The 60,948-nt window shown below is 26.1% G+C and overlaps 3 protein-coding genes, 1 long non-coding RNA gene and 1 pseudogene across 5 annotated transcripts in view; 2 read left to right on the top strand and 3 right to left on the bottom strand.

Moving 5' to 3' along the window:
• Positions 1–636, bottom strand: part of LOC122857598 (phospholipid phosphatase 6) — a 2,773-nt gene extending 2,137 nt beyond the window's left edge. The window contains exons 1-3 of the mRNA XM_044159854.1: positions 460–636; positions 244–381; positions 1–91 (exon numbers count right to left, since the gene is read on the bottom strand). The exon at positions 1–91 is cut by the window's left edge and continues 9 nt beyond it. Coding sequence (XP_044015789.1) covers positions 1–91; positions 244–381; positions 460–468 — 238 coding nt within the window. The 5' untranslated portion in view covers positions 469–636. The remainder of the gene's footprint in view (positions 92–243; positions 382–459) is intronic.
• A 4,977-nt stretch (positions 637–5,613) lies between these two features.
• Positions 5,614–7,952, bottom strand: LOC122857602 (putative E3 ubiquitin-protein ligase UBR7). 2 transcript variants are annotated; one of them, XM_044159860.1, is made up of 5 exons: positions 7,572–7,952; positions 7,261–7,424; positions 6,939–7,133; positions 6,472–6,867; positions 5,614–6,334 (listed from the first exon to the last, which is right to left on the bottom strand). In XM_044159860.1, exons 2-4 carry the CDS (start codon positions 7,324–7,326, stop codon positions 6,703–6,705), a joined length of 426 nt encoding a protein of 141 aa, XP_044015795.1. In that variant the 5' UTR covers positions 7,327–7,424; positions 7,572–7,952; the 3' UTR covers positions 5,614–6,334; positions 6,472–6,702. The 2 variants fall into 2 exon arrangements, with proteins under 2 accessions (XP_044015795.1, XP_044015796.1); XM_044159861.1 differs by having other exon boundaries at positions 7,688–7,766.
• A 103-nt stretch (positions 7,953–8,055) lies between these two features.
• Positions 8,056–9,591, bottom strand: LOC122857611. The gene is made up of 3 exons (XR_006374242.1): positions 9,293–9,591; positions 8,366–8,859; positions 8,056–8,236 (listed from the first exon to the last, which is right to left on the bottom strand). It is a non-coding gene; the product is annotated as an uncharacterized LOC122857611 (long non-coding RNA).
• A 1,332-nt stretch (positions 9,592–10,923) lies between these two features.
• LOC122856371 lies at positions 10,924–12,140 on the top strand (annotated as a pseudogene).
• A 454-nt stretch (positions 12,141–12,594) lies between these two features.
• LOC122857584 lies at positions 12,595–60,705 on the top strand. The gene is made up of 7 exons (XM_044159828.1): positions 12,595–12,717; positions 12,833–13,048; positions 57,300–57,633; positions 57,698–57,895; positions 57,983–58,850; positions 60,172–60,384; positions 60,460–60,705. Exons 1-7 carry the CDS (start codon positions 12,650–12,652, stop codon positions 60,672–60,674), a joined length of 2,112 nt encoding a protein of 703 aa, XP_044015763.1. The 5' UTR covers positions 12,595–12,649; the 3' UTR covers positions 60,675–60,705.
• Positions 60,706–60,948: the final 243 nt, after the last annotated feature.

Genomic DNA, 60,948 nt, shown 5'->3' on the forward strand with positions numbered 1-60,948 from the left:
AATTAACTTGCATTTGATACAAATTTTTGTTGTTTGCAATCCATATAAAGGCTAGCCAGCCAGAAAGCCAAAGTAGTCCATGCCCTGAAACCTACACTTACTGTTTTAGTATATGAACAAGTTACAACGCTACAGGCAAATGCATTGTAATTTTCATTAGAGTACGTTTACGTTATATAAATGTTCTTTAAAATATTTTAGAACTTTCGAAAACTACGTTTAAAATTGTACTCATTAACTTACTTCTAAAAATTTATAGTAAATTTTGATTTGTCTCAAAGGCAAGAATCGTTCAGTTTGATTGACAAAAGCATCAGTTAAGTGAACATCAGTTGTCAAAACTTTTTTTAGCAAAGATGGTATTTCTCTCCGTTCTGTTTTCTGTTTTACAAAACAATGTTATAATACACTTCTGTGAACTAAATGTAACTTACAAATTTGAAATATTTTTAAATTTACCATTTTCATTCTATGGACTGAATGGGGGTTTTCGGTGGTATTTGGTAATCACTGGTTGGTGTACTTATGTATTTGTATTTTGTACTTATGTACTTGAATCAGGGCCCTGAGGACTGGGGACCTGGGGACCGTTCGACCACGTTTGTGATGGCAATTCGTCGGTGTTAAAGGCAAGAAGACTAAGGAGCCTAGTGATAGGCAAATGGGACAAAATATGTTGTATAGAGCTTCTCAAGCCAATTTCTGATTGTTCTCACGTAATGCTAACTATTTTTAATATTGACCAGTTTATTATTCGATCATCAAATGTCGAAGTATCAGGTTTATCAATTTATTGATTACATTTACTGTGATGATGATCGATGTAACGAAAATTAACAAGTAACATAAAAATATTATGTAATAAAATCATATAACTTGTGACAATAAATTTGGCATTATTACATTTTCATCTGAGCATCACGCGATTTTTGAGTTGCTGACTTAGATAATACAGCATGAATCATCAAAATTATTGTCTTGCCACATCTAGTTTTGTTCACTATTGACATTATCAACAATGTTTGATTTATTGTATGAAATAATCAAATTATATTCTTGATATAGTTACATTGTTATATCACATTATGTTGATCCTGCAGAAAATACATGAAAATAGCAAAATTTATTCAATGATTATCAGTTAATAAATAGTTTTACAAATACATCAATGATTGTATGTTATCAATTTGATAAATGTTAACATACAATTAATTTGCGTATCAAAGTAACGATGTGAAACTTATTTGGTATCTAAAGGTAAATCATGGTTCCAGCACTGATGAAACTCTGAAATATTTACGAATTTTGTCATGTATATAAATTACATTGCTATCAACAATTGCGCCATAACAATATTTTCAATTTCATTATAGAACAATATGCCAAATTGAATTTAGAAGCCATAAATAGATTTCACATATATACTTAAATTGTGGCCACTATAGCAAAGTTTTTCGACCAAGTTCTATGACCAAGAAGACTAGAAACCAGGAGAGTCAACTATGTACATTGGGAATGGGACAAAATATGTCGTGAAATAAGGCTTGTACATTTGGCCACAGAGAGACGCTTTCGGCGTCTCGCGAACCAAAATTGTTCCCAATTGTTGTTGATATTTTAATGCTGATTTGTACTATTTTACGTATATCAATTTGATGTCAAAATACGCCACAAGTTTGTTATCTAAATTTATACAATTAATTGATTGTATGTAATAATTTTTGCTAAAAGAAGGATGTAGCTAAATAAATTATTTCGTAGTCTAAAAAAATTGCTCAACTATTCGCCACAAATATTTTAATTTATTATAGAAAATGTTGCCAAGAAATTAATCAAGACAACATATAAATTTATTTGGCCACATCTTTCCCTTAGATACATTTTCTAATAGCTATTTAATCGTTTAATTATGGAAAATATTTTCTAAGAAAAGGATGGAACCAAATAAATTAACAGTCTATTAATTCTTCAATTATTTGCCACCAATATTTTGATTTATCATATATAATAATTTATATATGATAAAATAATTGATTTAGCCAAATAATCTAATTTGTAATTATATCATATGATAAATAAAAATATTGGTGGCAAGTGATTAAGGAATTAATTTAAATAGACTGTTAATTTATTAAGTATATGTATTATATGTATTATATTCAATACAAGTGTGCATGTATGCGTGGTTCGTGGGTCGACAACAGCGCTGAAACGGCGTTTTTATAAAGCCTGCCCCTGTGTAAAAGTTTACGACGTTTTTGGTCCCATCCAGCCTATCCCCCACTACAGGGAGTTGACTCTCCTGGTCTCTAGTCTTCTTGTCTATGACATAGCGCTATGGAAGGAAAAGTTCACATATGACGGCTGTAGGGCGGCGTTTTAATCGTTTCTTGAAATTGTTTCAGCTGTACCAACTTGCTTACAAACACATAAAAAATAAATAAAAATATAACCTTTCTTATTCGTTGACAATTTGATATTTTGACAGTCATTATATATATATGTACTATACATGTGTAAATATAAACAAAGAAATTTATTAACAACGCTATGTGGGTTATTTAGTTTCGACTTCTATGCCATAGTCCATTTATTACCAGAAACAACTGACTTTTTCAGTGATAACTGGGAATAATCTAGATGTTTCTGGTAATAAATGGACTATGGCATAGAACTTGTTCGAAAAACTATGCTAGTGGCCACACGCCTTAACCATTGTTGTTGTATTTTTTTAATGTTGGCTGTATCAAAAAAAACTAGTGTGAAGTTAGCGGTTCTATGCTGAAAATGCTGCAGTCCAATTCACAGCACCTGCACCCGTATTCAGAGGGTGCATTCCTTTAATAAAAATTTTTTTTTCGTTTTGCAATTTCGCCCTGTAATACCGGCCAAAATTTTATAGGAAAAAGCTGTTTCGTGTAGTGGCAGTACTGGCACATGACATTATTTTTTTTGGCTTCCAATTATTAGATGGATAACTGTTCAATGTTTATATCAAACTGAAATAGAAAATTTAAATAGAAAATTGACTTGTTGTGATTGTTTGCTATTGTCACATAGCTCGTACCACACATTATCGTAAACTGTAAAGCCTGGAATATTGCATAGAGAAATTTATCACTTTTGTCGTTGTTTCTGTTTCTAGTTTTTAGTCGGTATTACAGGGCAAAATTGCAAAACGAAAAAAAACTTTTTATTAAAGGAATGCACCCAGACGATGTTCTCATTAGGGCGTTTTTTTTCCGATGGTGGTGTTTGTGGAGCTTTTCTATGTGAAATCTATATAAAAAAAATTTTGTCAAGCGCCATCAGCGGAAAAAAAAGCCCTAATGAGAACAATTTTGCCCCGTGAATACGGGTGCCGGGCATTACAATTTAGGGCTTTTTTCCTCCACTGGCGGCGCTTGTGGAGCTTTTATATGGGGACGTTCCAAAAATCACTCGGAAACCCAGAAGTTCAAGATTGTGATCATAGAAAATTTTTGATATTTTGTTGTGGCAGACATGATTTTTTGTTCATGTATTTTTATAGGCACAAATCAATAAATTATTATTGTTCAATTATTAGTAATAATTATAGAAATACTTTTTACAACCGTAATAAGTAACAAAAGCAAATGGCATATGCAATATGGCTGTTTTTGTTGTTTACAATATCTACAGTAACCTCTAGTCACTTTTAAGTTTATTTTATCACTATATTTTTTCATCTACTGCGCCGGTCCGGGTTTCCGAGTGATTTTTGGAACGTCCCCTATGTAAAATCTATATAAAAAAAATTTTATAAGCGTCATCAGTGGCAAAAAAAAGCTCTAAATTGTGAATACGGGTGCTGCGTGCATCATTTTTCCAACATAGTCCTCAGATAGTCCTAGGATATAGTGACACAAGTGCAATGGCATAGAACTTGGTCGAAAAACTATGCTAGTGGCTACATTCCTTCATTTTTTTCTAGAGTGAATATTAAAGCAGTGTCTCCACACTATAGAAACGCTTGCAAGATCTTTCATCACTAAATAATTACTAGAATTTCGGTGGAAATAAGCCTTTAAAAGCCTTGCAAGACTATCGTAGCCAATGGGACATGTTCCATTTTTTTTCGTGCAAGATCTTGCTGCAAGGGGTGCATTCCTTTAATAAAAAATTTTTTTTCGTTTTGCAATTTTGCCCTGTAATACCGACTAAAAACTAGAAACAGAAACAACGACAAAAGTGATAAAATTCTCTATGCAATATTCCAGGCTTTACAGTTTACGATAATGTGTGGTACGACCTATGTGACAATAACAAACAATCACAACAAGTCAATTTTCTATCTATTTCAGTTTGATATAAACATTGAACAGTTATCCATCTAATAATTGGAAGCCAAAAAAAATAATGTCATGTGCCAGTACTGCCACTACAAGAAACAGCTTTTCCCTATAAAATTTTGGCCGGTATTACAGGGCGAAATTGCAAAACGAAAAAAAATTTTTTATTAAAGGAATGCACCCCAGATCTTGCTGCAAGAACTTGCATGAGATTTCTATAGCGTGGAGACACCGCTTTAATAGGTGTGTTCGTTGGCTTGCGGCAATGTCTCCCGGTTCCAATGTACGAAAAGTCGCGACAACAAATATTATGTATCCCCAGAATCTAGTTACCACACAATTCCAAGTCAAAATATTCCTAACTCAATAAAATTTTTTCAACAAAATTTCTAAATTCCGAGTTTTGTAATCACAACTTTTTCTTATCACAATAATATGGAAAAGACAATAAAAATAGTCTATTTGTTGTTCTTTAGTTTTGAATTGTTAATTAAATGATAATTAATGCAAAATTATTGTAATAAAATTGAATTGGAAACAACATAAAATTGATACTTATAATTATATTCAATCAGCTAATTCGCTGAATAAATTATTAGCTTGAACAAAAATTATACACGGAGAGAAAAAAATATTATGTTCTACTATGCTACTGTAGTATCGGTGGATGTTTTCGGATTTTTGATAAGATATAATATTTTTTTTATATTTTTTATATTATTTATTTTATATATTTTAATAAAGGCACATAGTAAATTAAATCATTTGTAATCAAACTATAGAACAAGATTTTTTTTACTGAAGACATAGTCGAAAGTACTAACGAAATCTCTTTTTTTTAATAAACTGTAGATACAAAGTGCTATGTGTAAATTAATGTTTATTATGTTAGCATAGTAGAATTGACAATTGACGCTCGTTAAAATAATCATTCGGTACCTAAATTCAAACAATGTTATTTATACTACTCATCAATTTTAAAAAATACGATCATTCCCGATTTAATTTTTATTGTGTGTTTTATATTAATTACGATATATTTGAAGCGAATTTTACTATGTTCACATGGTAAAAAATGCAGAAAGACGAAATACCAAACAAAAGAGTCAATTTTACGTTAATTCCAGTTTAGTCCCGTAGCTGAGCGGTCTAAAGCGTATCCGACACCACGTCAATACATACTTCGTCGGTTCGATCCCCGCTCAGAGTGTGAAAAAAAAAAAAAAAAACAAAACAAAAGCTTCTGCGTTAATAATACAACAGAAAAAAAATTGACAAATTTGTAAAATATTTCTTTAATCAAATATATTTTTGACTATACAACATAGTACTTTTTATTTTAAACATGGCCATTTTTACGATTGAGTATTATGATACTTACTACGTCTGATTAAAATTCTCAAACATAGTAAAACTCACTGTTTACATGATAAATGTTGCTAAATTTCCCAAAACATCCACCAGTAGTCCAGTACTATAAAACATAGTAAAATCCAGTGTTTTTTTTTAGTAAAACCTAATATTTTTTTCCCTCCGTGTAATATACATATTATCTATGTAACACAATTTCTTTTGCACACATAGTGCGAAAGACACTTTTTCTCTTTCAGATGATTTTCTTTTGTGCATTTTGACTGAAAATCATGTCGGTACAGTTGAGTTCTATTGTTAATTGTATTGTCTCAGACGATAAGTGAGCTGTTGAGCTGAACTGTTGTTCAGTAACTCAGTTTTCAAAATCAAGTATGATTATCATTAATTAGGGTTTGATTATTAAAAACAATAAAGTAATTTATTATCAGTTATAAATTTTATTTTCATTTGTATTGCCTCATAACGTTCAGATTTAGCTTGTTTAACACAATTTATAAACAACATTTGGAAATATTTGACCGAATTATAAAACTGATGAATCAATAACAGCAACAACAAGTAGTAATGGACCAGGTACTATTTTATTTGATAAAAGTGGACGATAAAGACAAAAAAAATTATGTTCAAGAGCACCAGATCCGGCAGCACTAAAAAAAGAAAATAAAAGTATGAAATAAAATTAGTATAAATAATAACAACTCGATAATTAATAAAGAAATTATGCGTGTATATAGGTGTATAGGTGTATATTTTCTCTTTTTTTTATTCCAACAATATGACTCACTTGATCAATTGTATTTGAACGACGATTTGGTTCAATCTTTGCGTGAAATATATTACTTATATTGTATTATACATCGATGAATTTATTATCATATGTATTTTTAATACTTTTATTTGCTGAATAATTTGTTGCATAACGTCATAAAAATGGATATTTTTTCATACAACCAGAACATATTAATACTTCTAATGATGTATCATCTGGTATATCATTATTGCAATTAAGATGTTTTCAATAATACCAATTTTTACAAATAATACACTGCATCATTTGATCATTTATTATTTCTTCTGGTGAATCTGGATCACGATATGGATATAGACGTGAACAAATACAATAAATACCATCAATACCATTATGAGTGTGTTTATTTTCAATGTTCAATCGTGCTTTTGCCTGAACAATAACAAAATTCATTATTAAAAGTAACATAATTTATTCGACAAGTTAATAAAAAAATTAATTACCTTGTCTAGAATGCATTTTTTATTGCCAAAATTTGAATCGCCACAGTCACAACGAAATGAACGTTTTGTATAGAGGTCAATGAATTCATGGCCTTTATGACGACGAAAACTACATGCCAAACAAACACCAGCTTGTTTTTCATCATCACCAAAGCAAGATGTTTTACATGCATACAATGCTTGTCTTATATAACCCTAAATATAATCAACATAAAATTAGTATAAATAATAACAACAACCAGATAATTAAATATTAATCAATAAATTATGCGTGTATATAGGTGTATATTTTTTCTTTTTTTATTCCAACAATACGACTCACTTGATCAATTGTATTTGAACGACGATTTGGTTCTATATTTGCGTGAAATATATTCTCTAAAGTCATTTGTATTTTTTTCAAGCCATGTACTACCAACACGTACTTCACGATGTGAATGTAACTAACGTTGAAATTTGAATGACCTTTTATTATTTCACCAGTACCTTTTAAACCACGTCATAAAAAACCAGACATTACTATATGTATTTAATACATCATCAATTACCATAATGATGATGAAATATTTTTATGATTTTTTTTATTAAATAATGTTTGAGATGATGATAATTGTGTCATTGCAACAAGTGTACCTAGTAATTGGCTTCTGGTATAACTTATTTGATATTTTACACTGATTTTTATTGTTTATTTTTTTTATTGATAGAATATTTGTTATTATTTATTGGTGTTATTTGTTTATACATACATTGTGATTATTATGACAAGTGATTATTATTGTGACAGGTGGCTCACGAGTCACGACGCCAATGCCGTGCAAGTAGCAAAAATTAATTGCGCAGATACCACTGCGCACTCTTAATTAAAATTTTAAAAGTATAACCAGCCAGGTATATCGAGCCTGATTAGTTTTATTCACGATTTACAACAGTTAAACTTATTTTTTTTTATGTCGATATATTAACAAATTTATCCATTGACAGCTTAACTTGCTTAACGTGTTCTTTCCTTTCATGAAACCTACGAACAGTAAGGAAAATTTTAATCGATTATAATTTTCTTCATAAAGTTGGTATTTTATAAAGTCGTATATATATAATGCTTACAGTAACTTTATTGAATGCTATAATAGGGTCTTGACAGACGATGCAACGCAATGCAGATTCATTATTTATAGCAAGTTGTCGGAGTTTGTAAGTACATTGCTTACAACAATACCAATGATTGCATGGAATCGTCACGTATTCAACAATCCTATTCAAGCATATTTTACACTGCGACATATTGAGATCACGAACTGCAAGTATAAATCATAATAAGTATTTTCTATCTGATAAAAAGAAATTCGCTGCAGCATTAATCAATAATATTAATTATAATTTAACTTATAATAAGTATCACAAACAAAAAATTTGTTAAAGCTTACATAATAAGATTGGAACAAGTTGGCCATTTCCAAGAGTCAAAATTGGAAGCCTTCCAAAATCTGGAGGCATTTCCTCAATAACAACTGGGTTCAATGGAACTAGAGCATCTAAAATAATGAAGTATTTTCATTTCTAATAAGTATTTGAGTGTAAGTGAAATTCAGAGCAAAAAAACCAAAATTTTTATTTAAAAAATGCACCGATTTATTGGATAATTGACTTACTTATGTCATGTGTTGGAGCTACAACAAAGTAATCTACATCTGCAAGGCTTTGGACGAGTAGTTGTTTTTGGTATGCTCTCAGTAAATGATTAGAACAGGAGAAAAACTTGGGAATATCAAAAACACCATTTTCATACAGCTCCCAACATCGCTGAATTATCTTCTCCTGCATGGCATATAACGTTTTTCGACAGGACGTCGTACATGCTCCAAATTATCAAGAGAAATCACTTCAGATTTTACCACTGATACCATTGTGACTAGTTTTTCTAATATATAAAATTTAAAAATATGTTTTAATTATAATTTAAATAAAGAATATTATTTGAATAATCCAACAAGGCAATAAAAATTGGAAAATATATTATTTTTAAAGATATATCAGTCAATTTCATATAAAAAAATTAGTTGAATTATTCAGGCTTAATCAGGCTAATTAAGGGCTCAAACTCACGACAAACTAACATCGCTTGTAAAACGTACTGAGCATGCGCAACAAGTTGGGTTGTGTCGAACTTGTAAACATGGCCGTCCTAATTCTCAAAAAACTAATAATATATTCCTAGTTGACATTATTTTCTTAGTAACTTTACGTGTTGCGCATGCTCAGATCCTTCAGAATTAGATCAGTCATGTTTACAAGCGAAATGTTGCTTGTGGTGAGTTTGAGCCCTAAGTGTAAAGATATTTATAATCATATACCAGTAAATTTTCAAATTGGTGGTCGACGACCAATTTTACTCCTCAACGTACGGTGATATGCTTCAATTGGATTGTTTGTCCGGCGTTTGTGACCAAAAACACAGAAGTTTCTGACACCTACTCGAGACAACCAATACCTGCTGATATACTGCAGGATATTTTTAAAAAAGATTTTTTGCTCTGGTGTAGCATTGCTGACGAGCCAATCGTAAGCGGCTTGCATGTCTTCTGATGGAAGCAATGGCAATGCCATTAATTTTTGGTAAAAATTTTTGCCTTGATCCCATTGCTTTAGATAATCCCGTGCACGTTTGCTTTTTTTGTTGAGTCGACGGGTTAAAGCCTAAAAAATTATATATTCCTTGGTAGGAAAAATCTCTCGAGATTTTCTCCAAAATTTTATACACAATTGAGGCTTCCGGTTTTCACATTCAAATCCATATTATATTGTTAAATAAGATAAAACTAATCAAATGGCAACAGCTACAGATTCACAACGTTTAAAATTGTGTTAAAAAAGTCTTGGTACTGAAGTTAAGGAAGCATAGGAAAAAATAAACGTTTAAAAGAAGCTAAAAAAATGTACAAACATCAAAAATTGAAAGTGATACATTAAATGCTGAACAACAACAATTATTAAAAGAAAAAACTAAAGATAAAGAAAAACATCATAAAAAATTAAATGATTGAGTAAAAATAAAGATCAATGTCAAGCAACACGTAAAGAAGAATATCGTCAAGAGGGTATATTTCAGCTTAATTTATTTGGTTTAAAAGATAATTTAGATAGCTATATCTATCACCATTGTTGAAACAAATAATTTGGTACAAAAAATTTATAATATATGAATGATCAACGTTTACCTGATGAAGTTACATTTATACCATTTAATCGTTTATATGTTAACCATTATATGAAAATGCCATACATACTAATGACATCGAAATTAAAATATGATATAACATATTTTATCGACAAAAATTGAAAAAAAAAAAACAAAATATTAAACAATTAGCAAAAAATATCATGGAAAATTTTAATTAAGAATTAAAATCATCACCTACAGAATCACTTGGTAAATAAATGTAAAAAATATTTGTCTACATTCATATCATCACATTGGTCTTAATGTTTTTTAAATTAAAAAAAAATCATACTCACTTTTTAGCTATGCTATCATATATAGGTCTAAAATCATCCATCGAAGCTGTGGTTGAATTTTTTAAAGCTTCATGAAATTCTGTTGATTGCTTCATATCAATCGTTGGTAGATGGGTGTGTTCACCGAAGACAACAAATTCTCCGCTTGATAGCTCATGCCCATAACTAGAGCACTGATGGAAGGCTCGTTCTGAGCAATAAAAAAGTCTCCTAATAATAAAGTAAAAAAAAAAAAAAATTACACGTACGCAACATATACACGTATACAAATTGATAATATTAATCAAAAAATTGTATAAGACTTGTTAATATTAATGACAATATTGATTATGTTGTTTCATCATTGAAAACTGTTAAAAAAGATAATAAACCAAAACAAATAGATGGTTCATTATAAAAATTAGATAATAATCATAATAAAATAGTAAAAAATGTATCATCAAAAACTAATTTTATAGATGATTTTGATATGGACATCGATGATTTTACAGACATTGATTTGATACAACAAAATGCATTAACTCCATTGGCTGATAAACCAAAAAATATTGATAAGGCAAAACTAGTTGATGTTGTTGAATTTGTTTAACACCAATTTATGGTACAGATGTTGTAAGTATTATTTAAAATAGCTATCTTGTATTTTTATTGATGATGATCAACCAATAATTGCTGAAATGTTTTTTTTTTTTTTTGTATAATTAGATGATTGGTGTTGGCACTGAACAAGCTGAACTATCAGCAAATAATAAATTTTGTTCATTACTTGGATTAAATAAAGAATCATGGGGTTTTTCTTATAAAGGAAAAATTCAACGTAATGGTGAACGACGTGATTATTCAGAACAATTTTATCAAGGTTCATTGGTTGGTGTTTATTATGATTCATAGAAAGGAACAATCGAGTTTTTTGTTAATCGTAAATTACTTGGTATTGCATTTACTGGTTTATATAATTTAACACTTTATCCAATGGTGTGTTCAACAGCTCCTAAAAGTATCATTAGATTATCACAATGTTTATCAATACAATCATCATTACAAATGAAATGTTCAATGATGCTTAGACCAACTGATTTTACATATTTAAAAACTACATTTCCTGGTCTTCGTTATTTAACTAAAAGTCTTTTAACTGATATTTTACGAAATGGACAAGGTAAATTATTAAATTTTAAATGTATTTTAAACAACATTATTCATTTCAATAGTTTTCTAAGCACTAATTTGATTAGAAAAAAGCAAAACACAAAATTCATATTGTCATAATAATGAATCTACAAATTGTTTAAATAAATCAAATAAAATTGATGTTTCGAGTATATTAAACAACAATGAATTTTATAAACTTTACCTAGAGAAAAAGTTAAAGAAAATGAAGATAAATTAAATGACAATAATGATGACAATAATACAAATGAATATGAAAAAAATACAATGGCAAATGTATTTGAAGAATGAAATGTTGAAGCAACAAAACTACGTTCCAATTGTAAACCAGTTTATAAAAATTATGCATTTGATCGTGAAGGAACACCATTACAATCTGAATATCTTAAAGTTAGATATTCACCTAAATTTCCACCAATTGAATCAACATATTTAATAAATATATTATCAATAACAGAGCCTTTAACACGATAAAATAATGATGTATTAATTAAAATTTGTTATATTTAACATGACTTACCAACTGATACTTTTTGATTTAAATTTAAAACAATAGCCATCAATAAATTTTTTATTTGATAACGCCATTTTTCACCAATATAAAAAAATATATTTAATACATGAAAATAAAATAATGTATTTTATAAATTTATAAAATAATAAAATAACAACTGAGTAAAAAAGAGTGGGAAAAAAAAAATAAATGAAAATCTACTAAGAATCTACTGAGAATTTTAAGAGGGGAGTCAATAATACATGGGGTTTTATGATTTCTACCACCACCAAACAAAAAAATTGAAGGTGCAACTTTTCAGTTGTCACCATGTATCTTCTGATTTTGTCAGTCACTCATCAGTTGTGGTCATAAATTGTCAGAGCTTAATTTAAAATAAAAATTGAACACAAACTATTTTAAATATAAAAATATATAAATATCAATTAATTATTATTTGTCAAAAATATTTTATTTTTAAAAATAAAAATAATTTATAAATAAATAAATTATTTTATTTAAAAATAAAAATATGCCGATCGAACATAATGGATATCATCTTGGACGAGGATGTCTCGTTAAAAATAAACCTCAAATGCAGTAAGTTGACTCTTATTTTATTTTATTTTTAATTAATTTTATTTTAATTATTAATTATTATTTTTTGTTTTGATTAATTCATTAATATTCGCTTTTGTTTTTTTAATTGTTACAGACATTTATATTGTACGAGTCGTGGACTGGGCCAATGTGAAGTAACTGGACAACTGAATTTGAACACTCATGAAATTGTCATTACTGGTGATCATAATCATCCACCTGTCAAGTACGAAAAGCAGGTCCAGGAGTTCAAAGATGATATGAAAGCTCGAGTTGAAACATCATTTAGATCACCTAAATCCATTTATGATGCCATTTCATCATTACCCAGGTATTTTCAGTTATTTAACTATCTTTTTTCTATTCTTTCTATTTATTTTTTTATTTTTTTTTTAATTCAAAATGCGAGAAATTATTTTTTCTTTTCCATCTTTATTATTTTTATTAATTTATTAACCTCTTGGATTCCCGGTATTCTTTCCCGAATATATATGCAGCTGTTTTTTTTTTTTCTTTTCAATCATTGTTTTATACGAATCAATCCCAAGAAAGATTGTGTTTTTTTTTCTTTTTTTCTTTTTTTTTTTTTTTGACAATACAATAAACAATATTTTTTTACAATACATTTTTTTTTCTTTCAACATAATATTCATATTAAATATATACATTTTTTTAATATTTTAAATTAAAAATAATAATTTGGCTTCAGCCATAAAGATAAAAAAAATTTCTTTAATACATTATATGCATTTAAAAAAAATAATATTTGTTCAAAACCTGATTCCTTAATTTATTTTCTTTTGTTTTTCAATTTCTACAAAGACATAGTAATATTAAAAAAAAATTTTTTTCAACATAAATAAATTACTTTATAAATTGATTTTTTGAAAAAATTGATTATTATTTTTTTCTTTTTTCTTGTTTATGGCTATTATTTTTTCCAACGTTTTTTAAAAAGTCTTTTTAATAAACCAATTGATAGTTTATCAGTAATATCAGTGATTCGATCATATTAAATATATATGTCTATTTTAAATAGAAAAAAAACCAACAAATATACAACAATTAATTGTTTTTCTTTTTTGATAAACATAGAAGACATAGACTAAAGATTATCACCGATTTAGGTCGACAGTTGAGGTACATACGTTTAGGAAATATATAAATTTTTTTTGTTTTTTCTCTTATTATTATCCCAATCGTAACAACAAAGGAATCATGATAAAAAGATTTTTTTTTTTAATAGCAAAATACAGATATACATATATCTATTATCAAAACAATTTATTGATATATTTATTTTTCAATTGAAAAATATTTTTAAAATTAATAAATATTTTTTTATAACTTTCTTCTCATTTAAATCTTTAACTTGCATAATATTTATTATAAAAAATATACTTTAATACTGTCAAAAACACCATTTTAAAATAATAATTGAGAAAAAAGAAAGAGGAAAATATTTTCTAACAATTTTCCACACTGTGATATTAAAATATTTTTAGTTGGTTAGCCAGTTTGATCCCCATAAGTTGATATTTTTTCAACAATTTCCAGTCCCTCAACAACATACCAAGTATACCAGTAATATTATTATTTGAATATAATTGTGATATACAAAATTTTTATAAATTTAATTCATAAAAACACAAACGCACCATTTTCAATTAATATAAGACATTAAGAATATTTTCATTTTCTAATAAACTATCATTAACAATAATCAATGCTTCGAAATAAATTTGAATAACATCAAATAATTTATTTCGATTTTGTATTCAATGATAATAAAAAAAAATCATCAACAATATTTATATAACAGTCTGCAATAGTAACAAAAACATTAAACTACAATTTGTAAACTACTGGGATAGAAAAAAACAAAAAAAAAAAGAAATACATTATGTTTTATTAATTAATTTTTTCTTGTTTTAAACTTGATTTAACCAATTTTCGTTTATTATTATGATTCCCCCCGTGTCAAGCAAAAACGAGAAACAAAAAAAAAAAAAATAAAAAAAACGCTTAGCTTATCTATCTATATACAATTCGTTTACAGATCGTCAATTAAATTTTCATTTGTCATACTTCGATATTTTAGTCAAATCACAATTAGAAAAAAAACAAAATTATTTTCATTTTTTTTTTTTTTTTATAAGACTTGAATCATTTCATATAACAGAAACTCTATATAAATTATAAAAAAATTAGATAAATAGTATAAATATATCAGTCTGACGAGGTGACGTTTTATTTGTTGACTCCTTGAATTCAAGATCTTTTTACTTTTATATTGTATTCTATTTTTACGTTCTATGCTCTCTCTCTTTCTCTCTTCTTTATTTTAGAAAAACCAACTTTATCCAGCAGTTTTTTTGACCTGGCAAAACCATCCGCATTACAACATGAAGTTTTGTTTTTTTTTTTTTTTTTTTATTACTATTATTTTACTTTATTTTATTTTATTTTTTAATTTTTTTTTTTATTTCTTCTGCTACTGACCAAAATCGACCAACGATTTTTTCTCCTTGGGAGTTTAAAATTATCTACTTTTTATATACCATTCATTAGAAAAAATATTTTATCAGTTAATATTTTTTAAAGTCGATAAAATATTATATAGAAAAAAAAAAACCATTTACTTATCATATCAAAATGCTTATATTCATTTATTATAATTCCTTATAATTTATTTCGTAATTGGAGAGTGTATTTATTTCGTAAATTATAAAATGCACGTGTCTTAAAATTAGCTCAGATGAATTTGTTTGGCGGGAAAGATGGTTGAGTGCGTGAGTGGGTGGGAGGTTTAAAATGACCAAAAGTGTGGCAGTATGGCAAGAGGACAAAATATATATGTATAAGTTGGGATGAAAGATGTTGTTGTTGGAGAAAAAAAAAAAATAAATATACACGTACGAAAAAATCGTATAGAACAGTCTGATAAGGCTGTCTTATTTCTAGGTCTTATACGCTTTGCTTATAAGAATTTGGTCGTTTTCCAATAAGAAAATTTTTCTCCACTGACAAACTGATTCTTATAGGATAAACCTGTAAGAATATACCATGTAAGACAAATTCCTGTAAGAAAAATTCTTATTGTTATGAAATCCTATAAGAATTGTTTGATGATGGGTCCAATAAGACATTATTCTCCAATAAGACATCGTTGACTTATCAAAAGACGTCTATAAGACTTATCCTTATAAGACAATCCAATAGAAAAATATACCATGTAAGACAAACTCCTGTAAGAAAAATTCTTATTGATATAAAATCCTATAAGAATTGTTTGATGACGGGTCCAATAAGACATTGTTCTCCAATAAGACATCGTTGACCTATCAAAAAGCGTCTATAAGACTTATCCTTATAAGACAATCCAATAGAAAAATATACCATGTAAGACAAACTCCTGTAAGAAAAATTCTTATTGATATGAAATCCAATAAGATTAGTGTCAAGATCTTATAGAACAAATTCATGTAAAGCATCTAATGTAAGTAAGTAAATAAGTAAGTAAATAAGTAAATAAATTATTATATTATTATTATTATTATCATTATTATTATTAATATTTTAAGCAAACAATGTTTTTAGATTTGATAAATGTTATTTATATGTATTATATTGAATTTTTTTTCAACTTTTATAAAAAAATCATGATATATCAATAAAGGCACTCTTCTTACGATATAATATTATTTTAATTGGCATTTCTATTACGACGTCGTCTGCAAGTTTTAGCTGCATCAGCACAGATGCCAGTAATGCCAGCATTGCAGTCTGCTCTTACTGCATTGGGCATAATTTCTTTTTTGATATACTCTGCAATAACAAAAAAAAAAAAAATTGCAATATATTGTATTACATTAATAATAAAATTTAATTAATAACAGTTAAATAATTAATAAATGAGAACTTACGAAAAATCGCTTCAGTAATCCGTGAATCAATTCGCGGTAAAGGGGGTTTATCTGGTAAAGCTGGGATACTTGTGCCAGACAACGAATGGACAGCTAGTACGTCTCTTGGTACCAGCATGTTCATAAGTTGTCGACTGACTGATCTGGCTAAGTTCCTTTTTTCAGCTTTCCCATCCAGACAAAGACGACGAAGTTTTGCTTGTTTGATATATACTGCTCCATGTAAGTGAGTCCAAACCTAAAAAATAAAAAAACAAAATCTTTTTTAAAATATAATATCGTTAAAAAAATATATTTTAAATTTCAAATTAAAATTTATAAACTATTGAGAAATTACCCGAGGATTTGAACGATCGATGTTATCTCCTACTTGAATCCCATCTACTTCATGAGAAAATGGTCTATTTTCATCTCGTTCATTCTGAAAATTATGAAGATTTCAATATAAGTTAACATATTATTATTATTATTATTATTATTAATATTATTATTATTATTATTATTATTACCTCATTATTAGCATCATTATGATCGATATTTTGTCTGTTTCGTAAATCATTTTCAACAATCTAAAACACAAAATAAAACCAATAAAAATACTAAATTCTAATTTTAATTCGTTATTATATAAAAATACAGTTAACGTTTTATAGTATATATGAACACGTTATAACATAATTATTATTATTAATATTATTATTATTATTATTATTATTACCTCATTATTAGCATTATCGTGATCGATATTTTGTCTGTTTTGTAAATCGTTTTCAACAATCTAAAACACAAAATAAAACCAATAGAAATACTAAATTCTAATTTTAATTCGTTATTATATAAAAATACATTTAACGTTTTACAGTATATATATACACGTTATTACATTACTACTATTATTATTATTATTATTATTATTTCTACCTCATTATTAATAACACTATTGGCATCATTTCGTCCATCATGTAAATCAGTATGTACCTGATCTAAATCATTTTGAACGATCTAAAACACAAAATAAAAATAATAAAGAAATTTTAACATGATAATTTTTCAAATCATCATAAAATTAAAAAATGTAGTACAAGTTTTACTTTTGATAACTTATGCTGTATATATATATATATGTCTGATATATTAATACCTGATTATTTTCGGTTTTTTGAGGGCATTTGCACGAAGAGATAAAGAAGATGATAGATGTGTAGGCTCACCAATCAAGAGTAGAGAACCCGAATCAAAATTTTTTGACTGATGAATATCAATCTGTCAAAAACGAAAAACATTAATTACATGTAAGTTTTTTAACTTTTAAATATTAAGAAATTCGAGAAAAATAAATTTATTAGTTAATTTTATAGCTAATTTTTAGTCTACGCTATTTATAATCCAGTTATCTGCAAGAAGAACAGAACAAATTCGATTGAATTATCGATATAAAAAAAAAACTGAACATTTACATTTAGAACTATATAAAAAATAAAAAAAAAATAAATTCTTTTCCTACTCCCTCCACTTCACCATTATTTAATAAAATGTCATTGAATTTTTTTTTCTATAAAAATCGAAAAAACTTTATAACTACACTACCTCATCGCTAGTTTTAAGTTCAGATTCTGTAGAACTTTTGTTTAGAGCATCATAAAAACCAGAAGTAATTGTGTTGTTCATATTGTAAGGGCGAAAAATATTATCACGTGTCATCTGGCTAGGACGATTCCAATTGGTTAACTGTGTAATGAAGATAAACATTAATTAAAAAATTAATAATAAATTTTTTTTTCTTTATTGTATGTGGTAAGTTATAAAAAAAAAAAGAAAAAGAAAACAGAAATAAATATTTTATAATTACTAATAAGCAGAAAAATAATAAATAAATGAATAGACTTTTAAACATATAATACATACATTAGTAGGCTGATAAAAATTATCCCATTCTTGATAATTATAGTTAACATCATTTAATGTCGACACAGAATTAATTTGCGATAATAGCATCGAATTATTATTTAAACAATGACCATAAGTGACAGGAAACAATGACTTATTATGGTATGAAGAGTTTCTTATCTAGAAAAAAAAAAAAATAATAAAACAAAGTTTTACAAAGATTTTGAATTTTAATATCAATAGAAATTTAACGAAATTTTTTTAGAAAATTATGATCGAGAGCGAACAATATTTGATTACACTGATGAGCTTGAATAAATAACAATATTTATCTATACAAGAAAATGTCATTTTTTCTTCATTAACACAATGTCTAATTGGAGTCAAGAGAAAATAATATATCGTACGAACTGAGAATGCTATTTAATTTAATTTTATATGAGAATTAAAAATTGCAATAAAATTTTTAATAGATCACTAAGATACAGAAATCATAATAACAATTAAAACATTCTAAAAAAAATTTAAATAGAGCATTATAAATATTCAATTACTCAATTAACATGCTAGAAAAGTTTGACTTAAAAAAATTTAGACATTGTTCAAAATGAAATAAACATAATAATAATTTAGAAAACATAAATAGATTTTAAATTTAAAAAAATTCAACAGTGTATTTTATATGACAATGAATTATTTAACAAGGAATACAAAACAACTAACACCTTCTATTGGTAAATTTTTTTTAAAATAACTTTTAAAAAAATTTTTTTTTTAAATATAAATTTTTATAAAAAAATAGAAAAAAAAAATTATTCAAAGCTCAAAAAAATTAAATAAAAAAAATTAAATAACTATAGTTAAAAAAATTACTCGTTATTACAGAAAAAAAATAATAATACAAATAATATTTTCTTGATGTTATTTTCTAAATTCACTGATAATTAACATTTACTTAATGATTTTGTTAAAAATTATACTGGCACAAAATTTAAATAATTTTATTATGTTCATGGACTTGAATTCACTATAGTATTCATTGAAGTTTGAAAAAAAACAAAATAAATCGATATCATTGATTAACATAATTGTAATTAAATTTTTGAATGTTTAAACTACTGTTAAAATGATACAATAAATGATATAGAACAGTTTACTTATTCTACAAGATAAATGAAATAGAAAGAAGAAAAAAATTATTAAAATCGACATCATAAAAATGTTACAGAAGAAATGATAAATTACATTTGAAAATAAATTGACTAAAAAATACTAAAAAAAGGTTTGTTAATTCCATAAAGTAGATTTTACGAACAGAAATAAATAACCAATAATATATTCAGAAAAAAAAAATTGTCTAGTAATTTTTTAAATTAAAAATTAAAAAGCTGGAATAAAACACAAATAAAAAGTGAAATAAAATGACTAAAGTTAAGAAACTACTTATAATCATGAACAAGGTAAAAATATAAAAATTTAAGTGTTTTGTTTTTAACTTTTAAATTAATAAATGATTAATAAAAACTTACTGGTTTTGGTAAAAACAAAGCTGGTTGAATACTTGAATTTTTTGTTTGTGTTGATAAATTTTCAATACTTGTAATTGGTGTTGAACAAGATGATTGTGGATGTTCAGCATTTACCATAGTAACATTTGAAGTCTAAAAAAGTATAAAAATGATTGAAAAATGAAAATTTTATGATACATACCCTTTAAGAGTTACTCTATATATTAATATAAAAATAATTGTTTCTTGACGTTATTTAATAAATTTATTCATAAATATTATATACTTACTGGTTTTGATAGAAATTTCTTTGACCCAAAGTTTAAATTTTTAAATTGTGTTGATGAATTCAAATGACTTATTGTTGTTGAATCAGTCCACTGTGTTTGTTGAATATTTTCTGGAGTATTTTCTAAAGTCTAAAATAATAAATTATCATTTATTAAATTTTTTCAAATTTTATATCATATTATTTTAAATATTATAAAAAAAAAAAAAAAAAAAAACGAATATTTATATTGAACAGTTTACTTATTTTAAAAAAAAAAAAAAAAAATTAAAAAAAAAAAAAAAAAAATTATTACAATCAACATCATAAAAATGTTACAGGAAAAATGATTAAATACATTTTATAAATAAATAACTTGAAAATTGTAAAATGGAATTGGATATTTTTTTTTCTTAATAATAATTTAAACTAAAATAAATTGAACAATAATATAAAAAAAAAGTTTTACTCCAATAATTTTTTTCTGATTAAGTTTATAAAGGAAAAAAAAAAAAACGATGTTAAAATTTAAAAGCTGTAAATAAAAACACAAAAAAACTAGAAATAATTGTCCAAAGTTAAAAACTATTTAATATTACGTACAAGGTGATAAAATAAATATGTATATAATGTTTTGTCGTTAACTTTTAAATTAATAAAAATACTTACTGGTTCTGACAAAATTGATGCTTATTGAATAGTTGAAGTTGTTGTTTGTGTTGATAAATTCAATATTTGTAATTGGTGTTGAACAAGATGATTGTGGATGTTCAGCATTTACCATAGTAACATTTGAAGTCTGGAAAATCCAATATAATTTGATGAAATAATTCTAATTTAAAAAAAAAAAAAAAAAACATCATGATCTTATGGATCTTAAATTTATTAATTCTATTTGTTAGTTCATTGGAAAACAAAAATTTGATGATACATACTCTTTAAGAGATATACTTGAAATAACATACAAGTATTTAAAATAAATAACGAAATATATTACAAAAGCAAACATAAATTATAAACTAAATCTAGAATTACTCATCATTATGAAAAAAAAATAATAATATAAAAATAATTGTTTCTTGACGTTATTTATTAAATTTATTCATAAATATTATATACTTACTGGTTTTGATAGAAATTTCTTTGACCCAAAGTTCAAATTTTTAAATTGTGTTGATGAATTCAAATGACTTATTGTTGTTGAATCAGTCCACTGTGTTTGTTGAATATTTTCTGGAGTATTTTCTAAAGTCTAAAATAATAAATTATCATTTATTAAATTTTTTCAAATTTTATATCATATTATTTTAAATATTATAAAAAAAAAAAAAAAACGAATATTTATATTGAACAGTTTACTTATTTTACAAAATAAAAAAATAAATTAAAAAAAAAAAAAAAAAAATTATTACAATCAACATCATAAAAATGTTACAGGAAAAATGATTAAATACATTTTATAAATAAATAACTTGAAAATTGTAAAATGGAATTGGATATTTTTTTTTCTTAATAATAATTTAAACAAAAATAAATTGAACAATAATATAAAAAAAAAGTTTTACTCCAATAATTTTTTTCTGATTAAGTTTATAAAGGAAAAAAAAAAAACGATGTTAAAATTTAAAAGCTGGAATAAAACACAAAAAAAAACTAGAAATAATTGTCCAAAGTTAAAAAACTATTTAATATTACGTACAAGGTGATAAAATAAATATGTATATGTTTTGTCGTTAACTTTTAAATTAATAAAAACTTACTGGTTCTGACAAAAACGATGCTGGTTGAATAGTTGAAGTTTTTGTTTGTGTTGATAAATTTTCAATACTTGTAATTGGTGTTAAACAAGATAATTGTGGATCATGTTCAGCATTTACCATAGTAACATTCGAAGTCTGAAAAATCCAATATAATTTAATGAAATAATTCTGATTTTTTTTTTAAAAAAAAAAAAAACATTGAAATATATATAAATTTTTAAATTTTTTTTTAGGAACATTATTTAATTTTCATTTTGCAAATTTTTAAGAAAAAATAAAATTTGTATGGTACGATTTAAAAAAATATTATTATGAAAATAATATTTTTCTGATGTTATTTAATGAATTTAGTATTTATACATCAATTAAAATACTTCTGATTTTTTTTTTATATTCAGAAAAATTAAAAAAAAAAAAATACAATCATGAATATATATTTGTGTATATATTTTATATGATGCTCAATAATAATTGAAAAAATAGTAATATGGATATTAAGTTTTCATAAAAAGATAATTTTGTTTTACTTATTTTATATAAAATATCATTTATCTTACCAATGTGTTTTGAAATAGTGCTGGTTTTTGTTTGGGATTTGAATTATTCGATTGTTCATCATTATTTATATTCAAACTTGAACTTGGAACCTGGACTCAATTAAAAAAAAAAAAAACAATTAATCAATACTCGATAGATGAATGTTATTATGAAGAGTAAAATTAACAAAATTGCTCATTTATTTAAAGTAATTACTTGAAATTTAACATAAATATTTTTTTATTCCGAAAAAAAAAATATATATATATATCAATATTTATTATTACAAGTCAAATTATTCTGTAACTATCTTTATCAATGTTATATGAGGAGCAATTTTTTCTATTTAAATCATACATACCGATATTACTTCAAGTTGATTGTCATTCTTGTTTTTTATTTTTTCCAATTCAAGTAATAAGTTTTTGTTTTTATTGATTAATAATAATTTTTCAGCATTTTCCTTTTCAATAATTTTACATAATAAATCATCTTCATTATTCAAACTTTATTATTGTTTACTTTGCAAAAATCAGTTTTTTTTTTTTTTGCTACTGCTGTCGGATTTATCAGTTGATTCTCAATTTTTTTTTTTCGTTTGATTTTGTCTTCTTCATTCTCTTTTTCTTCATCTTCACTATCATAATTTTTTTTTGTATAAATTTTTCTTTTATTTCGTTCACTTTCATATGTTCCATATTTTTTATTTGTTTTCTGTTTTTCAATCATATTTATCCAAGTGCCTCTTGACCGTAAAGATCCTATTTTATTTTTCAACCATTCATGTTTTTCTGGATTATTTAAGTAACTTTTCATTTCTAATTTTTGAAAACTTTCCGGCCATTTTACTTTTATTATTTTTGGTTCTTTTTCAAGATTATCAAAAAAAAATTCTTCTAAATTTTCGTCTTGGATCCATTCTTCTAACCCAACAAATTCTTCATTGCTTTCTTCAGTAAATTGTATTAAAATACAGCTCTGATTCTCGATGTTTTTTGTCATTTTCAGGTACCTGAAATAAAATAAAAAGTACGAAATAATATAAATTTTTTAATTCTTCATTACATTATAATGAAGAAACTAGACATATTTTTTGCTATTAAAAAATTTAAGATTAAAAACATGGTGTATATAAAATTTTTTTTATGTATTTATAAATATATGATAAGTTTGTAATTGTTAATAAATGTGTATTTGATATGAAATATAATATTATATAAAATCATAAGAATTATGAAATGAAAGAGATATCTCAACGAAAACTAGCCCATAACCTTATATCTGCAGAAAGCAAGTAAGGCATGTATAATTCGAATTAATGAAAGATTAGCATTGAAAAAAAAAAATTAAAAAAGAAAAACAAAGAGATAGAGAGAGAGAGAGAGAGAAAGAGAGAATGAATACTAAGAAAAGCCGTGTATAAATTTCTTATTTTTTGTTTCTCTCAAGCACTTTTTTCGCTTCAAATAAATATGATGAAATATGAACTGTAATATTTTTAATTATTTAAAAAAGAATATTGTTAAGATTCTAACATGGTCACAATAAAGAAAAAAATATACAGAAAAAAAAAAAGACAGAAGAAATTTTTTGATTTTTAGGTTTGCAGAGAGCTTTACTGTCCTATTGAACATACCTTATTTATAATCTCGGTAAATCAAATTTTTGATACTTATTATTATTACCGGTCACCAATTTATTATTAACACAAATATATATATATATATATATATATATATATATTTTCAAAGTTTACGTATCAATTTTTTTTTTCTATTTACCAGCTTAAAAAACACTTTGATACGATGTCAATATCAAATAATAATTTATATAAAGATTAATTTACATAAAAAAAATAATTTCAATTAATAACAATGAAATATCACTGTAATGTTCATTAAAAACTGTTTAATTGTTATAACTTGTCGTCACTCGTACATCAAAACTATTCAACAGTATCCTGGAAAATAAATCAACGGGCCTGTTGGTTATGTGCAGAGGGTGAGTGAGTCGATGATGGTGGGAGAAAAAATATTCGTGAATGCTTACGTTCTATTGGCAGCACCAATTGACTCGGAAAAAAAAGAGAAAAACAATTCGTAGGTCTTTTATGTTAAATATAACAATCTATAGGAGAAAGAAAAAAATTAAAAAAAGAAAAACAAACAGAGAGAAAAAACATTCCATAAAAAACTGTGTATCAATGTTTTATTTTTTTTCACGAAAAAAAAAATTTTTTTAAGCTTTAATTATTTATAATTAGAGATTAAATTTATTCGGTAAAATTAAAGAAGAAATAAAAAAAATTGTCATTGTGATTAATAATATTTTTTTAAATTAAATTCAATTATTCATTTGTACATGATGTTGGAGATACAAAGTCTGATGACACGTCCCTGACTAAATATATTTACAATTGCTACACTACCGGACACAAATCTTAACTTACAGGCTGACACTAAACAAACATACACAACCATACACTACACACAAACTATATGCACCCCTATATAATATACTCATTCCAGTTCCGGCCGCCGTGCACTTTACACTCTTGCCTCGCATTATATATTGTCTGACTGCTAATTAAATAAACGTAACCAATAATATTAAACTGTACTTGTTATTATTTATGATCTACCCTCACATAACCAACAGGTTATGGGCCCAGGCATTTAGCCTAAAATTAAATAACAAGCATTTAAATAAATTTTCTCGTTTAACGTACAAAGCGTCTAGTGAAAACGTGTAGCGTCTATTGCATCAGAAACCGCGTGTGAACAGTGAGTGCTTATATATATAAAAATTAGTGACAATGGCGAAATCTCACGTTATCTCAATTGATCCATTAAAACATGATAATTATGAAATATGGAAAGTCCGGATGGAATCATATTTATATAAATTGGATCTCTGGGATATCGTATCAGGCGTTAAAACAAAACCTCCAACAGAATGTGATGATTGGAATCAAAAAGATAAACTGGCCAGATGTGAAATAATCCTAGCCGTTTCAGCTAGTGAATTACAAAGTATTAATTCTACAAATACGTCCAAAGAATTATGGGACAAAATTAAAAATGAGCATCAGTCAAGTGCACCAATAAATAGAGTGACTTTACTTGCCATGCTTACTCGTTTTAAAATGGATAGCGCAAAAAGCATCCGAGATAATATTAATGAATACTTTGATCTTGTTAATAAATCCAAACAAATAAATTTGGAAGTAACAGATGAAATTTTGGCCATGTTTTTATTAAATAGTTTGCCTGAAGAATTTGAAAATTTTAGAATGATAATTATGACTAGAGACTTTTCCATCATTGCAAGATCTGCGCTCGAAACTTCTAGAAGAGTCAGATGCAAGAAAATCTATTACAGAAAATAGTGGAAACAGTCAAGGTCAGAGAGCCATGTACGCAAAATCTTCGTTTGGCCGAAAAGGCCCGAGCAATCGAAACTCGTTTTCTCGAGGTGGAAAACGACCTGCACATAAACCGCCGTCACACACAGAAACAGACGACCGGTATAACAATAACAACAGAGGTGGGGGAACGAATGGACAGAGAAGATGGACCCCGCACAACAACAATAACAAAGGTTTTGACAGAAAGTCAAGCAATACAATACGCTGTGAAAGGTGCAATGGTTACAATCACCATGCAAAAGATTGCTATTCGAAAAATATTTATAAACATGCAAATTATGCAGAAGAAGAAGAAGAAGATGAATACGATGAAAATATTGAACTCGCTGCAAGTGCTCAAACAAATGAAGAAATCGCATTAATGAATTATGTAAACAATGCTAACAAATCAAATGATAAAAATCTATGGTGCTTAGATAGTGGCAGTACATCACATATCACTGCAAACAATAAGCTATTTAAACAAATTGAAAAAGCAAATTTAAAATTAAGCCTTGCCAATAATGATTCAACAAAAATAAGTGGTGTTGGTGAAATTAAAATAAATATTAATGATGGTAATAAACAAAAGACAGTGAAATTAGATCGTGTTTTATATGTGAATGATTTAAGAACTAATTTACTGTCAGTGTCAAAAATGACAGATAAAAATTATAAAATCCTCTTTGAAAAAGAAAAAGCGACAATATCTGACATAAATGATAATGTACTGATAACAGCAAAGCGAATTGGCAATCTATATTATATTCAAGAGAGCCAAAACGCTGCAAATCTTGCCGAATTCAATTCCAAAAATGACTTTGAAAAATGGCATCATCGTCTAGGCCATGTCAACGAAAAAGACATAAAGCTCATGTGTAAACAAGGAATATTAAATACACCGAAATCACTTCAAGAAATTAAAGACTGTGAAGTGTGCGCTCAAGAAAAAGCTGTCAATCAACCATTTTCAAAATCCAATGACGGGAGGACAACAGATTGACTAGAAATAGTCCACAGTGACGTAAGCGGTCCAGTTCGACGCCCTTCTCACAGTGGACACAGATTCTTCATCACCTTCATAGATGACTATTCAAGATGGGGTGAAGTATACTTTTTAAAACATAAAAATGAAGCGTTAGAAAAATTTAAAATATATAAATCTATGGTTGAAAATTTTACTGGCAAGAAAATTAAAATGTTACAGACAGATAATGGTCGAGAATACTGCAATTCAAACTTTGATATATTCCTACAAGAAAATGGAATTAAGAGGAGGTTAACTGTACCATATACACCACAACAAAATGGCGTAGCTGAAAGAAAAAATAGAACCCTGGATGAAATGGCAAGGTGCATGATGCGACATGCTGAAATACCAGGTATATTTTGGGCTGAAGCAATCAATACAGCCAATTATATTCGTAACAGATGTCCAACAAAACCTTTAAATGGCAAAACGCCTCACGAGCTGTGGACAAATAAATATCCAAACGTTGACCATTTTCAAATTTTTGGGACAACAGTATATGCCTTAGATAACAAAATAAACAAAGGCAAATTTGATTCACGAGCAAACAAATGTGTATTTGTTGGATATTTAGATACATCAAAAGCATACAGAGTCTGGAATCCAGAAACTCGAAAAATAATAATATGCCGCAGTGCAAAATTCATGAATGATAAGTATTATAATAATATGTATGAAGAAATTCTAGGTGAAGGTGGGGACATGGTGAACCAAAATCCACCATCGAATTCCCTCAAAATAATTAATAATGAACCATCAATTAATAATGAATATGTTTCAGACAATGAATCCATTGATGATTTCCAACTAGCTCCAGAAACACCTATTAGAGAAAATATACCAGATAGACCAAATAATACATCAATAAGAGGTCGTGGTAGACCAACTATATTGAGAACAGGTAGACCTAGAAAAATATATCAACAAATAAGAAACAATACAATAGAAATTGTAGATGACTCTGAAGATGAGCTACCAAATGAACTAGCAGCTGATGAAATGGCAAACCTAACTGAAGACCCAATTACAATTCAAGATGCCAAAAATTCTGATGATGCCGAAGAATGGCAACAAGCAATCGAAAATGAATTACTATCTCAAATTAAAAACAAAACATGGGATATTGTACCAAAACCAAAAGACAGAAAAGCTACTGGCAATAGATACGTCTTCAAGACAAAAGAAATTCCTGGCTCAATTTCTGGCAAAAAGAAAGTCAGATTAGTAGCTAAAGGATGCTCTCAAAAATCAGGTGAAGATTATTTTGAAACATTCTCACCAGTTGCAAGACTCACTTCAATAAGAGTCATGGCTGCACTAGCAGCAGAATTTGGACTCATGATACATCAAATGGATGTCGTAACAGCCTACCTGAATGGTGACTTGAATGAGAAAGTCTACATGAAAGTCCCTGAAGGGCTTGAAGATATGCTGACTAAAATGTTGTCAGGCAAACCTGTCGGATCGAGTAGGCAGGTCATGTCAGACACACGCATTTTAGAAACAGCACAAAATTGGAAAAATGAACTCCATAATGAGAACAACAAAGTCTGTTTATTAAGAAAAGCATTATATGGACTTAAACAGGCTGGAGTTCAATGGAACAGGAAACTGGTAACTGAATTGAAGAAACTTGGTCTACAACAGCTTACTCAGGATCCTTGCATGTTTGTCGCCAGAGACAAACACGACATCATGATAATATTAATATATGTGGATGACATGCTCATTGCATCTGCTAATATTACATGGATAAATGAAATCAAATCGTCACTCCAAACTTTTTGAAATGAAAAATCTTGGTGAAGTAAAACGATGCTTAGGTATAGAATTTAGCAGGCCTAAAATAAATGATGTAGTACAATTAAATCAGAAGAAATACATAGAGGATATTCTTGAAAGATTTGATATGTCAAACTGCAAGCCAGTCTTGACTCCTATCGAGGCTAACTGCAACTTAGAGAAACCAAAGAATATAAATAATGATGAACTCCAAAGATTTCCATACAGGCAACTCATTGGGCTCTAATGTACTTAGCCATTTCTACCAGGCCAGACATCTCATATGCAGTAAGCTATCTTAGTCAATTTAACTCATGTTACTCATCTGAACATTGGAAAGCAGCAAAAAGAGTTCTCAGATATTTAAAAGGCAGTATAGATACCAAGCTTGTATATAAAAGAACTGGTAAACAATTGTATGGTGTTGCTGATGCTGATTGGGCAGGTGACAGAAATGATAGAAAATCATATACTGGATATGCTTTCATATTGGCTGGTGCCAGTATATCATGGGAATCAAAAAGCAAAGAACTATCGCCTTATCTAGCACTGAAGCTGAATATATGGCTTTATCAGAGTCAACCAGAGAAGCGTTATACTTGCAAAAGCTATTTCGTCAGATTGGTATGTTAATAGAACATACAACTATTTACAATGACAATCAAAGTGCTCAAAAACTTGTATTTAGCCAAGCATATCATTCTCGCACTAAACATATTGACATTAGACATCATTTCATCAGAGACGTCTATGAACAAGGGCGAGTAACACCATCATACCTATCAACTGATAAGATGCCAGCAGACATGTTAACTAAAGGTGTTGTCTACAAACTGACAAGTTGCAGCCAAGGACTTGGTCTACAAATAACGTAAACAACAGGTTCTACGTCATCATCTTTGAGAGGAGGTGTTGGAGATACAAAGTCTGATGACACGTCCCTGACTAAATATATTTACAATTGCTACACTACCGGACACAAATCTTAACTTACAGGCTGACACTAAACAAACATACACAACCATACACTACACACACACTATATGCACCCCTATATAATATACTCATTCCAGTTCCGGCCGCCGTGCACTTTACACTCTTGCCTCGCATTATATATTGTCTGACTGCTAATTAAATAAACGTAACCAATAATATTAAACTGTACTTGTTATTATTTATGATCTACCCTCACATAACCAACACATGATTTTAACTGTAATATTATAAGTTATTTAACAAAGACCACAAAAAAAAAAAAAAAAAAAATACTCTTGAAATTTCAACAACGTGACAATAAAAAAAAATATAAAGAAAAAGATGAGAAACAAAAAATACAGTTAAAAATTTTTTATTTTTTATTTTTGGGGTTCATAAAAAACCTAACTGTCTTATTGGACATACCTTATTTATGATCTTGGTAAATTAAATTGTTTAAGAATTGTCAATACTTTTTATTATTACCGGTTAACAATTTATTAATAACACAAATATATAAATATATTTTTTCAAAGTTTACGTACCAATTTTTTTTTTCTATTTATCAGCTTGAAAAACACTTTAATACGATGTCAATATCAAATAATAATTTATATAAAGATTAATTTACATAAAAAAAATAATTTCAATAAATAACAATGAAATATCACTGTAATGTTCATTAAGAACTGTTTAATTGTTATAACTTGTCGTCACTCGTACATCAAAACTATTTAACAGTATCCTGGAAAATAAAGCAACGGGCCTCTTGGTTATGTGCAGAGGGTGAGTGAGTCGATGATGGTGGGAGAAAAAATATTCGTGAATAGCACGTTCTATTGGCAGCACCAATTGACTCGGAAAAAAAAGAGAAAAACAATTCGTAGGTCTTTTATGTTAAATATAACAATCTATATGAGAAAGAAAAAAATTAAAAAAAGAAAAACAAACAGAGAGAAAAAACATTCCATAAAAAACCGTGTATCAATATTTTATTTTTTTCTAAGCAAAACTCTTTTGCTTAAAGAAATATGATTATTTTCGAATTTAATCTCGTTCATTATCGTTGACAAGTGGAAAAACATAAAATTTTGTTTTTTTTCTTCACTAAAATATGACTTTTCGTTTGGTTGAACAGCATATAAATTGATTACTTTCAATAATTTTTTGCAAATTTTATGCTGCTCAATCGTTTTATGCAAGACTTCATCATGTAAATTTTCCAATTTTCCCGAGCACTTGATAGTGATCATCATTAATTTGTAAAAGCTCTGTGATTTTCATGAATTCATTATCTGTTGTTTCTATTATACTATTGTTCCGTTTCATTGACGCATGCGATTGATAAGCGTGATATATATTGTTTTTTAACACAAACCGTTTATAAGACTTGACAATTATTTTTCCATTATCCAGCTGGTTTAGTAGTATTTTTTCTTCTTCAGACAACATTCTTTTACTAAATGCGCCTTTGGTAGTAAAGCCTTCATTGAAACTATTTTGTCCTAAGTTACTACTTTTGATCAAGGATAAAAATAAAGATTTCGCTGACTCATTGCAATCTGGCTTTTCAAAGTCATTAGGAGCTTTTTTGATATATGCAATTCTGGAATAAATTTTTACAATTTGATCTGGTATAAATTGTGAGCCATGAAAAAGGCGTTTTAATACGCCATTGAAAGTCTCGAATGGAAAGTTAGACCATGCCCATACGGCTCCAAATCGTTCAACATTCTGTGGAATATGTAATAGTAAATGCACATTATATCTCATATTTTTTTTACCATATAATATTTCAAAATTATGTACGAATTCTAGAAGAGCTGTTTTGGCGATTATGAGTTCTTCAGTTGAAATATAATCTTGTGAAAATATACTTATACTGTATACTAACAGAAACCAATGTTCAAAGTATTCAACTTTCATTATACTTTCAAAGCAAGGTAATGAATAGTACAACAAAAAGTATTTGAACTCTGCGGCAGTCCATAATTTTATTTTATTAATAGGTCTTATATTTCTTCTAATTTCACAACACGGTTTGATTGAGTTCAATCGTTGAGCAATTTTATCAGAACTTTCTCTGTCTCCTAAGTACCATTCTTCACAGTGATAACGCGAGTGAAATGATAAAGTAAGTAAAAATTTGACTACGCCTTCTAGAACTGCGTGCATGTAATCTGGTAATAAACATTTTTTTTTTGTAAATTTTACATTTTTATTGGGTGAAATTTAACGATAAAAATGTTAAAAATTGATTTTTTTTTTTTACTTAAAATGAATTTGAAATATTTCTTTGAAAAATGCGAATATTACAAATAAATGCAGTGAAAAAAACAAATAAACATTAACGATTTTAGATATTTTTTTGGTAAAATCTGCAGCTTTTAATTGTAATTCAGAAAAAAAAAAAAGACACAAAAATAAAATGCAAATTTTACATCTAAAAACTGTAAAGTATATTGAAAAAATAAGTTTATAGAAATTAACAAATTTGAGAGGTAGATTTTACATTTTTTTATTGTAAAAAATTGAGGTTGTCTAATTTCTCGGAGACCTAGTAGGAAACATGTGTGCGCGAGAAAGTTCATTTTCAAATTCATCTTTTCTTTAACTATACTGATTTTCCTTGGATATTTTATTTATTTAATAAACAAAATACATATTATTTCATTATTAATGAATAAAAATGTCCAAGGAAAAGCAGTAGCTAAGAAAAAGATGTAGCTAAGGAATTGAGGTTGCCAAAAATATGTTTCATGGAAATAATTCTTGTCATTATTACTTAGTTATCTTCTTACTACTGCTTTCCTTAGACATTGGTATTTTTAAAAAATAAATTTACATGTATTTTATTTATAAAATAAATAAAAAATGTCCAAGGAAAAGCAGTAGCTAAGGAAAAGATGTAGCTAAGGAATTAATGTGACTAAGGAATTATTTCCATGAAACATAATTCCTTAGCTACATCTTTTTCTTAGCTACTGCTTTTCCTTGGACATTTTTTATTTATTTTATAAATAAAATTTATGTAAATTTATTTTTAAAAAATACCAATGTCCAAGGAAAAGCAGTAGCTAAGGAAAAGGTGTGGCTCCGGAATTGATGTTGGTTAATCTATCTGAATACTGTTATTACCTATCCTCATTTATTCCTCAGCCATAATTTTCGAAATAAAATAAAAGAATTTTCGCAAATTGCCGAGGAAACAATAGACTTCAACACAATTTATTCTTACATGAGTTTTTTGCGAAACGATTTCAATTATTCCAACAAATTGACTTAACACGACTTTTTAATATTTGTAATGTGCAAATTTTTATTTTTGTGTTAATTCTTCAATGTTACTAATTCATCAATAAAAAGTTTTATTTTCGTCGTTATTGGAGGTCATTCTTAATATGGACAAAAATTTTCCATTTCAACATAAACACGCGATAGCTTAGGGGATAAAGTGCTTGCTTTTAAAAGATAGGGATAAATAGGTTTAGGTAGAGTCGTAGGTTCAAATCCCGGTCAGGACACGTATCAAACAAAAAAAAAAACAAAAAAAAACAATTACAGTCTCTTTATTTACAAACAAAAAATTTACAATTTGCATTTTTTTTTACTAAGCATGTCATTTAGCAAAAAAAAATGTTAATTTTACATTTTTTTTATGCAAACTGTATCTCTCCGATGAAAACAATTTTTAATTGTAATTTTTACATTTTTTTTTGCAGAATCCCTTATTTACTAAAAAAAAATGTAACTTTTACATTTTTTTTCAATAAGCCTGATGTTTAGTGAAAAAAAATGTAAATTTTACATTTTAATAATGTGAATTCCGGCTTTGATCTGATTACATATTTTTTTTGTAGTTTTTACACATTTTACGTTACGGATTCCCCAATCACAAAAAAAAAATGTAATTTTTACATTTTTTTTTGTTAAGTTTACAAATTATTTTTCTCCGTGCATTTGAATAAGAGAGGATAGTTACTAAACAAATCCAGTAAAATAGCTCGTGAAATTAGGGATGTGCGATACTCGGCGATATATCGGATACTTTTACTCGAAACTTTTTGGTCCGATATACCGAGTAACCGATATTTTTTACCAGATAACGGTCAAAAAATACCGGAGACTAGAGATTAGGAATTTCAGCAATTTTATGATATACAGTTATGTATATTGCCAAAAAACATACCAAAAAGTATTATTTTATAAACAATTATATGAATTAAAATGATGAAAATTGTTATTAACTCGAAAAATATATTTAATAATTTTATCCAATATTAAATATTGTTTTGTATTTATTAAAAATACATATATATATTTATATTAATATATATTATTATTATTAATAAATATATTAATGAAAAAATTTTATTTAAAACAATTTAAATTTAAATAAAAGACAAGAACAGTATTAAATATTATTAATACTGATATATTCAAACAAAGTAATAAATAAAATAAAACACTCATTAAACATTGGTCTTTTTTTTTTATTTTGAAATTACTCGATATTCGATATACCAAGTACTTTTTAACCCAATATATCAGATAACCGATATACCGGATACTTTTAAAAAGTATAAAACAATATAGTGGACTCACCTGGTCAGTAGAATCACTTAGCTGATTTTGACGTTGACGTTTGTGTCTGCGCAGAGTACTAGGTGGCAAACTGTCTTCGTCAAAGCCACATGTTTTATATTTTTTATACCGGCTTCTTGGTTGATTTTCCATACTGATAGATCAATCAAATTTTTTAATAATAATTAACGTTGAATTATGAATAATTGACGTTACTGCAACTCAAAGAACCTAGACGAAAAAAAAGACGTCGAAGTATTATTTTATCTCTCTTCATTGATGCTGCTCAACACACAACTCTTATTTCTCCCACCATCATCAACTCACTCACCATCTGCGCAGGCCCGTTGATATATTTTCCAGGATACTGTTGAATAGTTTTGATGTACGAGTGACGACAAGTTATAACAATTAAACAGTTTTTAATGAACATTACAGTGATATTTCATTGTTATTTATTGAAATTATTTTTTTTATGTAAATTAATCTTTATATAAATTATTATTTGATATTGACATCGTATTAAAGTGTTTTTGAAGCTGATAAATAGAAAAAAAAAAATTAATACGTAAACTTTGAAAAAATATATTTATATATTTGTGTTATTAATAAATTGTTAACCGGTAATAATAAAAAGTATTGACAATTCTTAAACAATTTAATTTACCAAGATCATAAATAAGGTATGTCCAATAAGACAGTTAGGTTTTTTATGAACCCCAAAAATGAAAAATAAAAAATTTTTAACTGTATTTTTTGTTTCTCATCTTTTTCTTTATATTTTTTTTTATTGTCACGTTGTTGAAATTTCAAGAGTATTTTTTTTTTTTTTTTTTTTTGTGGTCTTTGTTAAATAACTTATAATATTACAGTTAATATCATGTACAAATGAATAATTGAATTTAATTTAAAAAAATATTATTAATCACAATGACAATTTTTTTTATTTCTTCTTTAATTTTACCGAATAAATTTAATCTCTAATTATAAATAATTAAAGCTTAAAAAAATTTTTTTTTTCGTGAAAAAAAATAAAACATTGATACACAGTTTTTTATGGAATGTTTTTTCTCTCTGTTTGTTTTTCTTTTTTTAATTTTTTTCTTTCTCATATAGATTGTTATATTTAACATAAAAGACCTACGAATTGTTTTTCTCTTTTTTTTCCGAGTCAATTGGTGCTGCCAATAGAACGTAAGCATTCACGAATATTTTTTCTCCCACCATCATCGACTCACTCACCCTCTGCACATAACCAACAGGCCCGTTGATTTATTTTCCAGGATACTGTTGAATAGTTTTGATGTACGAGTGACGACAAGTTATAACAATTAAACAGTTTTTAATGAACATTACAGTGATATTTCATTGTTATTAATTGAAATTATTTTTTTTATGTAAATTAATCTTTATATAAATTATTATTTGATATTGACATCGTATCAAAGTGTTTTTTAAGCTGGTAAATAGAAAAAAAAAATTGATACGTAAACTTTGAAAATATATATATATATATATATATATATATATATTTGTGTTAATAATAAATTGGTGACCGGTAATAATAATAAGTATCAAAAATTTGATTTACCGAGATTATAAATAAGGTATGTTCAATAGGACAGTAAAGCTCTCTGCAAACCTAAAAATCAAAAAATTTCTTCTGTCTTTTTTTTTTTCTGTATATTTTTTTCTTTATTGTGACCATGTTAGAATCTTAACAATATTCTTTTTTAAATAATTAAAAATATTACAGTTCATATTTCATCATATTTATTTGAAGCGAAAAAAGTGCTTGAGAGAAACAAAAAATAAGAAATTTATACACGGCTTTTCTTAGTATTTATTCTCTCCCTCTCTCTCTATCTCTTTGTTTTTCTTTTTTAATTTTTTTTTTTCAATGCTAATCTTTCATTAATTCGAATTATACATGCCTTACTTGCTTTCTGCAGATATAAGGTTATGGGCTAGTTTTCGTTGAGATATCTCTTTCATTTCATAATTCTTATGATTTTATATAATATTATATTTCATATCAAATACACATTTATTAACAATTACAAACTTATCATATATTTATAAATACATAAAAAAAATTTTATATACACCATGTTTTTAATCTTAAATTTTTTAATAGCAAAAAATATGTCTAGTTTCTTCATTATAATGTAATGAAGAATTAAAAAATTTATATTATTTCGTACTTTTTATTTTATTTCAGGTACCTGAAAATGACAAAAAACATCGAGAATCAGAGCTGTATTTTAATACAATTTACTGAAGAAAGCAATGAAGAATTTGTTGGGTTAGAAGAATGGATCCAAGACGAAAATTTAGAAGAATTTTTTTTTGATAATCTTGAAAAAGAACCAAAAATAATAAAAGTAAAATGGCCGGAAAGTTTTCAAAAATTAGAAATGAAAAGTTACTTAAATAATCCAGAAAAACATGAATGGTTGAAAAATAAAATAGGATCTTTACGGTCAAGAGGCACTTGGATAAATATGATTGAAAAACAGAAAACAAATAAAAAATATGGAACATATGAAAGTGAACGAAATAAAAGAAAAATTTATACAAAAAAAAATTATGATAGTGAAGATGAAGAAAAAGAGAATGAAGAAGACAAAATCAAACGAAAAAAAAAAATTGAGAATCAACTGATAAATCCGACAGCAGTAGCAAAAAAAAAAAAAACTGATTTTTGCAAAGTAAACAATAATAAAGTTTGAATAATGAAGATGATTTATTATGTAAAATTATTGAAAAGGAAAATGCTGAAAAATTATTATTAATCAATAAAAACAAAAACTTATTACTTGAATTGGAAAAAATAAAAAACAAGAATGACAATCAACTTGAAGTAATATCGGTATGTATGATTTAAATAGAAAAAATTGCTCCTCATATAACATTGATAAAGATAGTTACAGAATAATTTGACTTGTAATAATAAATATTGATATATATATATATTTTTTTTTTCGGAATAAAAAAATATTTATGTTAAATTTCAAGTAATTACTTTTATAAATTATGATGTTGATTGTAATAATTTTTTTTAATTTATTTTTTATTTTGTAAAATAAGTAAACTGTTCAATATAAATATTCGTTTTTTTTTATAATATTTAAAATAATATGATATAAAATTTGAAAAAATTTAATAAATGATAATTTATTATTTTAGACTTTAGAAAATACTCCAGAAAATATTCAACAAACACAGTGGACTGATTCAACAACAATAAGTCATTTGAATTCATCAACACAATTTAAAAATTTGAACTTTGGGTCAAAGAAATTTCTATCAAAACCAGTAAGTATATAATATTTATGAATAAATTTAATAAATAACGTCAAGAAACAATTATTTTTATATTATTATTTTTTTTTCATAATGATGAGTAATTCTAGATTTAGTTTATAATTTATGTTTGCTTTTGTAATATATTTCGTTATTTATTTTAAATACTTGTATGTTATTTCAAGTATATCTCTTAAAGAGTATGTATCATCAAATTTTTGTTTTCCAATGAACTAACAAATAGAATTAATAAATTTAAGATCCATAAGATCATGATGTTTTTTTTTTTTTTTTTTAAATTAGAATTATTTCATCAAATTATATTGGATTTTCCAGACTTCAAATGTTACTATGGTAAATGCTGAACATCCACAATCATCTTGTTCAACACCAATTACAAATATTGAGAATTTATCAACACAAACAACAACTTCAACTATTCAACCAGCATCAATTTTGTCAGAACCAGTAAGTTTTTATTAATTTAAAAGTTAACGACAAAACATATACATATTTATTTTATCACCTTGTACGTAATATTAAATAGTTTTTTAACTTTGGACAATTATTTCTAGTTTTTTTTTGTGTTTTATTCCAGCTTTTAAATTTTAACATCGTTTTTTTTTTTTTCCTTTATAAACTTAATCAGAAAAAAATTATTGGAGTAAAACTTTTTTTTTATATTATTGTTCAATTTATTTTAGTTTAAATTATTATTAAGAAAAAAAAATATCCAATTCCATTTTACAATTTTCAAGTTATTTATTTATAAAATGTATTTAATCATTTTTCCTGTAACATTTTTATGATGTTGATTGTAATAATTTTTTTTTTTTTTTTTTTAATTTATTTTTTTATTTTGTAAAATAAGTAAACTGTTCAATATAAATATTCGTTTTTTTTTTAATATTTAAAATAATATGATATAAAATTTGAAAAAATTTAATAAATGATAATTTATTATTTTAGACTTTAGAAAATACTCCAGAAAATATTCAACAAACACAGTGGACTGATTCAACAACAATAAGTCATTTGAATTCATCAACACAATTTAAAAATTTAAACTTTGGGTCAAAGAAATTTCTATCAAAACCAGTAAGTATATAATATTTATGAATAAATTTATTAAATAACGTCAAGAAACAATTATTTTTATATTAATATATAGAGTAACTCTTAAAGGGTATGTATCATAAAATTTTCATTTTTCAATCATTTTTATACTTTTTTAGACTTCAAATGTTACTATGGTAAATGCTGAACATCCACAATCATCTTGTTCAACACCAATTACAAGTATTGAAAATTTATCAACACAAACAAAAAATTCAAGTATTCAACCAGCTTTGTTTTACCAAAACCAGTAAGTTTTTATTAATCATTTATTAATTTAAAAGTTAAAAACAAAACACTTAAATTTTTATATTTTTACCTTGTTCATGATTATAAGTAGTTTCTTAACTTTAGTCATTTTATTTCACTTTTTATTTGTGTTTTATTCCAGCTTTTTAATTTTTAATTTAAAAAATTACTAGACAATTTTTTTTTTCTGAATATATTATTGGTTATTTATTTCTGTTCGTAAAATCTACTTTATGGAATTAACAAACCTTTTTTTAGTATTTTTTAGTCAATTTATTTTCAAATGTAATTTATCATTTCTTCTGTAACATTTTTATGATGTCGATTTTAATAATTTTTTTCTTCTTTCTATTTCATTTATCTTGTAGAATAAGTAAACTGTTCTATATCATTTATTGTATCATTTTAACAGTAGTTTAAACATTCAAAAATTTAATTACAATTATGTTAATCAATGATATCGATTTATTTTGTTTTTTTTCAAACTTCAATGAATACTATAGTGAATTCAAGTCCATGAACATAATAAAATTATTTAAATTTTGTGCCAGTATAATTTTTAACAAAATCATTAAGTAAATGTTAATTATCAGTGAATTTAGAAAATAACATCAAGAAAATATTATTTGTATTATTATTTTTTTTCTGTAATAACGAGTAATTTTTTTAACTATAGTTATTTAATTTTTTTTATTTAATTCTTTGAGCTTTGAATAATTTTTTTTCTATTTTTTATAAAAATTTATATTTAAAAAAAAAATTTTTTTAAAAGTTATTTTAAAAAAAATTTACCAATAGAAGGTGTTAGTTGTTTTGTATTCCTTGTTAAATAATTCATTGTCATATAAAATACACTGTTGAATTTTTTTTATTTTTTAGTCAATTAAAAATCTATTTATGTTTTCTAAACATTATTATTATGTTTATTTCATTTTGAACAATGTCTAAATTTTTTTAAGTCAAACTTTTCTAGCATGTTAATTGAGTAATTGAATATTTATAATGCTCTATTTAAATTTTTTTTAGAATGTTTTAATTGTTATTATGATTTCTGTATCTTAGTGATCTATTAAAAATTTTATTGCAATTTTTAATTCTCATATAAAATTAAATTAAATAGCATTCTCAGTTCGTACGATATATTATTTTCTCTTGACTCCAATTAGACATTGTGTTAATGAAGAAAAAATGACATTTTCTTGTATAGATAAATATTGTTATTTATTCAAGCTCATCAGTGTAATCAAATATTGTTCGCTCTCGATCATAATTTTCTAAAAAAATTTCGTTAAATTTCTATTGATATTAAAATTCAAAATCTTTGTAAAACTTTGTTTTATTATTTTTTTTTTTTTCTAGATAAGAAACTCTTCATACCATAATAAGTCATTGTTTCCTGTCACTTATGGTCATTGTTTAAATAATAATTCGATGCTATTATCGCAAATTAATTCTGTGTCGACATTAAATGATGTTAACTATAATTATCAAGAATGGGATAATTTTTATCAGCCTACTAATGTATGTATTATATGTTTAAAAGTCTATTCATTTATTTATTATTTTTCTGCTTATTAGTAATTATAAAATATTTATTTCTGTTTTCTTTTTCTTTTTTTTTTTATAACTTACCACATACAATAAAGAAAAAAAAATTTATTATTAATTTTTTAATTAATGTTTATCTTCATTACACAGTTAACCAATTGGAATCGTCCTAGCCAGATGACACGTGATAATATTTTTCGCCCTTACAATATGAACAACACAATTACTTCTGGTTTTTATGATGCTCTAAACAAAAGTTCTACAGAATCTGAACTTAAAACTAGCGATGAGGTAGTGTAGTTATAAAGTTTTTTCGATTTTTATAGAAAAAAAAATTCAATGACATTTTATTAAATAATGGTGAAGTGGAGGGAGTAGGAAAAGAATTTATTTTTTTTTTATTTTTTATATAGTTCTAAATGTAAATGTTCAGTTTTTTTTTTATATCGATAATTCAATCGAATTTGTTCTGTTCTTCTTGCAGATAACTGGATTATAAATAGCGTAGACTAAAAATTAGCTATAAAATTAACTAATAAATTTATTTTTCTCGAATTTCTTAATATTTAAAAGTTAAAAAACTTACATGTAATTAATGTTTTTCGTTTTTGACAGATTGATATTCATCAGTCAAAAAATTTTGATTCGGGTTCTCTACTCTTGATTGGTGAGCCTACACATCTATCATCTTCTTTATCTCTTCGTGCAAATGCCCTCCAAAACACCGAAAATAATCAGGTATTAATATATCAGACATATATATATATATACAGCATAAGTTATCAAAAGTAAAACTTGTACTACATTTTTTAATTTTATGATGATTTGAAAAATTATCATGTTAAAATTTCTTTATTATTTTTATTTTGTGTTTTAGATCGTTCAAAATGATTTAGATCAGGTACATACTGATTTACATGATGGACGAAATGATGCCAATAGTGTTATTAATAATGAGGTAGAAATAATAATAATAATAATAATAATAGTAGTAATGTAATAACGTGTATATATATACTGTAAAACGTTAAATGTATTTTTATATAATAACGAATTAAAATTAGAATTTAGTATTTCTATTGGTTTTATTTTGTGTTTTAGATTGTTGAAAACGATTTACAAAACAGACAAAATATCGATCACGATAATGCTAATAATGAGGTAATAATAATTATAATAATAATAATAATATTAATAATAATAATTATGTTATAACGTGTTCATATATACTATAAAACGTTAACTGTATTTTTATATAATAACGAATTAAAATTAGAATTTAGTATTTTTATTGGTTTTATTTTGTGTTTTAGATTGTTGAAAATGATTTACGAAACAGACAAAATATCGATCATAATGATGCTAATAATGAGGTAATAATAATAATAATAATAATAATATTAATAATAATAATAATAATAATAATAATATGTTTACTTATATTGAAATCTTCATAATTTTCAGAATGAACGAGATGAAAATAGACCATTTTCTCATGAAGTAGATGGGATTCAAGTAGGAGATAACATCGATCGTTCAAATCCTCGGGTAATTTCTCAATAGTTTATAAATTTTAATTTGAAATTTAAAATATATTTTTTTAACGATATTATATTTTAAAAAAGATTTTGTTTATTTTTATTTTTTTAGGTTTGGACTCACTTACATGGAGCAGTATATATCAAACAAGCAAAACTTCGTCGTCTTTGTCTGGATGGGAAAGCTGAAAAAAGGAACTTAGCCAGATCAGTCAGTCGACAACTTATGAACATGCTGGTACCAAGAGACGTACTAGCTGTCCATTCGTTGTCTGGCAAAAGTTCCCCAGCTTTTCCAGATAAACCCCCTTTACCGCGAATTGATTCACGGATTACTGAAGCGATTTTTCGTAAGTTCTCATTTATTAATTATTTAACTGTTATTAATTAAATTTTATTATTAATGTAATACAATATATTGCAATTTTTTTTTGTTATTGCAGAGTATATCAAAAAAGAAATTATGCCCAATGCAGTAAGAGCAGACTGCAATGCTGGCATTACTGGCATCTGTGCTGATGCAGCTAAAACTTGCAGACGACGTCGTAATAGAAATGCCAATTAAAATAATATTATATCGTAAGAAGAGTGCCTTTATTGATATATCATGATTTTTTTATAAAAGTTGAAAAAAAATTCAATATAATACATATAAATAACATTTATCAAATCTAAAAACATTGTTTGCTTTAAAATATTAATAATAATAATGATAATAATAATAATAATATAATAATTTATTTACTTATTTACTTACTTATTTACTTACTTACATTAGATGCTTTACATGAATTTGTTCTATAAGATCTTGACACTAATCTTATTGGATTTCATATCAATAAGAATTTTTCTTACAGGAGTTTGTCTTACATGGTATATTTTTCTATTGGATTGTCTTATAAGGATAAGTCTTATAGACGCTTTTTGATAGGTCAACGATGTCTTATTGGAGAACAATGTCTTATTGGACCCGTCATCAAACAATTCTTATAGGATTTTATATCAATAAGAATTTTTCTTACAGGAGTTTGTCTTACATGGTATATTTTTCTATTGGATTGTCTTATAAGGATAAGTCTTATAGACGTCTTTTGATAAGTCAACGATGTCTTATTGGAGAATAATGTCTTATTGGACCCATCATCAAACAATTCTTATAGGATTTCATAACAATAAGAATTTTTCTTACAGGAATTTGTCTTACATGGTATATTTTTCTATTGGATTGTCTTATAAGGATAAGTCTTATAGACGCTTTTTGATAGGTCAACGATGTCTTATTGGAGAATAATGTCTTATTGGACCCATCATCAAACAATTCTTATAGGATTTCATAACAATAAGAATTTTTCTTACAGGAATTTGTCTTACATGGTATATTCTTACAGGTTTATCCTATAAGAATCAGTTTGTCAGTGGAGAAAAATTTTCTTATTGGAAAACGACCAAATTCTTATAAGCAAAGCGTATAAGACCTAGAAATAAGACAGCCTTATCAGACTGTTCTATACGATTTTTTCGTACGTGTAACAATAAAAATATCCAAGTGGGTAGAAGAGTTGTATAGTATAAAGAGGGTTAGACAGGATTGACTATCAAAAATGACAAAGAGAAAATGATAGTAAATAGTGAGAGAGAATAAGGCAGAAAGGGAGTAAAAAAAGAAGGGTGAAATTAAGGGAGAGAGGGAGTAACCACGTCGTCGTGGCATAAGATTTCCATGCGGCAGCGGTGAACCGTCATTAAAATCGTGCCGCGATTCCTTCGTAACGTGTCCTGTGCATCCAATAATGCATTTAATTATTTTTAAAAAAACGAATATATTTTAGATGAATAAACATTAAACTGGTTTTATTATAAGATTTTTTTATTAATTTTAAATAAATAAATAAAAATACGTCGAATGACTTGAACCAAGTTTATTAAATACTTTATATTTTTTCCAAAATATTTAATCATTAATAAGAAAAAAAAAAAAAAAAAAATACATTGGAAAAATAATTGTGAGTTTTGTCATAATATTTAATTTAATAATATAATTTTTTTTATTATTTATTTTTAATTTTATTGACTTTTGTCTAAAATTTACGATTGACAGGACATTTTTTTTCAAATAGATAATACCTATTAACAGTTATTATTGACTTGATTAGATGAAATAATTGTTTATCAGTTAAACCCAGTATATTTAGGTGTATAAATAGTTATTTTACGAAATTTTTTTCATACAATAAATGCTATATATTTAGGATTATTTATAAAAAAAAATTTTTCTTTTATATGTAAAACGTGATGACAGTTTTGATGAGATGTTGTTATATACTGCTATTATTTATAATATGTTGTTCTACATATTATGTAATACGAAAGCACAATGCGTTATGATTTTTTTTTTGACTCGTAAGTAGATAGTTAATATTTTTAAAATAAAAAAAAAACATCGAGTGTGGTCCTGGCATGTATTGAGATGTTAGTCACTAATATTTCTACCGTTTTTTAATATTTTTTCACTGACCCTCCAAAAAAAAAGCAGCCCATGTTTCATCTCATTTTTATATTCAAAAATTTACCATTATGTATGTAATATTACACGCAAAGTTGTCATGTACCAATGTGTCTATCAATCACCACCATAAATTCATTTAAAAAAAAAAATAAATAAAAAAATATCATCATCTTCTTTTTCCTTATGTTGTTTTTTATTAACATATATATTTTTTTTTTTTCCACATTGAAATATTCCCACTTCATCACAAAATATTTTTTAATAAATAAATTTTGATTTAATGAATATTACATATCGCTTGCTGATGTAAAATAAAAATAAAAAACAGTGGCTTCATTGTCTTTTATATCCAAGTTATATGTCCATATAGTTTGGATTTCTACACGGGGTCAAAAGCGTAACACAGACTTGCAACTGCATTATACTTTTTTTTATTTTTTTTTCCCGAACACAATGTATCTCTTCTCTTCTCTTTATTTTTAATCAAACATTTTTTTTAAATTTAATTTTTCTATCCTTCTAAATACACTGGGTTTTTTTCGCGTTTTAAAACTTTTTTTTTTCTCGTGTGACACTCTTGCAAACTCGTGTGGGCAGTGATAATTGACTTCGACTTGGATAAAATTGAATGTCTTGATGTTTATTATCATTATAATAATTTTTTTTTTTTTAAATGCAAAAAAAATAGAAATATATTTTGTAAATTGATAAAAATTAATTTTTATATTTTTCTAAATATATAATTTATTAGTTAATTATAATAATTAATTTTTAAAAATGTATTTTCTAATTTAAATTATTTATTTAATAAAATAAATGGGAATTTTTGATTTAAAAAGTTTGTGTGTAGATATTGTTCCGGGTCGAACCACATGTCTGTCGGTCCCAAACTGACCAGACTTTAATTCTTTTTATTTTTTAAACAAAATACAAGTTGATAAGTTTTAAACATTACTTTGTTTTTTATGGCTACTTCGTGAAACGACAAATTTTAGAATAACATGTGACTAACACTTTGATTTTATATTTTTTCTAAAATACTTTAAACAACGATTTAATTTATGTACTTTTTAATAGCTTTTGTACAAACTCGAATATTCCCACACATGGTCAACTCATGCATAGATTTTTTGAGTTAAAATCACGTAACAAATAAAACCATAAACTCAAGTTTCTCTTTGGTACTATTATAACATATTTTTTAAAACATTATTTGTCAAGAATTAGAGAAAATCTCACATCTGTCAAACAACTGCACTAACGTATTTTCGATACACAGAATAATCGTAAAATCGACAATAAAAAGTAAATTTATAACTTTTTAAAATAAATTAAATTCATGAAAACGTCTTGGACTTTCCGGTCGTAAAATCTATATTTTTTGTTTACACATGGTACTTTATGCCACCCTTTGGACCACACAAGGCCCAATTTTATGTCTAAAAATCCCACCACCTACGCCTAGTTTTTTACCCTCTCGTGAATTAATTTTTGACCAATTAAAACTAATTTTTAACTAAGTATACACCCATTTTTTGGACTTAACAATTTTCAACAAACTGAGAAAACAGTTGCTCTTCAACACTCGTTTACGTAACATCTCTAATTAATATTGATTCGCGTACAACGGGATTTCTTTATACTTACAATATAAAACAGTAGTGTCTGTCCATGACAACACTTGTTAGAGTCAACTCAATATACAATATACAATACAATTAATTATAATTTTAGTGAATTAATAAAGTGAATATATTAATAGAATTTAAGCCACAGTGTTTGGATTTATTTAAAGTGTTATTCCTATTATTTCAATTTACAACCTATCCTCCACATCCTTTGATAGCCTTGTATCAAACTCAAGGCCTTACAACCCTTGTGAAATTATCGTGGTATATTTGGATACGTGGTGCGATACATTTTTTGGTCCTTCGAGCCGGATTCACCAAGTGATTATTTACCAGTGACTTTAGTGAAGTTAAGTATAGTGAGGGTCACAGCACTCTATTTACAATGGTTGAAACAAGTGACAAAGCGTTACAAGACAAAGTTAAAAATTTTCACAGATAACGTGGGATGTTTAAAAAATCAATTACAGACTTTACAAAAAGAATGGATAGAATCAAACTTAATCAAGATCGATTTGATCCAGACGAGTTTGAAGTAGTGCTCAAAACACTTCGAGAACGTTTTTATGTTTTCGAGGATATACAAGATCAATTAGAAGAAATTAATGAAGAAACAGAAGCTCCAGAGAAGCTTACAATTCAAAACTCGTATTTTTCAGCTGTTGCTGAAGCAACAAAATTGTTACGCAATACTAGCATTGCAAATAATACAAGTTCTACAAATACAAATAATAACACTAACACAATGTTTCCAGTTCCACAAATACATATTCCAAAGTTTGATGGTACACAAGACAAGTTTGATGCATTTTTTAGTTTATTTAAAAATGTAATTCACAACAATAATTCATTGTCCAAGACATTGAAATTATATCACTTGACAAATGTTCTTACAGGCAAGGCCTTAGAACTTATAAAACATTTAGAAATTAATGATAATAATTATGATGCAGCATTGTTAATATTAAAAAACAAATATGAAGATAAACGTCTTTTGACTCACAGACATTGGTCAACAATACGAGATTATCCAAAGTTGAAAAAAGATACACCTGCAGCTCTTGGTGAGTTAGTAGATACATTTAGACAACGTATTAAAGCATTAGAAAATTTACAAGTTAAACATAATGCATGGGACATAGCACTAGTTGATTTTATGTTATTAAAATTAAATCAAGAGACAATTTTTGCATGGGAAATGACACACAATTCTCATGAAATACCAAAATATTCTGACTTGTTGGATTTTTTGGAACAACGTGCAAGATGTGCTAATTTTGCTTTGAAAGAAGAAACAACTACAAATGACAATAAAAAGGTAGAAAAACCTCCTTTTCATAAGCCTGCACCAGTCGATATTTTATTAGGGGCAGGTGTTACAATGTCTCTGTTCTCTCGAGGGCAGATAGATCTATCCAAGAACGGTGGCCCTGATTTATTTTTACAAAAGACAAAATTAGGATGGGTCATCGGAGGTAGTGCACCTACAAACAAATCCACAAAGCAAGTGTCTTGTCACCTGACATCAGACACACAATTTAATTTACCTAAACTCGGGGAAATTAAAGACAAATTACAAACAAGTCATCTCACCGTAGATGAACAAGCATGTGAAGAATACTTTCTACCACATGTTACAAACAAAAAAGAAGGTCGATCTGTCGTCACCTTACCATTTAAACAAACTGTCGATCAATTTGGAGAGACACGAATTACAGCAATTACAAGGCTTAATTCGATGAAAAGAAAGTTACAAAACAATGCAGAACTAAAAATGCAATACAACACAATACTTCAAGACTGCTTATACCTAAGTGACAGGTCTGAAGTACTAAAAGAACAACTACAAGAAGATGGTTTTTATTTACCACATCATGGGGTAATAAAAAAAGAAAGCCAAACAACAAAAGTACGAGTCGTGTACGACGGCTCAACCACAAGTTCCAAGGGGAACTCACTCAATGAATCACTACATGTTGGCCCAACAATACAAATTAATATTTTCTCATTATCACTTCGATTTAGACTACACCAGTACATACATACTGATGACATTGAGAAATTATTTAGACAATTTTTAGTACACATACAAGAAAGAAAATATCAACATATTTTACAGAAAAATACGTCTGGTATTAACAAGACAAATGAATTAACTCCTTCATTACAACAAGGTATGTTAAACATACACCAATGGACATCCAATGAGCCTAGACTCTTAGAAAGCCTTTCAGAGGCTAAAAAGTATGCACAATCACAACTAAATGTCTCCAGTGCAAGAAAAACACTTGATATGTACTGGAAATCTACCACAAACACAATGGTTTACACAATTAGAACAATTACATTTGACAAAATGACAAAATTTGCTTCGCTTTACACATCGACAATTAAAGCGATACACACAACAATAGATGACACATATTTTTGGTCAAACACTACAATTGTCATACACTGGCTAAAAAAGAAGCTAAGTGTTATGAAAACATTCAAGGCAAACAGAATTGCCAAAATACAAGAAAAAACAAATTCTACACAATGGTGTCATGTACATACACCTGACAAAACAGCTGACCTAATTTCAAGAGGTCTACTACTAGAAATACACATCAAAACAACAACATGGCAACATGGGCCGTCTTGGCTGTTTGAAGATTCAGATGGCTGGCCGAATTTCAAGATGACTGAGGGTTGCAATCTACCTGAGCTCAAGGTCAACACATGTCTCAACAAAACTACAACAAATTCGTCACAAATACAAGTAACTATTAATAATAAAAACAATTATAACATTTTAACTAGTTATTTATCTTGGAATAAATTACAATATAACATTACATATTGTTTACAAATGAAAACAAACAACAATAATGATTATGTAAAAATCAATGAAATTAAATATGCTACTAATACAATAATCAAACTAGTACACGAAGAAATGATTTTTAAGGAATTAAAAATTCTAAAAAATCAGAAACAATTTAATCAAACAAGAAAATGGATTAAACTTACGCCATTTATTGAAAAAATTGGACATGCTCCTACAACAACAAAGAATTCTAATTACAACAACATGACTATGAACAGGTTGTCTAGATGGCAACTGATTGAACATATAAGACAAAAACTTTGGCAACATTGGTACAATGAACATTTCAACGAGATGATCAACCATCGCATCCTGGGACAGATGGTATTGTCTGTACGATCACCATCAAAACAAGCAAAATCTACCTACAAACACAACGACAAGAAGATAGCACCCCTGGTTCCTTGTGACCCAGAATGACAACATTAGAATAAATTAATTTTACATTTACTAACACTTTTATTCTGTTCTAGATATTTAAGTTGATCGGCCGACCTCTCAACGGGGGGAGAATGTTCCGGGTCGAACCACATGTCTGTCGGTCCCAGACTGACCAGATTTTTATTCTTTTTATTTTTTAAACAAAATACAATAAGTTGATAAGTTTTAAACATTACTCTGTTTTTTATGGCTAGATCACGAGATCATACAATTTCAAATAACATATGACTAACAATTTTGGTCTATATTTTTTCTAAAATATTTTAAACAACGATTTAATTTATGTACTTTTTAATAGCTTTTTACAAACTCGAATATTCCCACACATGGTCAACTCATGCATAGACTTTTGAGTAAAAATCACGTAACAAATAAACCATAAACTCAAGTTTCTCTTTGGTACTATTATAACATATTTTTTAGAATATTATTTGTCAAGAATTAGAGAAAATCTCACATCTGTCATACAACTGCACTAACGTATTTTCGATACACAGAATGATCGTAAAATCGACAATAAAAATGTAAATTTATAACTTTTTAAAATAAACTAAATTCATGAAAACGTCTTGGACTTTCCGGTCGTAAAATCTATATTTTTTGTTTACACATGGTATTTTTTATGTCACCCTTCGGACCACACAAGGCCCAATTTTATGTCTAAAAATCCCACCACCTACACCTAGTTTTTTACCCTCTCTTGAACTAATTTTTGACCAATTAAAACTAATTTTTAACTAAGTATACACCCATTTTTTGGACTTAACAATTTTCAACAAACTGAGAAAACAGTTGCTCTTCAACACTCGTTTACGTAACATCTCTAATTAATATTGATTCGCGTACAACGGGATTTCTTTATACTTACAATATAAAACAGTAGTGTCTGTCCATGACAACACTTGTTAGAGTCAACTCAATATACAATATACAATACAATTAATTATAATTTTAGTGAATTAATAAAGTGAATATATTAATAGAATTTAAGCCACAGTGTTTGGATTTATTTAAAGTGTTATTCCTATTATTTCAATTTACAACCTATCCTCCACATCCTTTGATAGCCTTGTATCAAACTCAAGGCCTTACAACCCTTGTGAAATTATCGTGGTATATTTGGATACGTGGTGCGATACAGATATATTTTTAAATTTAAATGCCAAAAATTTTTTATCACTCTAATAAAAGCTATAAATATTTAATGGCATTTTTTTTTATTTCTCATTATAAATTAGTCGATTTATATATTGCCAAAATATTCAATATTAAATTCAAAATATTTATTCATTTTAAAATATATAATTTTTCATAATTTACATAGTTGAATTTATTGAGTTTTATAATTTTTTTATTTGACAAAAATTAAAAGCATGTTAAAATGACTATTTTTTTAATTTTAAATTTAAATATAAAATAATATTTTTATTTATTTTATCAATGCTTGTCACGCATTTCCATTTTGACATTAAATATATTGTTTTATTTCAAATTATTATATGATTCTGATCTCGTTTATTATTTAAAAACAAAAAAGAATTACAAATAGGATTGAAAAGCTTGCAAGCTTTATTTTATTTATTTATTTTTTTTTTTGTTTTTTGGTCAACGACCACTTCTTATCGGTCGTCTACCACTGGTCATTTTGTCATTTCAATTTTCTGACCAAGGGTTTGACTCGAGATTAAACCCAAGTATTTATCATTAATTTAAACAACTTAATTTTATATTTACAATTAAAGCAAAACACCATTAACTACCAATGAATTTTTTATAAAATTTAATTTTTTTATTATTAAATACTCAAATGTTTAACAAGTATTTTTTTTGTTAATTTTTTTTTCTTTACTTTTTTTATCACTCTGTTTTTAAACTTCATTTATCTTTTTTTTTTTTTCTTGATATCTCATGAAAGCTATTTTACTCAGAGGTCACTGAAAGTGAGAGATCGAAGATTACCTTTTTTTTTTTTCTTACATCATCTCCCAAGAGGTTAAACGATAAAAAAAAAATATAAAAAACACTTGTGATGTAGGAAAAATAAAAAAGTACTTATTTTATCTAACTAATACCAAAAAAAAAAAAAAAAAAAACTAAAAAAAGTTTGTAATTTTATTAACTAAAAAATTACTAAACAATAAAAAATAAATAAAAATTTTATAAACAATAAAAAATCAAAATTCAAATATTCAAAAAAATTTTAATAATATAAATTTTAAATATATTTTTAATTATTTATAATAAATGATATATAATGTAAAATTTTGATTAAATTTCATTGGTTCATGAGAAATAATGTCAACTGAGGTTTTAATATCAAGAGACAAAATTTATTCAGTCATTCGTACAAATTAATTATTGAATAACGTAATCAAAAAATTGAATATTCATTTGCATGTAGTTTGTCATTGGTTATTTCCTTCTCTCTTTAAAATATTATTCCGTTGTTTTATTAATTATGTAAATGTCATGGATGTATGAATCTCGTTATTATCTCAATATTATATTTTATGGTAACAGTTTATAGCCTTTTGCTTGATGATGATGATAATGATACCGCTGCCAACAATGGTTATCTGATTATTTTCCTATTAAATCAATCCAATTTATCGCATCAACTGTATCAACAATTATAAACGTTTCTAATTATAAATGTCAATTTAATTATTTACTTACAAATTTTTATTAATTAATATATTTCATGTTTGTTTTTTATCATTGATTATTTAATTTATTTCATTTTGTTTGATTAAATTGAAAAGTTTTTGTTTGGTTTTTTTTTTCTTGGGTGATTGTTAATTGTTGTTGGTGTTGTTTTAAGAAGGTATTATGAATTATTTATTTGAGGTCAATTAACAAATTCTTGATCATAAATCATTTCGTCTATTCAACCCTTATTTATGTATATTAGTTTGTCCCTATTTTAGTCCCTCTCTTTGTACACTTCATTAGGTATTCATCCAAGTCTGGATTTTTTTTTTAAATTATTTTTCTTTTAATGTAATTTTTAATCTTCATCTTTTTATCTTTGTATACAAAATGATGATGTTTTTATATTTTTTCTTCATTTTATATTTTCTTTTGATGATATAAAAAAATAGATAAAATATAAAAATGGATTTTTTCTTTTTTTTTATTATGCTTAGAATATGGAAATATATTTTAAATTTTAAAATGAATAATAAAAAATATATTTTAAGAATCGGTTTTTTTTTTTTTTTTTGTTAGATTTGAATAAATTTTTAGAATAGTATGTAAAAACATGTCGGATCAAATGGAAATCTCGGTGAAAAAATTTTTAAGAAGTCAGACAATTCAAAAAAAAATAAAGGCTTTTAAAAAAAAATATTTCTAAAAATGAAAAATATTTGTAATAATTACTTGTGATAATAATATGTAATCATTAATTTATAATTTGTATTACCTACTATCTATCGACCACTAAAGCCAGCCTTTATTGAGCTGCCTGGTCTACTTGAAATAAAATAAAATAAGCAAAAATTTCATGATATTATGATTCTATAATTCAAACAACATGTAAATGTAATTGTTGTAAAAGTTTTAAATTTTAATTCCAATTATTTTTGATTTTTTATCAATTTTAAATTTTTCTTAAATTGTGTACTTTTTGCCAAGGTGGATCATGGATAAAAAAAATATTTCCAAGTAAAATTTTCATGAAATTATTCTTCTAGTATTTAAACAACATCCTTATATTGTTATCCTAAAAGTTTTAAAATTTAATTCCAACTATTTTTATTTTTTTTACAATTTTATATTTTCCATGACCTGTAGACAAAATTTGGGACTTTTTACTGTGAGTCTTATTCGTTAAAAAAAAATATTTCTAAACAAAAATTTCATGAAATTATTTTTCTAATATTTAAACAACATCTAAATATAATTTTTCTAAAAGTTTCATAAATTAGTTTCAACTATTTTTATTTTTTTTCCATGTTTATATTTGTCGAGATGAATAGAGGAAATTCCATAATTTCGACAATTCATTCCATTTCAATAAAAAAATATTTCTAAGCATAAATTTCATGAAATTATGCTTCTATATTCTAAACAACACCTAAATATAATTACCCTAAAAGTTAAAAAATTTAATTTCAATTATTTCTATTTTTTTTTCTAATAGACCAATTATTATCGGACTGACTCTGACCATAATCTCACCAATTGTCAGCTTTTGTTTAATTTCATATACTCAAAGTCAATTTATCAATTTTTTTATATTATTATCCAATAAATTATAACGTTATTTTTTAATTCATTTATTCTATTTTTTCTATTTTTAAGCTTTTTACGAAGCAATGAAAAATCAACATGCTCGCATACGTATTGCTTTTATCAATTTTTTTTTTTTTTTCAAATTCAAATAAATTTCAAATTAATAAATTTAAATATTTGAAATTTAATGCTTAAAAAGCTTCTTTTTAATATCTTTTGAAACTCTAGATAATTTTGTTTATTTATCTATTTATTTTAAATGATTATTTAATTTTTGAGAAAAAAAAAATTGTTATTATTCGATCAATTATTTTATTAAAATTCTTTTTTTAAGTTCTCTTAAAAGTAAATATTATATTTAAAAAATATGTGAATTTTTTAATTGTTGACTTTAATAAAAATGTCAAATGATAATTTCTCACAAAGATACTATATTTTAAAGAAAAATCCGTAAATAAAAAATAAAAAAGTCAATCGCAATATGATCGTTAAATATCGGTTAAAGTTATGATGTAAATTATAATTATCATTGCTTATCATTGCGTCAAATATACCGATAAACGAGCAATAATAAGTGGCCCTATAACATTTAACCCCACTTTGTTCACGTGAACGAAGGTTACATCGGTATATGTGCAACAAACTCATTCATCCATGTGAATTACAACTCATTGCATGTGAATTGAAAAATGTAATATAATTTCATATTTTGGAAAATACGTTTTTTTTTTTAATTTTCTAAATAGTGAATAAATAGAAAATAAATATTTTCATGTCACTTGCAGTATGGGATAATAATTGTTATGGATATTCTAATGCTAATTTCTGGTGCTAATTTATTTACGCACGATTTACTTTCCCAGAGTTAAATTTTCGGGTTGAGTAGTATTATATATAACAGTCAATTGCAAACAAGTAGTTGGCAAAGTTAAAATGATTGTTTAAATTAACACACAATTGTTTATTACATTTTAAAAACAAAATTGAAACAATCTGAGTAATAACTAAAATATAAAAATCAATTGAAAGCTCTAAACCTTATGGGACATGAATTTTTTTTAAATATATTTTTTTATTAATGCTACAAAACAAATATTAAAATTCTCTTGAGATCTCTATATTTTTTTGGTTTTCTATGTTTTTTTTTCTATTTGAAAAATATGTGTTTTTTTTTTTACATTTCAAAGATAGACAAAATGCATTGCAATTGATGAGAATTGAACTAAAAAGGTAATGCATGTTAATTACAAAAGTATAAAAAAAATAAAAAATATATTGTTGGTAGCGTATAGATTTGTGTGTTACAGTTTGAAAATCAATTGTTCGATTGGCATGGGTAGCATCAATAATCAATTACTGATCGTTAAAAAAAAAATTTTCTGTTATTATCTGATCACTACAAGTGGATTACTAAAGTGAAAACTGACGACATATTACTATTTTATTATTATTTTTATTTCTCTCTAATTCAATTAATGTGTCAGTATAATTATTCTTTTTTTTTTTTTTTTTTTATAATACTTTTAAACAATGTGTCTTCACACCAGTGCACTTAATTCATTCATTATATTATCATTATAAATTGCAGTAATAACAACGTAATAATAATTTTAATATACAGACTCATCCATTTAATTTAATTTTAATGACAATGATTTAAATGTAACTGTCGTGGAAACTATTGTTTTTATTTTTAAATTAAATTCTTTAAATTTCACGGTCTCAAATATTGGCTAATCACAAGAAATAAAAAAGTACATTTAAAAGATGAGCTGATGAATTTCGAAGTATCACAATATTTCCCTTTCCAATTTTTTTTTTTTTTTCATTTCTTTGTTTTTCCTTTTATTTATGTCAAACAATAAAGTCGAGAAAGTTATGATAAGTAGTTGGAGTGTATTTTAGCATTTTGTCGATGAAAATGAAAAAAATATTTCACAATTTTGTTGAGATTTTAAAGGGTATTTTTGGCTATTTAAAAATATAATAGAGTAAGTTATTTTTTTTCTTTTTTGATTCATTAAATTTATATGTGTGATACGTATAATCAAAACGATGAGCTAGATGTATATGATGTTTCAAAATATACACCACGTGTATCAGAACGTGAAATTTTTGACTCATCATCAGATGTTGGTAAATTAAGACGTTCAGTATATTGTTTTTCATGACCAACAACACTTGTTGATTGTACTAATACAACAAGACCCATTTGTTTATCTTCGGCACTTGGTGTTGTTTGATTCCATATAACAGAATCATAGTTTTTTTATTTGTTATTTGTGTTGTTGTTGTAGTTGTTGTTGTTTTTTGATGATGATGATGATGTTGTATTTTGGGTTGTTGTATCACTTTGATCCCAATACATACTAGAACCACCAGCTTTTTCTGTTTCCATATTTTTTTCTCTAAATTTTTTTTGTCTACTTGCAAACTCAGCTATTAATTTTCAATATTTGATTGTTGTAATAATTTTGTTATAAAATTATAATTATTACCACAATTAATTTCATCAATTGATTGTTTTAGTATATTAAAATTAAATAATATATTTAAATGACATATTAAATCATCAAGTTGATATTGTAACATCATTTCATGATTTTTTTGTTGTAAATGTGTTTTTTCAACTAATAATTGTGAATATAAATTAATTATGTCATTTGGACAATTTTTTAATTATAAAGTTGCTTTGATTTTACCAAGTATTTCACGTGCATCTGATAATTCTGGTAAATTTGACCAATTATTTTGTAAATTATTTTCAACATGAGTTTTAATTGTAACACATGATTTAAGTATTTTTATTAAAAATTCACGTTGTTGAATTGCTAAATTTTGTATTTCATTCGATAATTTACACATTGTTGACAGCTCAAGTTGAACCTTTGTTTAAATTACTATAAAAAAAATCATATATTTATTTTGTGATTGTAATTTGTATAAAAATTAATTACTTACTTCAGATATTAATTGTTCTTTGGCATCAAGTTGAGTTTTAATTTGTGGACGACGTTGATTTTGGGGTGTGGCTCATGCACGACCAAGTGCTTTACAACAAGTACCACACCAAAGTGCCAATGGCATTCCATGAACATGACAATCTTCACTCTGAACAAAATAAAAAAAAATTCTAATTAATCAATTTTTTAAATTGCATGAAATTACACTGAAAGGTTTTGACCTTATAGAAATCTTCTTAGTTATTAATATGGCTTCAGATTGTAACTTTTATTTTTTAATATTTAATTTATATATTTTTTTCAAATTACCTTTCTTTCATTTTCTATTGTTGCTTTTTTATCACATCTTTACTGTTATTATTAGATTAAAAATATGAAAAATTATGAGCCAATGCAAGAAGTAGTGAATACGTTGGTCAACCATCAGCTCCATCATCACCTAATTCAGTTCTTTTCCAACAATTAGCACAAAATAATTCAGGTTTTTTTATAAAATTATTTTTAATATAACTCAAACAGGTATTCAGAAGTTGCTCAATTTTATCCATGGGACACAGCAAAATCAGGATTATATAAATTGAAAAAACAACTACCAACTATCACAAGATTTTGTCAAGTTGAACCAGTCCTCAGTCGACCCCAATTGTCTTCTATATCAAGGCATGAAAATGCTGAATTATGGACTACTAAAATACATAGTTCAACTGGTGCACAAGCCCTGATAATCGGAGATGAAAGATTGGCCTTGGGTTTGAATCCAACTTACATATTTCTGAGTACAACTCGTGGTGTATTGCCAACAACTGAAAATACACAAGAAGTGTTATTTTTAATGGGAAAATTTGAAAACCACGTAAGTTAATTTAAAAAAAAAAAAAAAAACTTTAATAAACAAATATTTGTTTCAATTTATGTAGGTATTTTTAATTGCATCTGTTCTTTTAACTCACCATCAACAAGAACTCATTAATATGGCAATACAAACATTACAACAAAAATACTTGACAAGACCAGAAAATATTTTGAAAATTAGTGGATCTGTTGATTTGGTTAATGCAGCTTCGCCTATATTTACAAATGCTGAAAAAAAAGTTTCATTTTATGAAATTAATAAGGTATAACAACCTTTGTTTTCTTTAATTTAAAAAAATATTTAGCAATGGTTAAATAAGTACCTTTTTAATGATTTTAATATTTTTCAGTTCTTGATAGGAACTGCAATTGCAGAAGGCATTGATGTTGAAAACAACGAAAATCAAGAAATATTACTCAAGTTGGCTTGTGTAAGCTTACTGCCACCTGAACATGTTGGTCCAGGAATCATGTTAATTAAATCTCCACTTGAAGGAGCCTTGTTGACTTTGACACATCTTTATTGGAATAAATATAGATCTGTTCTAAATGAAAAATCATGTTATAAAGATATTGATTCATTCGATGATGCTGCTTGGCTTCATTGCTGTAAAAGGCAAACATTACATAATAAAAGACATGAAGTCATTTTTTGGGAATATTTTCATATATCTTTGGGGATCACAGAAGACCAACACCTTGAAAAAATGAAAATACAAGAACGAAAAAGAGTTGTCAAAACATTACCTCTTCGTTCTTGTTTAAATACAAAACCCAGAGACAGTAAATCACAAAAAATTCAACGGCTGTGGACTATGTATGAAAATAAACAAGTCAATCTTGAAAGATTTTTATTTTTGGCAATGCAACATGCCAACGGATTTTTTAAAAATCTAATATACAATAAATCAGCATTTTTGGGACCAACATTTCCAATTCGTGTAAATGAAGTACCAACAGTTCCAGTTGTTGAAGAACCAACTGTACCAGTTGTTGTTCCAGTTGTACCAGTTGCTGAAGAAGTAACTGTTCCAAATGTTGAAGAACCAACTGTTCCAGTTGTTGAAGAACCAACAGCTGTATTTGTTGAAGAACCAACAGCTTCAGTAGCACATACAGCTGTTGTAACACGTGATGAAAACTCTGATGATGAGAGTAACTCTGAGTTGGAGAGTGAAGAAGAAGACGTGGACTCAGAAGAAGATAACGAAGTTTATGGTAAGAAAGCTCCCACGAAATTATTATCAGGATTCTTGTCCAAAACCCAACAAGAAAATTTAAGATCTAAATCAATATGTTCACGTCCAAGATGTTGAAGATATTGAATTGTTCTTTCAGTTCCACGAAGACTTGAGTCACTTTTTTTTTGACTGTTTTTCTAATAATTCAAGTGCTTTTTTATGCTGGCCTTTTGTTTGATAAAGAATAATTAATTCTGGATATTTTTGATGTGCCAATAATGTTTTTTCACCTTCAGCAAGATGACAATGATTTAATCTCAATAATGGAGCAACTAAAGCATCATTTGTTTGTAAATAACATTTTAACAATGTCGTGTCAATAATTTTTAGCAGTTGTTCTGTTGCAACTTGAGTCATGGCTTTTTTTTCTCTGTCTTTTTTATCATTTTTAGAATCTTTATTTTTTAAATCAGTACCACCCATTAAGTTATGTCGTACTTCAGTTAAAAATCCAATTAATGCTAATAATCTATTTTCTAAATCTCTGTCATGTAATTTTGGCATGACACTTACTGGCTCATTAATATCATTAACATTACCAGATTCAAATACAAGCTGAGGAAATAAACGTATAACCTCATATGGATCTGTTCCAAGCTCATGAAATTGTTTCATAGCTTCTTGAAATTTTTTATTACAAAACAAATAATGTGCATAAAGAGTTTGAATTTTATATGTACGTTTTTCTTTATCATCATCAGTTGCATCAGATAGACTAGTTAATTTAAGAGCAAGTTGAAATTGATTTTGATCTAATAATTTTCTAATTTGTTGTTCAACATCAACTGAACTAACACACCATACTTGACTCATTGATCCAACATAAACTCTACCCTGTTTACATCTACATAATAATCTAGCTTTATTTAATTCATTTAATGTTTGAATATGAGGTGAAACATCAAGTATATATACTTCTAATGTATCATGAACAATACCAAGTAAATAAGGATCATCCCATGCTGTTACACTTGGTGAATCACTCCATTTAATTGGATTATGTTGTATTAATTCACCCATTGTATTCATTATTATTGATTGTGAATCTTTACCCAATGCAAATGAATTATCTGATAATTTTGTTATACTTGGTTTTGGTGGTTTACCAGTTGGAAATAATTCTTTAATTTTACCATCAAAACTAATTAATGTATATGATAAACCATGAAATACTCTTCTTTAATTCTAAATACTCTTTTTTAATTATAGATTCTCAACTAATCAACTAATAAATTTAGTTTAACTTTTTAGATTATTTTTGTCAATTTAAATTAATGTTTTGTTTTTTTTTGTTTAAGATTTAACAAATTATGACCTCAGTTGTCATCAATGCAAAATTAAACGTGCTGATCACATCAACAATCCATGTGGCCATTTGTTGTATTGTCAACGTTGTGTTTGTTTCCTTGTTTCTAAAACAAGAACTGAAGACATACGTTTAAATTGTCCAGTTCAACAATGTCATAAACAGTTGACAAACTTTACAAAAATATTTGTTCAAGAAGCTGAAGGTTGGTGTACTATTATTTGCAACTTTAGTGTATTTTTATAAAACAGCTGTGATAATATTTTACTTTTTTTTCTAGAGGAAGAAAAATCAATAATTTGTAATATGTGTATGTCAAGACCAATAAGTAAAATGGGCACACAATGCAAGCATCTTTCAGTATGCACCACTTGCTGGAACAAATGGGCAGTTACAAGTAGTAAAATGTATGGTGGTCAAGTTCGTTGCCCAAGTTGCAATATTGGAAATTTTTTTACTCGTGAAATAACAATTCGTGAAAAATCAGATAATTGAACAATTTTTTTGTCATATGATAATTGATATGTTTTTTTATCTTAAAGTTAATAAATTTGAGAAAATAAATAAAATTACATATCAATTATCAATAAATATTATATAACTAATATAATAAAAAAAAAAAAAAATATTATATTGTCATTTTTAGTATGATGTTTATTGGCTAAATGGTTCACATGTACGTACTTAAAAGATAATTCAAATTTTAAAGTATAAAATTTAAACATCAAATGTTTTGGCATGTGATGAATTTTTTTGGCAACAAGAAAAA

Source organism: Aphidius gifuensis, linkage group LG5 (genome assembly GCF_014905175.1).
Source record: "Aphidius gifuensis isolate YNYX2018 linkage group LG5, ASM1490517v1, whole genome shotgun sequence".
In the NCBI taxonomy this organism is placed as follows: domain Eukaryota; kingdom Metazoa; phylum Arthropoda; class Insecta; order Hymenoptera; family Braconidae; genus Aphidius; species Aphidius gifuensis.

Excerpts from the sequence above, each read along its gene's own strand:
- LOC122857584 (XM_044159828.1), top strand. The coding sequence starts at position 12,650 with ATGCCGATCGAACATAATGGATATCATCTTGGACGAGGATGTCTCGTT. Across the intron at positions 57,634-57,697 it reads TGGGAAAATTTGAAAACCAC|GTATTTTTAATTGCATCTGT; the intron begins GTAAGTTAATTT and ends CAATTTATGTAG. Across the intron at positions 58,851-60,171 it reads AGAAGATAACGAAGTTTATG|ATTTAACAAATTATGACCTC; the intron begins GTAAGAAAGCTC and ends TTTTTGTTTAAG.
- LOC122857602 (XM_044159860.1), bottom strand. The coding sequence starts at position 7,326 with ATGACTTTAGAGAATATATTTCACGCAAATATAGAACCAAATCGTCGT. Across the intron at positions 7,134-7,260 it reads GTTCAAATACAATTGATCAA|GGTTATATAAGACAAGCATT; the intron begins GTGAGTCGTATT and ends GATTATATTTAG. Across the intron at positions 6,868-6,938 it reads AAAAATGCATTCTAGACAAG|GCAAAAGCACGATTGAACAT; the intron begins GTAATTAATTTT and ends GTTATTGTTCAG.